Here is a 60,948-nt window from a genome sequence, read left to right on the forward strand (position 1 = left end):
GAATATCCATGCTCTCATCTCTATCCCCCACACCTACATATCTACATCACCTTGTGTTGACTTCTATATGAGGACGTTTCTAACAGGCATAATCTCTGGGGTCTGGGGTCCCACACAGGAACCTCATATCTCCAGTCAACTGAGAAGCAACACCTCATGAATAACAGTTAATACAGGGAGAGAAACTGAGACAACAGTTACAACACAGTTAGTATTAACATTTATGTGAATAAATGACAAAGTTTTGCATATCCTGAATCATCAGAAATAACCATACTAGTAAGCATTTTCAAAGCCAGAGAAAGTATTGTGCTTTGTGGACTATTTTAAATGCTTAGGCATAGATTTGACATACAGTGAGTGGAAGAGAATGGGTTCCTAGCTGAACACGTTCACTGGATGATGATGACACAAACTTTTCCATCATGAGGGGAAGTACGCAGCACAGGAACTGCTACTTCTTTCCTGAAGCATACTCTTCCCTCTGTAGTCAACTTCCTCATATGCAAGAGAAATAAATACACAATACAGATACACACCCTACACCTGCAGTCCCACTGGTTACAGCACTCACATCTACCACACAGAAGACGTAGAAAAAACAAAAAGCCTTTTTCCATCCTGCCCACACCTTGACTGACAATAATGAATTGGTTTGACTACACTTCCAGTGTAAATTAGCGACGGTGTCTAATGGGTATTTCTACATGCTGGTTACCGAAACCTTCAAGCAAATGTGACAGCACTGTTTTACAGCTACGAGGATTTAGAGGCACACAGGCGTACAGAGGCTCATCCCTTTCTAAAGCTGTGACTTACAGTAAGTCAGTGGTCGGAGCTGTTCTGACAGGTCATTGGCTGTCACCAGGGAGAATGATAGAGGACTCTAGTGCCCGGAAAGCCCCTTTTCGCAAGGGCAGCGCCATTGAGGACTTTTCACCATTTTGAAGTTAAGGAAGGATCACATAATTCCATCCAGGTCATCAGGTGGGACCTGAGCAAACATTCCATAACTGCAAGTGACAGTAAATCACCAATGTTGGCTTTATACCTGTTCAGACAACACACTCCAGCTGCAGTATGCAACCTTTCAGTTTGTTTACCAACTCATTGAAGTAGTAGAAGAAAACTGACTACTTCAAAATGGAGATGGCCTCAATGGCGCTGCCAGTGCGCTCACAGACGCCATAATGGGAAAAGTCCTCTGTCATTCTCATGGAGGGACTCACTAACACCCTCTATATGGAGGTGACAGGAGGGAGGAGAAGCAGTACCTTACCAAGAACCATCTGTATCTTCTTTTTAGGGAAGAAAAAATATTGTGATAACCATCATCTGTGGCCGACGACTGTTGACACGTGGGCTCAACCAGAATCCCTAGTTTCATATGAACAAGTGGAACACTTTCCGTATGAACGAACACATTAACAAACCTTGGGGTCTTACTTGAAACTGACTAAAAGCATTTGAGTCATAATTCAAAACCAGGCTTTCCCTGACTGCCAATTGTGCCAGATGTTTTACTATGGCCTGATGCAAAAATAGAACAGCCATCATGTCATCGTCATCCAGTCCAAGTCTAGGAAGGGGACCTTTGGAGCAGGTAGGTCATTGGAGAGAATGAGACTTAGCATCCTCTGGTTCAGCCCATTTCTTCCTTCCTGCTACGTATGGGGCTTTCAATTGCATCTAACCTCAAGCAGAGACACACTTCTTCTCTCTGTTTGCCTATACTCAAAAAATGTGTATGATGATTATATACATTTTTTAACTATACGAAACATACACAAACATCAACGACATCACACCTACCCAGACCCACCTGCTCACACCCCCTTCTCCAGCATCTGCATCCCTCTCATGGCCTCAAACTGCACCATCTTGTTTCTCTTCGTCCATAACTTCCAGATGTATAGCATTCCCAGAAGGCATGGATTATTGAGTCATTGTTAGATTTACAATTAAGACATGACTCTGCTGTTGTGCTGTAGAATGTGAATTTTGGCTGCATACACTCTACTGAGGGCAAGACAACCACTGTAGGCCTACTGCACACACTAACTAACCAGCCTGAACATGCTAACAAACCAACACACACGCCAACAAGCGAACCTGTAAAAAGGTGCTATCTAGACCCTAAAAGGGTTATTCGGCTGTCCCATTGGAGAACCCTTTGTATAACCCTTTTTGGTACTAGGTAGACCCTTTTCGTTCCAGGTAGAACCCTTTTGGGTTCCACATAGAACCCTTTCCACAGAGGGTTCTACATGGAACCCAAAAGGGTTCTACCTGGAACCAAAAAGGGTTCCCCTATGGGGACAACCGAAGAACCCTTTTAGAACCATTTTTTCTAAGAGTACAGTTTATCTACACACAACTGTTAACCCACATCATTAAGCCTGATATACTCAACTATCTGCAGCTGCTGGCGATGCTTCTTTCTTAATCCATCTCTTCTGAAAGTTACAGATTTGACAGCCCCCACCCAGAGCATGATATAACCCAGTTCACCATAACATATTATCCCCTCAGGAAGCAGTATATGCCAGATAAGGTACAGTATCACCACAGCTTCTGTTTAACTGGCACCACACAGCTGCAACACCTCAACCATATTCCTGACAAAGAACTGCCACTAAAACTGACAGACATTGTTTATACCTGGGATGCACAAACCAACCAAAATCACACCTGGCAAAAAAAGAATAACACTTATTTCACTCTTCTGTAGCCGTTTTCAGTTCATACTTACCTGATATTAACCCATATTTACTATTTACCTAAACCCCTGTCAAGAGAGCTTCACTGTCTCTTCAGCACCTGAGTCAATGATTGACAGCAGAGATGGCATCCCATAAAAACCTGATCTGATGTGGAGAGCTGTTAAACATCATGATGAGCTCTAGTAAAATATCTCAAAGGTTAATGATCTCAGGCAATTTGCATCGTCCATCCTCTCATTCTCTTCCCCTGACCATATTTTACACAGCGGGCCTTTCTAATGGAACACTAAGGCAGCTGTCAAAGTCACCACCTCACCAGCTTGAAAAGAGCTTCATACACCATGCCAGCGGCTGCCACTCTGCCAGATGCCTGGTTAATATTTCCCCATGTGAAGCCAGTGGAGGACTGAAGTGGAACTACTGTGTATTGACCAGGACATCATCATACTGTCGCCGGGTAACGTGGGTCATTATTACTACACAATGCCAGGGTCTCTGAGTGACTCAACTACAGGGCAACATCCAGGAAAAAGACTCATGTTAAATCATGTTATTCTTAAGCAGTAAGGCTTAACGTGGACGCAACGTGGAGTGCCTGGATACAGCCCTTAGTCGTAGCAATATATCACAAAAACCTAAGGTGCCTTATTGCTATTATAAAACTGGTTACCAACGTAATTATTGCAATTGTCTGCCATACCCTTGGTGTACGGTCCAATGCATTCAGGGTTTGAACCCCCAGTTTATCATTCATGATAACGCCATACAAGAGATATTCTACTGCAGCTGTAATGGACAGAGAATGTGTCTTGCTCTGCCTGATAGGCATTGGCTCTCGCAGAATTTTCCATGCTGCACATGGCTGCATTTTGTGCCATCGATAATGTCCAAAGTCTAGGCACCCTCCTCTGCCACGCGCCCCGCAAATCATCAACCCAGGCATTCCGCACGCACTCAGCCGGCCTCTATATACAATAGATCTGTCATGCAGTCAGTCCACTCTTACCGCCTGCTATCACAGCAACTTTTAAACAGGGCCTCTAACTCCTGGGGTTTTAATAAGTGGTAGAAAGCTGCGCAGCACCCCTTGATCAGGTGAAAGAATAACCTCAGAGATGACAAAGTCAAAAGCTCCATGGTTACTCCGTGGAATAGGACAAATCCTTAGCCTCGTGATTGTCATGTGTAATTTTGACAAGAGCTTAGTTTAGTGACCCTTTCAAACCCCTATAGGGGAGAGAGTTAATACGTTTCTGACTGACAAACTCACTGTTGTAAACTTAGTTTTTCAGTCAGTGTGGCAGGGGTCAACAATGCACCCTACTGTCCAGTGGTGTAAAGTACTTAAGTAAAAATACTTTACAGTATTACTTTAGTATTTCTTTTTTGGGGGGGGGGGGGGGGGTATTTATATTTTTGACAACTTTTACTTCACTACATTCCTAAAGAACAATATGTACTTTTTACTCCATACATTGTCCTTGACACCCAAAAGTACTTGTTACATTTGGAATGCTTTACAGGACAGAAAAAAATGTCCAACTCACACACTTATCAAGAGAACACCCCTGGTCCTCCCTACTGCCTCTGATCTAGTATGTATGTATGTAGTATGTAAAAGTATGTAAAAAAAAAAAAAAAAAATGTAATAAAAATGCATGTAATAAAATGTATGCACTCTACTGTAAGTCGCTCTGGATAAGAGCGTCTGCTAAATGACTAAAATGTAAATGTAAATGTAATGATCTGGCAGACTCACTAAACACAAATGCTTTGTTTGTAAATGATATCTGAGTGTTGGAGTGTCCCCCTTGCTATCTGTAAATAAATAAACAAGAAAAGTGTGCCGTCTGGTTTGCTTAATATAAGAAATTAGAAATGATTTATACTTTTACTTTTGATACTTATTTTAGCAATTACATTTACTTTTAATACTTAAGTATACTTAAAACCAAATACTTTTAGACTTTTATTCAAGTAGTATTTTACTGGCTGACTTTCATTTTTACTTGAGTCATTTTCTATTAAGGTATTTTAACTTTTACTCAAGTATGACAATTGGGTACTTTTTCCACCACTGCTACTGTCCACCTGCATTTGAAGTTGGAACAGACTGGGCACCTATGGGATGGCTCTGCCAAGGGTTCGAATTACAAGTCACTCGTAGTGGGTTAGCTAAAAATAGTAGACCATTGTCAATCACAACAATTATGGGGGATGCCCATGTTGATATTTTAACACTAATGGGTGGGTATGTCCTGATTGGGTACTGAAGTGCCCCGCATCCCCAGACATCCTTTTCATTCAAATCTCTAGTTCTGTCTCTTCTCAGGACACCTTTCCAAAGCAGCTGTTCCTCCTCCATCCCTATGGCTCTCTATCAGTGTGTTAGTATCAGTGTGTTAGTCCTACCCTATCAGGCACCAGGCCTGAGGAGTCAACATGGTTTATCTGTGAGGCCATGCTTCCTGTCTCTGACCTCCACCCAACGTGTTGCAGGCACACAAAATGTCTCCCACATCCAACTGAGCCCAGCCCCAGAGAACCTGTCACTGCACAGATTGACATAGACAATGATGTAGATTAGATCATACTGCTAGCTCAGACGGGAGAGGAAAAGGGCTAGGAAAGGATGAGAGGGATGAATAAGTGAAAGAGAACGTTGTGACATCCTGTGTGGCGTCATTCAGGCTGTGGATAGTCAACATGTGACAAACATTTGCTCACACTTTGCTGTCAGACTGTAGTCAGCTTTGATAACATAACCAAGCTCACTAACACTGCAGAAACCAACATCATGCACGACTGTAGAATATATTATACCCCTGGCCTTTCATAACTCCATAGAATCCCTTTCAGACAGAACACACACATCATAAACCCTCTGCCTGTATGTGTTGTATAGTCTGTCCTGGTCCTACTCTGTGGTGTCATCGCTGGGCGCAGGTGACGGAGAGTCTATTTCAGGGTACCAGAGTGTCACCCCCCCACCCCTGTCCTTGGAGGGTGCGGCTCTTTCTCTCATTGTGAAGGAGGGGTTATGAATCCTGAGGGGTATGGAATGAGAAATGGAATATGGCATTGTAGCATTCTCCCCTCTTGCATCCCAGGGGGCTCCCCTCCCCCTCGTGGGGTCCACTTCCACCCCACCCTGACCTGGCCCTGTGTCGTGGCCCTAACTGTAGGAGAGACGGTGGTGCTGTTCTTTTGGGCCAGAGTCACTCGTTCACTACAAACCTACTACCATCCACTCTCTCTCGCACACACACACACACACACACACACACACACACACACACACACACACACACACACACACACACACACACACACACACACACACACACACACACACACACACACACACACACACCGCTCCTCAGACAAAGCCACTGGGTCTCAGGAAGAGGGCCATGGTGGGTGTGAATGTATGGCCAGAGCTCCACCCTGGGCCCCAGACAAGACAGGAGACAGAACACACTGAGCAGAACAGGAAGTCCAGTGACCTGCAGTGTGGGACTCCCGATACACCTCTCTGTCCATGTGATGCCTACAATTATATAGGCTACTATTGTGTGCAGTAGATCTAAGGCCAAAATCACAGAGTCTGTATGATACAAGTAAACCCTTATTAGAGAAGCAGATGTACAGGACTGACCGTAGAGCCTAGAGGGGGTGTGTAAGACAGAGTTAGTTACATAATACACTCACAAGCTCCTGAACTCTTACCCTCTACAAACAAATACACACGCATTTACACAAGTTGACACCACACACACACAAGTTGGCACAACATACACACACACACTGACTGCACAGTACACAAATAAATGGATCCTTCTATTGAAACACAATGAATCCTGTGACCCTGTGTTTAGACCTCTACCCTGTCTGTCTTGTCATGTTGACCGTTTCCTCTGGAACACACTGCTCAACAAAGAGGAGGGAAGGAAAGGGTGACTCCCAAACATTCTCACACACACACACATTCACATACAGACATACACACACGTGATTGAGCAAATACACATGAAGACAGACGCCCTACACGCGACCACACATTAAAAACAATGGGGTAATCGGGCTATATAAATATACTGTAATTCTCCAGTACCCCTAACAGCACACATTTTTGTTGTAGCCCCAGACAAACTCACCTCAACTCATTGAGGGCTTGATGATTAGTTGACAATTTGAATCAGGTGTGCATGTCTGGGCTACAATTTTAAAAAATACTGTTAGAGATAATGGAGGACTGGAGTTGGTAAACACTGCTCTAGTCTACCAGATTTGACCAAAGTTACAAGGAATGCCATCAACTACAGTAAGAGGTTTGACTTTGACTTAAACAGCCCACGTTAGTTAGCATGTTATCCACTAGCACGCTATCCTATTAGTTTGAACAACACTTTACTGTGTGTATATTGTAGACCAGGGGTCTCAACTCTTACCCTATGAGGTCCGGAACCTGCTGGTTTTCTGTTCTACCTGATCATTATTTGCACACACCTGGTGTCCCAGGTCTAAATCAGTCCCTTTTTACTATTGAAAAAAAATCAGTGGAACTGGCTCGAGGTCCAGAGTTGAGTTTGAGGGCTGTAGACTGTAGTAATTGTAGAGAAATGAAAGTAATAAAGACTAGGAGTTTTCATTGTGACCAGTAGAGGCAACCCATTGTTGAGAGAGCAGAAGAGGGGAATGAGGGGGAGGGGAATGAGGGAGAGGGAGTCTGCCTGACTCTCTCTAAGTCCAACAACAATGACAGGAAACCAGCCTAAGCTTTCTGGAGTCTATGTGCTGGCCAAGGCCCCAGGAAAAGATTCCCACAGAAGCAAGCTACGCTAATGAGATTTAAAGAGCAAGTCACAAACTAAGGTGTGGCTGCCCGTTTCCTAAAATATGTATTTTTATTTTACCTTTCACTTAACTAGGCAAGTCAGTTAAGAACAAATTCATATTTTCAGTGACAGCCTAGGAACAGTGGGTTAACTGCCTTGTTCAGGGGCAGAACGACAGATTTTTACCTTGTCAGCTCGGGGATTCGATCTTGCAACCTTTTGGTTACTAGTCCAACGCTCTTAACCACTAGGCTACAGTAGCCTAAGAAAATCAGGCAAGTCAGTTAAGAACAAATTCTTATTTTACAATGACGGCCCACCGTCATAGGAGAAGTTCATGAAGAGTTGACAATATTTTCTTTAAATGGCATAGGACAATGTTATTGAACAGCCATTGTTGATTGTATGGCATCAGCGTCTGGTTGAATAGTTGGTAAAGCTGACATAAATAATGTCAGGCTTTGTGTCGTAACTTGAACATGGTGAGGTACACCCAGAGACTTGGTCTGAAATACATAACTACAACCCAGTAAATAAACTATTACCCACTATAGGTCAATAATCAAACCCACTAAATAATCCACCAGGAATGCTTAAAGAAAAGCCCTGATTTCAAATATCTTTACGAGTTGCTCGTTCCTCGGTCACCAGATTAAACCATTTAATTTAAGCCATTGTCAACCCACGCACTCCATTCTGTGGGAGATAAAACAATATAGAGAGAGAATCCTCCTACACAGTCACTAAAGTGAGATATTCCTATGCCTGAGGAACCATGTTTTGCTATAACAAAAGCCTCTCCCCACTATGGCACACCACAAGGGCCAAAAAGCCTAGAGGCAGTGGGTGTGTCAGTGGTTGATCCATGCTCTTTAATAATCAGCTTTTATATGAATGAGTAGATTACAGGCTTGGTATCTGGTAGAAACCTGGTGGAAACAGACAGACAGCCAACTGGCATATGCCTACAGGCCTGTCTGCATGTTGCTGCTCTCCAGGCAAAGTCTCTATGCTACTGTTCTCTACAGACTTCCTCCAAGACATGGAATACACACAACGGCCCCTCCCTGAACAGCACAACTCTCTGCCTACTAGTCACAGTTGATTTCATCTGACACACGGAGGACTCTTTCTCTCCTGTAATTTGCCTTTAAAAACAGGTTTATGTAACCAGGCAGTCATTCATGAGGACTCCAGAAACACCAAGCTGACTGGCTGGCTGGCATCCTCCTCAGTCTCCCAGTGGAATCTCAATGGACCAAAGCGCCTCGGTTGATGTGGGCTTTCCTCAAAAGCAAATGGAGGGAATTAGGTGCCTCACGCACACAAAACAATAACAACACAAACAGATAAGATAGATACTGTGGATAGAAAATAAACTTAGAGGCTCAACTCAAGGCATGCATCACACCCTTATTTTCATATTTTATCAGATGTTTAGAGTGGCTTTAATGACAGATCCCATAGGATCCAGCCAGTATGACAAGAGGCACCTAAATCTATTAACGGTGTAATAAGGGCAGACAAAATATAACCTGTTGTGACTTGTGTGCTGGTTTACTGCATCCCTCCCCACTCCACTGCATTTTACAATGGGAGTTACATTTTACTGCAGGGAAAACAGAGAAAGCCCTTTGAATCCAATGGCTTGTTGTGTGTGCAGTGGCCACTTAAATGGCTTAAATGGCTATCAGAGAAGGAATAGACAATCAAACTCAGAGTGCTGGAAAGATTATCTCTGTCCTTGGTTTCTAACAACAGAGAAGGATTCAAAACGTTCCATCTCTACTTTCCTCCTCTCCATTGCTTCACACCGCTGTTTCTCACTTTGCCTCTCACACACACAGACCAACACTCAACATGGATAGCACACACCACATCAGTGTAACCAAGGCAACTCCTCCTTGGTTTCCGGAGAGGGCGTTCCTCTTGGTCCCTTTTGTTTTTCTTCAAAGACAGGGACAGGCAGTTGCTAAAGACGTCAGTGAGATTGCTAAACCAACATGCTGTGTATTCACCACCCAGGCCATGTGTGTGTGCGTGTGTGTGTGTGTGTAATGTCACACTGACTGCATGGGCCAGGGTAGAGGAATGCCGGACAGGATGCAGGCAGAAAATTCCTGGAACATAGTAATATGGTCTAAGCCTGAGTTGTGTCACTGCCAGTGTTCATATATATAGGCTTACCACTTATGATCTTCTCAACCTTCAAGCATTAAAGCAGTAGGTTGAGTTTCTTTAAATGTCCAAAGACACCGTTTATATCTCAATATCAAATCATTTCTGTGTAACAATGAAGTAACTTACTGGGATTATTTTTAACCATTTTAATTGAATACAAACTAAAATAGCTTTTTAGCAAAGAGCAATTTCACAAGCAATAATTTTGCTCGGAATGCTGTCAATAACAGCTGAAATCTGAAATCTAGCTGTTATTGACAGAGAGGATTAGACCTCTCTTTCTTATTGGTATATTAACTAATTTACCATCTGGTATAGTCACCAGGCTGGCCAAAACTCCATCCCACCAAAACAGGCTAACATTTCAGGTGGTCTTTTCAAACAGCTCTTATACTAAAATGCATTATCATCATTTTCACAAATACACAGTATTATTCCAACCTCATAGTGTGGAAATATATATAAAACAGAGTAAAATCACATGTTTGCCTGCACTGGGCCTTTAAACTGTCAAGTAATGTATTCTCTCTAACTATTTAATTTAGAAAGCAAGCAAACACACTAGAAACCAGGGAAACATTAAATGTTCAATATGAAAACTATAATTCAACCAATGAAATATGAGCGGTACAGAAGTGGGCTTGTTTGTTCATGGAACACTTCCTTCTGATGTGCGTACCAGTGTTAACTATAATACCACAACTCCATTAGACCATCTGGGTGAGTTTGAAAGTAAACAGAGGAACAATCGGTGTGTATTTCTAAGACAAACAACATAACTGCGGCTGTTTTTCTATGGTGCTTGAGTACTGTTCCAGGACCTGTAGATGCTCTCCAAGTGAGGGTCATTTACAGTAATACATTTACATGAACATTAATACACAGTACATTGTTTCCATGAGCTTCAATTGCTCTAGTCTATAGAGTTAACTAATGTGCTATTGTGGTCTGATGTACTGTAACATGTTCAGCTGTTGAGGGGATCTGATAGATTGTTCAACATTGCACAACAGTATTTCTGTGCCTTTATGTGGCACAAGTCCTCTACCTTCCACAGTAATGTCTGTCACCGGGCCCTTGACTGGGCCTCTGCCTTGTAGTGTTAACACACAGCACTGATAAGAGATGAGGCAGACGCAGCATTTAACTACCCTGCAGACACAGAGTCACAGCCAGGACACAGCAGGGCCTATAGGTGGGGTGGATTTGCTGTGTTTTTAGATATGGAGAATAGAGGTCGACCGATTAATTAGGGCTGATTTCAAGTTTTCATTACAATCGTTAATCGGTATTTTTGGACACCGATTTATTTTATTTTTTTACACCTTTATTTAATTATTTAATCTTTATTTAATGAAGTAACTTAAGTCAGTTAAGAACATATTCTTATTTTCAATGACGGCCTAGGAACGGTGGGTTAACTGCCTCGTTCAGGGGCAGAACGACAGATTTTTACCTTGTCAGCTCGGGGGATTCAATCTTGGAACCTTACAGTTAACTAGTCCAACGCTCTAACCACCTGATTACATTGCACTCCACGAGGAACCTGCCTGTTACGCGAATGCAGTAGAAGCCTAGGTAAGTTGCTAGCTAGCATTAAACTTATCTTATAAAAAACAATCAATCAATCAATCATAATCACTAGTTACACATGGTTGATGATATTACTAGTTTATCTAGCGTGTCCTGCGTTGCATATAATCGATGCGGTGCGTATCATTGCTCCAATGTGTACCTAACCATAAACATCAATGCCTTTCTTAAAATCAATACACAGAAGTATATATTTTTAAACCTGCATATTTAGCTGAAAGAAATCCAGGTTAGCAGGCAATATTAACCAGGTGAAATTGTGTCACTTCTCTTGCGTTCATTGCACGCAGAGTCAGTGTATATGCAACAGTTTGGGCCGCCTAATTTGCCAGAATTTTACGTAATTATGACATAACATTGAAGGTTGTTGTCGTAGCTGAATCAGAATTAGTTAGGTAACATAGATAAATAAGATGTTTTATTTACTTTATACTTGTCATTAGAATGTCTTCTTTTGGACTATACTGTTGGCAGTTGCATTTTCCTTTCTCCTCTAGGGAAAAAGTCACTTGGGGCCCAGAGAGGGGAGAGGTCAGGCTTGTCTTTTACATGTCTGGTAATAGGCAGAATATCAGAAAGGGAGAAGTCAGGTTTGAACATTGTCTTTCATAGGTGAATATATCTGTGAAACCATGTGAAGGGCTCCACTATGTCTGTACTCCAGTCACTCCCTCATTTTCCCATGGGGGGGGGGGGGGGGGGGGGGGGGGAGTATGGCAGTGTCTGGAACCATTATACCACCCCTCTGATGTTGAACTTATCTTTCATAGTATATGACCTAGAGGTTCACTCCCCTTAGTGAGCTTCTCCAGGAGTGGGGAGAAGAGGGGGTGTATTTGAGATGGGAGTATCTAGAATTGACAATTGATATATGCCAATGGATGATATATGCCATATATGCCATTGTACTACGAAGTACCAAGAACGAGAAGTAGAACCTCATCTAAGAGACCAAACTGAACGATCATTTATAGCTAATGCTATCTGGCTATGGGATACTCCTCTTTCAAGTAAAAGGCCCTTTGTGAAGTTCCTAAGATCTGTGGTTCGTCATGTGAGTTTAGAGGGGTGTATCTTGGCTAAAAAAGATACTAAGAATTGTTTTGTAAGGACTCTCAGAGAATTCATTTATAGACACTGAATTGATCTGAGAGTCAAAGGGCTATGGTGAAGCTCATATAATTAAAGATGGACTTTAAAATATAACTCTGACTTGTGTGTGGTTTGTAAACTCTCATCATTTAGTAATACAGGAAATTACCACGACATTGTGCAATGTAACAGGAATATTTAGACTTATGGATGCCACCGGTTCCGTATTTCACTGAAAGAATAAACGTCTTGTTTTCGAGATGATAGTTTCCGGATTCGACCATATTAATGACCTAAGGCTTGTATTTCTGTGTGTTATTATGTTATAACTAAGTCTATGATTTGATAGAGCAGTCTGACTGAGCGGTGGTAGGCAGCAGCAGGCTCGTAAGCATTCATTCAAACAGCACTTTCCTGTGTTTTGCCAGAAGCTCTTCGCTGTGCTTCAAGCCTATCAACTCCCGAGATTAGGCTGGTGTAACCGATGCGAAATGGTTAGCTAGTTAGCGGGGTGCGCGCTAATAGCATTTCAAACATCACTCGCTCTGAGACTTGGAGCAGTTATTCCCCTTGCTCTGCATGGGTAACGCTGCTTCGAGGGTGGCTGTTGTCGTTGTGTTCCTGGTTCGAGCCCAGGTAGGAACGAGGAGAGGGATGGAAGCTATACTGTTACACTGGCAATACTAAAGTGCCTATAAGAACATCCAATAGTCAAAGGTTAATGAAATACAAATGGTATAGAGAGAAATAGTCCTATAATTCCTATAATAACTACAACCTAAAACTTCTTACCTGGGAATATTGAAGACTCATGTTAAAAGGAACCACCAGCTTTCATATGTTCTCATGTTCTGAGCAAAGCACTTAAACGTTAGCTTTCTTACATGGCACATATTGCACTTTTACTTTCTTCTTCAACACTTTGTTTTTGCATTATTTAAACCAAATTGAACATGTTTCATTATTTATTTGAGGCTAAATTGATTTTATTGATGTATTATATTAAGTTAAAATAAGTGTTCATTCAGTATTGTTGTAATTGTCATTATTACAAATAAATTTTAAAAATCGGCCGATTAATCAGTGTCGGCTTTTTTTGGTCCTCCAATAATCGGTATCGGTATCGGCGTTGAAAAATCATAATCGGTCGACCTCTAATTGGGACGAAACATGGAAGTTAATTGTGAGGGAAACAGGGTTCTCATAAGGTTTCTTAGATGACCCCCATTACCTTCCCTGCAAGTTCAGAGATTAAACCCTGTTGGAAATTCTGCTCTTAATATTGATTAATTTAATGAGAGCACAGGGGGTAACTGCTTTATTGGAAGTGTAATGCTGGAGGAGTTTAAGTCACAAACATGTCAACTGTATCCGGTACATGTACACATAGTATACACAGGATATGCAGGATGTATAGGAGCCCCTCGAGCAGCCCATAAGATGCTGCACATGTGTCTGGCTGGCTGCATCCTGTCCAACACATGAGTGGGCTGGTCATGGCTGGGCACTGCAGGGTATGGTAGTGAGACTGTTGTTTAGATTGTTATGGTAGTAAATCACTCAGCAGTGAGATTCACTCGGAGCGCCACATTGGAACACAAAGACCCAAACAGACAGTGCAGTGTCAGTGAAGAAGTCTGGGCTATTACGTCACAGCAATAGAGGAACCAGAGAGAGGGGCTGGGAGAACCCCAGGGGTAAACATCAGGGACACGGCGGGGGGCACAGATGTTTTGGAGTGCCCCTCTTTTCTTCAATGTTTGAATGAACCCGCGTCATGTGCATGGTGTTAGCTAGAGGGTATTAAGAGGACGTGAAGACTAAATGTCGTCCCTTAAAGAATAAATAAAGTGAGAAACGGCTATTGAACAATGTGAGGAGCATTTGAAGAGTTGATTTATCCACAATTGTTTTTTTCACTACAAATGATTGCTTATTGGTACCTTCATGTGTGTGTAAAATATTACTGTTCTCAGATTTAAAAAATATATATAATATTAAAATATGTTATTTAGAAAACGCTATATATACATTGTTTAGTTGGAATGTTTGTAAACTGTGTATTTGACTGTGATATAGTGCCTTCTGAAAGAATTCACACCCCTTGTCTTTTTCCACATTTTGTTGTGTTACAAAATGGTATTAAAATTGATTGAATTGTCTTCTTTTTTGTCAATGATCTACACAAAATACTATAATGTCAAAGTGGAAGAAAATCCTAACATTTGTACAGAGAAAATATGAAAAATAAAACAAGAATATATCTTCATTAGATAAGTATTAAAACCACTGAGTCAATACATGTTAGAATCACCTTTGGCAGCGATTACAGCTGTCAGTCTTTCTGGATAATTCTCTAAGAGCTTTCCACACCTGAATTGTGCAACATTGGCCCATTATTTTCCAAATTCTTCAAGCCCAATCATTGTTGATCATTGCTAAACAACCATTGTCAGGTCTTGCCATAGATTTTCAAGCAGATTTAAGTAACTCAGGATTTAAGCCACTCAGGAACATTCACTGTCTTCTTGGTAAACAATTCTAGTGTAGATTTGGCCTTGTGCTATAAGGTTATCATCCTGCTGAAATGTGAATTAATCTCCCAGTGTTTGGTGGAAAGCAGACTGAACCAGGTTTTCCTCCAGGATTTTGCCTGTGTTTATCTCCATTCCCTTTCTTTTTTTATCCTGAAAAACTACCCAGTCCTTAACGATTACAAGCAAACCCATAACATGATGCAGCCACCACTATGCTTGAAAATATGGAAAGTGGTACTCAGTAATGTGTTGTACTGGATTTGCTCCAAACATAACAGTTTGTATTCAGGCCCTTTGAGGGCCTCCCGGGTGGCGCAGTGGTCTAGGGCACTGCATCGCAGTGCTAGCTGCGCCACCAGAGTCTCTGGGTTCGCTCAATTGGCTTAGCGTCGTCCGGGTTAGGGAGGGTTTGGCCGATAGGGATATCCTTGTCTCATCGTGCTCCAGCGACTCCTGTGGCGGGCCGGGCGCAGTGCGCGCTAACCAAGGGGGCCAGGTGCACGGTGTTTCCTCCGGGTTGGAGGCGCGCTGTGTTAAGAAGCAGTGCGGCTTGGTTGGGTTGTGCTTCGGAGGACGCGTGGCTTTCGACCTTTGTCTCTCCCGAGCCCGTACGGGAGTTGTAGCGATGAGACAAGATAGTAATTACTAGCGATTGGATACCATGAAAATTGGGGAGAAAAGGGGAGAAAATTTTTAAAAATAAAAAATAAATAAAATTGCTTTGCCACATTTTTTGCAGTATTACTTTAGTGCCTTGTTGCAAACCGGATGTATGTTTTGGGAAATTGTTATTCTGTACAGGGTTTCTTCTTTTGACTCTGTCAGTTAGGTTAGCAGTGTGTAATAACTACAATGTTTCTGATCCATCCACCATTTTCTCCTATCACAGCCATTCAACTCTGTAACTGTTTAAAGTCACCATTGCCGTCCTGGTGAAATCCCTGAGTGGTTTCCTTCCTTTCCGGCAACTGAGTTAGGAAGGATGCCTGTATCGTTATAGTGACTGGGTGTATTGATACACCATCCAACATGTAACTTCAACATTGTAACTTCACAATGCTCAAAGGGATATTCAATGTTTGCTTTTACATTTTTTACCAATAGGTGCCCATCTTTGCGAGGCATTGGAATACCTCCCTGGTCTTTGTGGTTGAATCTGTGTTTGAAATTCACTGCTCAACTGAGGAACCTTACAGTACTTGTATGTGTGGGGTACAGAGATGAGGTAGTAATTCTAAAATAATGTTTAACACTATTATTGCACACAGAGTGAGTCCATGCAACTTATTATGTGACTTGTTAAGCAAATGTTTACTCCTGAACTTATTTACGCTTGCCATAACAACGGTGTAGAATAATTACTGACTCAAGAAATGTCAGTTTTTAATTTTTTATAAAAATAAAAAAATAAAAATCTAAAAATATAATTCCACTTTGACATTATGGGGTAAAGTGTATAAGCCAGTGACAACAAATCTAAACTAAATTCATTTTAATTCAGGCTGTAAAACAACCAAATGTGGAATAAGTCAAGGGGTGTCAATACTTTCTGAAGGCACTGTATGTGGTTGCACTAACTGTATGTTGCTCTGGATAAGTTGAATAAAATGTCAAATCTAAATGTTTTACATACAGATCTCATATAATAAAAATAACTAAATTAAATATTGATGTCACAAATGTAGCATTTGTTCAGTTCTTTAACAAACAAAATGTTATTTGTTAAATTGGACTGTAAAACCTAGCAGTACTACTTTTTCTCTGAGAGTGACGCGGATATATAGCGTTTTGCTAAAAAAAAAAAAAAAAATGATTATTTATCCCTCTGAAGATTTAAAAAAAAATACATGTCTGTCAATGAACAACCTCATGACATGATGAGATAGTGAAAAAACACACCAACCTCTTTCATAAATTATTTAAACAATAAAAGCTACTTTACCAACATTTCTGAAAATAGATATATAGCATTTTGGAATGAAACTCTTCATTTGTTTTCATAGACAGCGGGAGGTCATAATCAAGGACTAAGAACTGTATTTTGATTCGTTTCTTGTTTTCCATTGTGGGTGCATTACATTGCGAGTCATGAAAACATAAAGACGCCAGAAAGATGTTCGATGTGGTGTGTTCAAAGATATCTGCTTCAGTAAACCTCAAATTCTTTCTCTTCAACCCCAATGTCAAGTGTCAGTTCTTTTTCAAACCTCAGAACAACACAAAAAATGTTGTTGCCCTTTCCCACAAATGTGTGTGGTGTGCAGCTTCACTGTCAAATTAACTTGAACTCGAGACTGAAACAGGCTATTTGTCCTTCCTCTCTTATAGCCCCCCCCCCCCCCCCCCCCCCTATACCCCCCACCACCACCCACAACAAATGTGCAGCCAACTGACTCGCCTACAACCTGCTATCTCTGCCAAAACTGCTACAATGAAGAGAGTGGGAATATTGGGCAGCTGACCATATTCATTGTTATTTTCACAGTGCACTTATACAACAGGAGACTGAAAAGTTAAAATAATATAATTACATTGCTGGTGAATAAATGGATGAATAAAAAAAACCATCTCATTCGTTTACTTGAAATCCCTAGGACAGTGTCAGTGGTACTATTACGCAAACTGTAACTGAATCTGTAGTGTATATTTGCAGAATATAGTTTCCTGTGACCACCAGGCTACATCAATGACCCAAAATAAGAATGTCATTGATTATTCAGGTTTTGCACTTTGGCACACTCACCTTCTCAGAGTTGATGCTCAGCTTTTTCTCAACATGGCTATGGAGCTCTACGTGGCCATGGAGCTCTCCGTTATTTTCCGGGATGGGTGTGGATTCTCTCCGTGTCCCGCATGGTGTCCCGTTCTCCTTAACGTCTTCGCTTTCTGACTCGTCGTCGCTGGGTAAAGGAATGCGCTCCGTGACATATTCTTTGAGACACTTCATCTTGTGTTTTTTCAACAGTTGCTCAGTGTCCTGGTCGACAACAATGAGCTCGAGCTGGCCCACCGTGGTTTGTATCCGGGACACAACCTGTTGATGGCTCTCGCTCTCCACGTTCTCCCCGTTCACGAACACTAGTCGATCCCCCGCGCGAATCCCAGAAGTTTCAGACGGACTGTCGGGCTCCACAAGCCGTATGAACTGCCCGGTCTTACCCTTCTCACCGTGGAGATGGAACCCATAACCATTGTCCCCTTTCTCCAGCAGGCAGAGTCTTGGCCGATTATCTTCGCTTTTGCTGGGCATAGTTTCTGCTATTTATTTCACCAATTCAACCCGTTGCTTGTGAGAATGATCGTTCACTAGCTGGAAGTTGCCAAGTAAACTCAGTTTGGGATGCTGAGCACGAGTGGTACCCGTCAACGGGAATCTCTCTACCGTTCTCAAGGAAGAGCGTCTGGCATCCAATCGGTCTGTTTATAAGGCGCCGTCCGTGGTGACTGGATGTCACCCGCAGTCGCAACTCACTTTCAAAGCAATTCCTAAACTTTGTGCATACAGGGGATGTATGCCAACCCGAGATGTGTCGCCAAAACCTGAAGAGCTACTAACTATATGTATGCGTTGACTTTTCTCCAAAACTCTATTCTCTAATCTGACACTGAATTAAACTCAGTAGACTACTTTATAAAGGTCAGTGACGTAGGTGGAGAAGACAGATAGTAACACCAATCACTACTCAAATACTCCAGGAGGAGGGAGGCGCATAAATGAATGAGGCATGCATGCTATTGGCCGGAATGATCGACAAGTGTATGCGCAAAAATGATTGCTGCTGCTGCCATGTTGTGACAAATGCATGTGGTCCTTCTGTAAACATATGGTACTGTATCACAGGAGGTTGGTGGTACGTATCAACAACATCAAACATATGGTACTGTATCACAGGAGGTTGGTGGTACGGTATCAACAACATCAAACATATGGTACTGTATCACAGGAGGTTGGTGGTACGGTATCAACAACATCAAACATATGGTACTGTATCACAGGAGGTTGGTGGTACGGTATCAACAACATCAAACATATGGTACTGTATCACAGGAGGTTGGTGGTACGGTATCAACAACATCAAACAGATGGTACTGTATCACAGGAGGTTGGTGGTACGGTATCAACAACATCAAACATATGGTACTGTATCACAGGAGGTTGGTGGTACGTATCAACAACATCAAACATATGGTACTGTATCACAGGAGGTTGGTGGTACGTATCAACAACATCAAACATATGGTACTGTATCACAGGAGGTTGGTGGTACGGTATCAACAACATCAAACATATGGTACTGTATCACAGGAGGTTGGTGGTACGGTATCAACAACATCAAACATATGGTACTGTATCACAGGAGGTTGGTGGTACGTATCAACAACATCAAACATATGGTACTGTATCACAGGAGGTTGGTGGTACGGTATCAACAACATCAAACATATGGTACTGTATCACAGGAGGTTGGTGGTACGTATCAACAACATCAAACATATGGTACTGTATCACAGGAGGTTGGTGGTACGTATCAACAACATCAAACATATGGTTTCCAGGTGTTTGATGCCATTCTATTCGCTCCGTTCCAGCCATTATTATGAGCCGTCCTCCCCTCAGGAGCCTCCACTGTACTGCGTATTCCTGATGTTGAAATATGTTTTATACTTATAGATTACAAATATTATGCTCAGGAGAAGACATCTGCATTTGCCACATGTGCTCCTTCTCTCTCCCTCCCCCTCGCTCTATGTCTGTCTGTCTCTGTGAAAACACACACTCACTGACAGACAGAAACTCTTCTGAATAGGTCTACCTCACCACCCTGCAATTCTGAAGAAATGCAAACCTTTATGTGGAAGGAAGGGGCCTAGACCCTCCTTGAGAAATGCTCTATTACATCATCACTAAAACGGCAAGGACCTCACTGACCCAAAACCACAGCAGAGTTGTTACTTCTCTATACTGGGACATTTGCCAGGTACACTTATCAATGCATGGTAATGTCCTTAATATAATATATTGATGACTCACTATAATTTATTGATGACTCTCTCATAAGCCTATCATCTCAAACTATGTATACAGAAATGCTGACATAGGTGCTATGTGATGTTTCTGAGGAATTAATTAATCTTGTTTGTGTTTGATTGAATCGTTGGTACAGCTGTACAACTGTGTGGAGGAGGAAGAGTTCCTAGGAGGTTTATGGTCTATGAGATTGATAGACTGGATGGGGAGGGGAGAGCTAGATTCCAGGTACAATGCTGAGCCAGGTACAATGAGTAATGGGTGTTCTGCCTGGCACCACCATCTCCACTACAGACTCCACCATCCAGGTTGATATAGCCCTGCAACTCAGCTCAAACTGAACCTCTTTCGTACAGTACCAGTAAATAACCCTTTTCAAATTACAAGGCTGTGAGGATTCCCATAATCTCACATTCATCTCTATATGTGGTGGTTTGAAATAAACATGTTCTGTCTGTCTCAATAAATGGATGTATTACTGGCTTATTTTTTATATATTTTTAATGATTCAGTAGGATGTATTTCACCACCCCATCCAGTCACTTTGTGACTTTGTGTATGTTTGGAGCTATTTGTGGGAAACAAATAATGAGTGGTGATATTAAGGAGTGACTGCCTTTAAAAATCAACGAATCCCTTTGAAAACGGCCTATGTGGCATCGATATGAGTCAGAAACAGTGTGTCAAAATTGACTACAAAGTGTAAATAGGATCATTTTGGTCATAAAGTCAGTCTTGTCTAAAACTGAGTGTGGAACATCCGTGCGTCACAACTGGTAATGAAGGTTGGGTTTTGATTTGACGAGTTTCATTTGCCTACTAACATGGGGTGAACAGCTGCAGTGATTGCTCTCTATCCAATAGCATAGACAGTGAGACAGACCTGCCCAGCAGCTCCGACTTTGTTTACATAAGACAACGTGTGTTGCATTTCTTTACTTGAGAAATAATGTACCACACACTTCAGTTAGATGTAAAATCACGCAACTAAAACATCCTAGGCAAAAACGTCCAAATTAATTACAGATTTCTTGAGTAATATTAGATTCATTATGGGGATTTTGAGGAAGTGAAATAGGCTTCTCATGGCTGACAAACATCATTAACCAAACGCGGAATCGGTCAGGAAACACCTCAAGACTGAAATCTACACCTGCCAATCAGCGTGTTCAGTGGCTCTTTAAAAAGTAAAACTGAGCCAGCAGTGGTAAATAGCGTAACGCCCTATTATTATTTGAAAAGCAATGCTGTCACCTGGTGGGAGGCAACTTCAGTACATCACATCCCATCCACCTACAGCAGGGATCATCAACTAGATTTTTTCTGGAGCGGTTGGTTGGGGTCTGGCACAGGATTACACATAATTTGTAGACTGCAAAAAACCCAAACATACACATGTTTGACTAAAACATAGTACTTTCAAACCTTACTTTCATTTGTATACGATCATGTGTCTCTATTATGCGTGGGAATACTTAGGTACATATTTCTTAAATTAAAATCACTTGAAGCTGGTTTCCTGGTATTTTTAGTCTTTTATGTCCAACAATGAAAATTCCACCCCCAAAAATATATATATACAGTACCAGTCAAAAGTTTGTGAAATGCTTACTTACAAGCCCTTAACCAACAACGCAGTTTTAAGAAAAACTAGTGTTAAGTAAAAAATAGATGAGTAAAAAATTTAAGTAAAAAAATGATTAAAGAGCAGCAGTAAAATAACAGTAGCGAGGCTATATACAGGGGGTACCCGTACAGAGTCAATGTGCGGGGGCATAGGTTAGTCGAGGTAATTGAGGAAATATGTACATGTAGGTAGAGTTAATGTGACTAAGCATGAATAATAAATAGAGAGTAGCAGCGGAGTAAAATAGGGGGGGGGGGGGGGGGGCATTTGATTAGCTGTTCAGGAATCTTATTGTTTGGGGATAGAAACTGTTAAGATAGTTTGTTGGTGATGTGAACGCCAAGGAACTTGAATCTCTCAACCTGCTCCACTACAGCCCCGTCGATGAGAATGGGAGCGTGCTTGGTCCTCCTTTTCCTTTAGTCCACAATCATCTCATTTGTCTTGATCACGTTGAGGGAGAGGTTGTTGTCCTGGCACCACACGTCCAGGTCTCTGACCTCCTCCCTATAGGCTGTCTCATCATTGTCAGTGATCAGGCCTACCACTGTTGTGTCGTCTACAAACTTAATGATGGTGTTGGAGTCGTGCCTGGCCATGCAGTCAAGGATGAACAGGGAGTACAGGAGGGGACTGAGCATGCACCCCTGAGGGGCCCCTGTGTTGAGGATCAGAGTGGTAGATGTGTTGTTACCTACCCTTACTACCTTGGGGGCGGCCCGTCAGGAAGTCCAGGATCCAGTTGCAGGGGGAGGTGTTTAGTCCCTGGGTCCTTAGCTTAGTGATGAGCTTTGAGGGCACTATGGTGTTGAATGCTGAGCTGTAATCAATGAATAGCATTCTCATATAGGTGTTCCTTTTGTCCAGGTGGAAAAGGGCAGTGTGGAGTGTAATTGTCACGCTCGTCATGGGAAGAAGTGGACCAAAGCACAGTGTGATACGTGTTCATTCTATTTATTTATTTAATGAACACCAACAACAACAAAACAAAATACGAACATGACGTTCTGCAGGGCTAAATAGCAACCAATGCAAAAATAATATCCCACAAATGAAAGAGGGAAAAGGACTGCCTAAGTATGATTCCCAATCAGAGACAACAATAGACAGGTGCCTCTAATTGGGAACCACACTCGGGCCAAAAACAAAGAAATAGAAAACATAAAAATAAAGAAACTAGAATGCCCACCCCACATCACACCCTGACCTAACCAAATAGAGAAATAAAACGGCTCTCTAAGGTCAGGGTGTGACAGCAATAGAGATTGCATCATCTGTGGATCCTTTCGGGCGGTATGCAAATTGGAGTGGGTCTAGGGTTTCTGGGATAATGGTGTTGATGTGAGCCATGACCAGCCTTTCAAAGCACTTCATGGCTACAGACGTGAGTGCAACGGGTCGGTAGTCATTTAGGCAGGTTACCTTAGTGTTCTTGGGCACAGGCACTATGGTGGTCTGCTTGAAACATGCTTGGAGCACACGTTCTGGTAATCCGTCTGGCCCTGCGGTCTTGGGAATGTTGAAAGGTTTAAAGGTCTTACTCACATTAGCTACGGAGAGCGTGATCACACAGTTGTCCGGAACAGCTGACGCTCTCATGCATGCTTCAGTGTTGCTAGCCTCGAAGCAGCATAGAAATAATTTAGCACATCTGGTAGGCTCGTGTCACTGTGCTTCCCTTTGTAGTCTGTAATAATTTGCAAACCCTGCCACATCCGACGAGCATCGGAGCCGGTGTAGTATGATTCAATCTTAGTCCTGTATTGACGCTTTGCCTGTTTGATGGTTCATCGGAGGGCATAGCAGGGTTTCTTATAAGCGTCTGGGTTAGAGTCCAACTCCTTGAAAGTGGCAGCTCTACCCTTTAATTCAGTGAGGATGTTGCCTGTAATCAATTACTTCTGGTTGGGGTATGTACGTACGGTCATTGTGGGGACGACATCATCGATGCACTTATTGATGAAGCCAGTGAGTGATGTGGTGTACTCCTCAATGCCAACGGAAGAATCTCAACCACCTTCATGAGGTAGTCTCCTGGAATGCATTTCAATTAACAGGTGTGCCTTGTTAAAAGTTAATTTGTTGAATTTCTTTCCTTCTTAATGCGTTTGAGCCAATCAGTTGTGTTGTGACAAGGTAGGAGTGGTATACAGAAGATAGCCCTATTTGGTAAAAGACCAATGTTTTATTATGGCAAGAACAGCTCAAATAAGCATGGAGAAATGACAGTGCATCATTATTTAAGACATGAAGGTAAGTCACTGCGGAAAATTTCAAGAATTTTGAAAGTTTCTTCAAGTGCAGTCGCTAAACCCATCAAGCGCTGTAAGGAAACTGGCTCTCATGAAGACCGCCACAGGAAAGGAAGACTCAGAGTTACCTCTGCTGCAGAGTATAAGTTCATTAGAGTTACCAGCCTCAGAAATTGCAGCCCAAATAAATGCTTCACAGAGTTCAAGTAACAGACACATCTCAACATAAACTGTTCAGAGGAGACTGCGTGAATCAGGCCTTCATGGTCGAATTGCTGCAAAGTAACCACTACTAAAGGACACCAATAATAAGAAGAGACTTGCTTGGGCCAAGAAACACGAGCAATGGACATTATGGTGGAAATCTGTCCGATTTTTGTTTCCAACCGCTGTATCTTTGTGAGACGCAGATTAGGTGAACAGATGATCTCCGCATGTGTGGTTCCCACCGTGAAGCATAGAGGTGTGATGGTGTGGGGGTGCTTTGCTGGTGACACTGTCAGTGATTTACTTTGAATTCAAGGCACACTTAACCAAAATGGCTACCACAGCGTTCTGCAGCGATACACCATCCCATTTGGTTTGCGCTTAGTGGGACTATCATTTATTTTTTCCACAGGACAATGACCCAACACACCTCCAGGCTGTGTAAGGGCTACTTGACCAGGAAGGAGAATGATGAAGTGCTGCATCAGATGACCTGGCCTCCACAATCTCCCAACCTCAACCCAATTGAGATGGTTTGGGGTGCTTTGGAATGCAGAGTGAAGAAAAAGCAGCCAACAAGTGCTCAGCATATGTGGGAACTCCTTCAACACTTTTGGAAAAGCCTTCCAGGTGAAGCTGGTTGAGAGAATGCCAAGTGTGCAAAGCTGTCATCAAAGAAAACGGTGGCTACTTTGAATAAAATATATTTCGATTTGTTTAAGAACATTTTGGGTTCTACATGATTCCATGTGTTATTTCATAGTTTTGATGTCTTCACTATTATTCTACAATGTAGAACATAGTAAAAATATAGAAAACCCCTTTGAGTAGTTGTGTCCAAACATTTGACTGGTACTGTATATATATATTTTTTTTTTTGCTCAGAAAACTTGGGGGGTCAAATAAAACCACCAGTGGCCGCCAGTTGGGAAACCCTGACCTATTTCCTCCTCCCCAGAGACTCAAAGAACAGATATACAAACACACACTGCAATAAAACACCACCATCTTCATTACAAAAAATAGTTTTTATATACTGTACGATAACAAAGCACTTTTCCATGGCACTTTGTGATCACTGTGACATCTCCACAGAGTGACAATAATTGTGACATCATGCAAATTCAATAAGCAAACATTCATAATGAACCAAATACAAAGGAACATTTTACACAATGCAACCCATGAACAACCCATGTACAGTAGAGACACAACAACAACAACGTCCATTAATGATGACTGAGAGAGGCTCCACAACAACAGTGTCTGAGGGAGCTCTCTCATTGGTGGATGGCACATGGTGGATGGCACGTTTAAAAGCAAATCAAAACTCATGCTGGAACTTCTGACCACCACCTCAATTAACATTTGACCACAACATTTCAGAAAAGAATGTTAATTTGGAGTATAATTACAAAATGACTGTCATTAGACATATTTTAGCCGGTAGAGGCCGCATCTGGGACACGCTGTGTATGACACCGCAGTAGTAGAGGGTACTCCTCATACAACATGTATAATGGCATTTAGTCCTGAATAGAATGTGGTGAAACATATGAAGCCATGAGCCCCAGAAAATCTGTATTTTATTCCAGCTAACATCTTTACATAAAGTGATCAGATCATTTCTTCATTTTTTTGTAAATATGGCAATATTGGGGCAAGAAATTCCATTTGGATTTCCAATCCTTCCTTATGGCAATAATGAGTAAGGCTGACAGGCTGCAGCTGCAGGATGTGATACACATGAACTAAATGATCCAAGCATGTTTCAAATATAAATTCACATTTTAAATACACTGGTAAAGGATTGCTATCAAACTGAAAACACTGACATGGTTTTTCTCCTGATAGGGGTAGAATGAGGGTTGTCTAGTTACCATAGGCTTTCCAAGTAGGTGGGGAGCAGACCAGGTGCTCTCTTTTTCACAATGTGGTTGCTCTGCTCTTTTTGACTACTCGCTATCTGATGATGCTATTTTAGGGGGACTGTCTCCCTACTGCTCTATGTCTCTCTCTCTTTATCTCCCTCCCTCCCTCTCTCTGTAGATGTTTGTGTGTCTCTCTCACTCCTCTCTCACTGTGGCCTGGTGTGGTGTAACAGTTGGTGAGAGGTTTAGCTACATGTAGCCACCACAGCAGCCAGACTTCTGCTTCTCAGATGCAATGTAGTCGTGGATCTGGAACTTGGGCTCGTTAGGCTGCTGGGCAGCTCTGTGCTTCAACTCCCTGGCAGAGGCAAAGAGGCAGAGAGGGAGAGAGAGAGGCAGAGAGAGAGGCAGAGAGAGAGAGAGCGAGAGAGAGCGAGAGAGAGCGAGAGAGAGCGAGAGAGAGAGAGAGAAAGGAGAGTGTGTGGGATGGAGCAGTGCAGAGCAGAGAAATTGAAAACATAAGAGAAAAGAGAAGGAGAGATGAGGAACATAATTGGGCAATATGTCTTTGCCCTTTCACATACAGTGCAACTTTAATTTAGAAATAACATGAGTCGTGACTTACTTTGCTACAGCCAAGAAGGCCAGCTCTACGTTGACTCCAGTCTTGGCACTGGTCTCCATGAAAGGGACTCCATATTCCTGAAAAGCATCCAGTGCTTTTAATGGCACTACTCAAGTACACCACATTCACCATATGAATGAACTCACTACCAAACACTCAGAGTGATACATATCTCCAACACTTGAGGGAACATCAGTTCACAAGTGCAGTTTATAAATCAACATTTCAAGCTTGTTTTCATTTCACAGTGCTGTACAGTTGCTTTTGAAGAGGCTACTTGGTGTTTTGCAGTAGGAGAGTGGAGCAAACCCTTAAGTGGGCCTTGTCTCTTACCTTGGCCAGCTTCTCTCCCTCCTCACGCTTGATGACCCTCTCTCCGGCCATGTCCGTCTGTTTGGACAGAGCAGAGGAGAGTCATGGACACAACTAGTCCATTAGATCCAGAGAGGCACCATGACATCAGCCCACACAAGCCACAGCAGTTCCCAGGGCAGTCTCCAGGCTGCCTCTGAGTCTCTGACCACAGGCCAAACATTGCTCAGAGAGAAATGTGCCCTGTCCTGCTGCTCTCCCCAGCTCTGGGAATAAATGATGTCTGGTGGAACGTGACAGCAATGACCCAGTGTCTCTGTAGTAGCACCACCAGAGGGGGCACATGATCTATGGGTGCTGCTGAACTGGAGATGCCACCAGTTCTATTTGAAATCATCACAACACATGTATTCACTAGTAACGTTCTAATTCAGCTTCAATATAAACTCAGAGGCTGAGACACTGTGTGTGTGGGTGTGTGTAATTAGGCTACAAAGTCAATAGCAGAGACAAATATGTTTCTGTGTGTGTTGTGTTCTTATTGTTACTTCTCTTGATACACTCTACAAAACCAAAAGGATGTCTAGCTCACACCTTGTTGCCGAGCAACATGATGACCACATCCTTCTGAGCATACTCATGAATTTCAGTCAGCCAGGCCTATATGGGAGAGGGGGGGGGGGGGGGGGGGGGGGGGGGGGGGGGGGATTAAAAGGAGATTAGTCAGTAAAAATGCCAGTGCTAAAGGAGACCCTCTCTACAAAAACAGAATCAATTTCTCTGCTCTGCTGCTTTGGTTACTATTCTCCATTCTGCGCTGTACTTCCCCTTATCCCTAAACCTTCAAAAACTTAAATAATGGCTTCTTGGAAATGTCATGAAATGTCATTGTGGAGGTCACTTCAGTAATGTAATGTGGAGGCCATATATTACTTGGCATGTAAAAGGAATTCTGGGTTCTTCCTCTAAAAGGGGGCTTATGAGAAGACGTGAGGAGATAAGAAGGAGGAGTGAAGAGTGACATGATAGGTTTCTCACCCTGATGTTGTCAAAGGATGACTTGCTGGTGATGTCATAGAGCAGGAGGAGGGCTGAGGAAAGAAAGGCAGAGAGTCTCACACAGCCACGTGTTCTTAGCATTCTACCACACATACAACCAGGAAGTGTTTTAATAGAGCAGAGATTACCCTGTGCGTCTCTGTAGTAGGCATGCGTGACACTGCGGAATCTCTCCTGTCCTGCAGTATCCCAGATCTGGGAGAAAGAGGTGAAAAATTAATTATAACAATGTAATAAACCTGGAAAACGGGACAATATTGCAACCAGCAGCAACCAATGAGCATGTAATGGTATGCACGTCATAATGGGAAATTAACGATCAATATATTTTACAGTGTAATACATTAGAATAGTCACGTGGCTTATTTCTTTTTTACCAGGTAAGTTGATTGAGAACACATTCTCATTTACAGAAATGACCTGGGGAATAGTTACAGGGAAGAGGAGGGGGATGAATGAGCCAATTGGAAGCTGGGGATGTTTAGGTAGCCATGATGGTATGACAGCCAGATTGAGAATTTAACCAGGATACCGAGGTTAATACCCCTAATCTTACAATACGTGGCATGTGATCTTTAGTGACCACAGAGAGTCAGGACACCTGTTCAACATCCCATCCGAAAGACGGCACCCTACACAGGGCAATGTCCCCAATCCCTACCCTGGGGCAATTGGATATATTCTTTTAGACCATAGGAAAGAGTGCCTCCTACTGGCCTCCAACACCACTTCCAGCAGCATCTGGTCTCCCATCCAGGTACCAACCAGGACCAACCCTGCTTAACACTGCTTAGCTTCAGAGGCAAGCCAGCATTGGGATGCAGGGTGGTGTGCTGCTCAGACAAAACCCACCGAAGGCATTTAAATGTTTGGCACCTCTCAGCCAGAATTGTTAATAAAACAGGATATGATAACAACGTATTTGCAATAGATACACTGTGGTTACATAGGGACACTTGAGTGTTGACCACATACGCCACTGCCCACTGTGTAATATTATGATACTGACTGTGGTTTAATGAATTAGACTGGTAGGGATAGGATCACAGGAATAGTGGTATCAATGTTGGGTGTAGAGGTCCCTGCTCTCTCACCTGGAGTTTGACCTTCACGTTGTCCACCGTCACAACTTTATTCTGATGAGGAGAGGAAACAGTTAACCACAGGACTGTCTATGGTGGTCTTTTTGCATAATAGAGACAGACTCAGACAAAACACATCACAGGTATTTAAATATTAAGAAGCTTCAGAAAGCAAGAATATTCTAAAGAACAAACAGACAGAGCGGAAATAGCACAGCATGCTGTATAACAGTGGCGACCCGTCATTCAGGGCAGGTGGGCCTGTGAGCCCCAACCTTTAATAAAATAATAATAATAAATAAATATATATATATTGTTTTTTGGGGGGTTTGCCTGTTTTACATGTTATTTTGGCATTAATATGTGTCACATATCAGTTTACAAACAATGTAAAAATATATATATATATCATTGAGTTAATAAAGCTGCAAATAAACAGGCAGCTCTAAAATGTAGGTGTTTCAGCCTAGCTCAGTGTTTTATGTGGTGGTGGGGCAGGCCAGCAGAAAATAGGAGCATTGCACTGTGATTGGCTCAGTGTTCTGTCACTGATGGGGACACACTTTTACCAGCCTTTAGTAAGGGTAGACATCAAGAATGTGAGCCATTTGGGTTCTGCCATAGACTTAGATTAGAAGTGCCCTTCCAAGAAGGCTCAAGGTCATTGGCCACAGATAAAATGACCTCAAATCACGTTATATCTACCGTAGCTTTGATTGGACTGATCATGTCAACATCTTACTTTTAAAGTCTTAGCTAGCAGTCATCATCAGTTGTCATCAAGTCGACAATCTACTAGCAAATCCTTTTTAATCCTTGTCATATGAAGAGAAATAATGAAGAGAAATTACAGATAAAACGTATCGGTGCTCATCGGCCATTGGACATAAAGATTACACAACAAGTTGGAAATTGCAAATTCAACAATGAGTCGTTTGGAAGGAATCAGTGGCTAACTGCAAGCGTTGCAAAGAAACCACTAACGTTAGCCTGCTATTCAATGGAGTGGCTGTGTCCCCCCCCCAGAGTTCCCACCATAAATCCAGAGAATGACAAAGTTTGATGACAAAGTCTGATGACAAAATTTGCCCACAAAGGACCACTGCGCCACCTTCACAAGATGAGTCCAAAAATGTATTGTATGCTGCTGCATAAAATATGTAATATGCAAGGGAGAAATGTATACTGTAGCTAAGAAAGTAATACTAAGTGTTTGTTGTGTAGTAACCTGTTCATAACCCATGTGCCTCACCATAATAATTTGGTCTATTTTCACCAATGCGGTATTGTAAACACATCATTCGTGGCCCAGTGTGTGCTTGTTTGGCTACTGTTTTGTACAGCTTTCACCCAAACGGCGTTCAATGTGCCTCACCCTAATAATTTGGTCTACTTTCACCTCTTAATTTTGCCTACTGTTCTAACTTGGTGGTGCACATATAGCCTATAACCTGTTTTGGAGAACTGTAATCATCGAATATTGTAAAAGCTTTCATTGTCTGTTTATATGTCCCCTTTTTTATCCTACGGCTCTGACTTGGTGTACAGGGAGAATACTGTAAGAATGGCCCATATTCTGAATTCTGTCGCTATACATTTCAAAAGTGCTGAACAAATAGTTATATTGACTACGTCCGTCGTGGCTTGCTCATTAACATCTTAATCGGAATTACGGATTGTCTCTTATCCGCTTGTCGTCCCCTTATGCCATAGTTTGTACATCTCATTTGTCAGTAGAAACCACATTTGTTTAAGCAAGTCTGCCATGTCAGCTATGTTTTTTAAAAGGCAGTAAATGAGGCTGAACGAACTGTTTCGCTGCCAGACAAGGCTCCGCTGAAAGCCAGGTTTAGCAGTGGTAAGGTGTTGGGACAGCTTTACGTAGGCCCTAACAGTTTGTGGGCACTGTTTGTCACCGTTATAGTGCAATTCATGTATTGTTTAGTGTTGTGGCTTTGATGGCATGCATCCCACTTTTTTTGGGGGGGGGGGGGGGGGGGGGGGGCACCAAGATTTCCATGCTAAAATCACCACTGCTATATAGACTCATAAAGACAACATGCAAACTAAGAGGAGCTTCAGAGGCCGGGCAAAGAAAGCCAATTGCTACACCCAGACTACAGAGGTTCTGGAATTAGACTTAATTGCACAATAGTGAGAAAGAAGACTGGTGTCACGTCCTGACTATAGAGAGCCCTTATTTTCTATGGTAGAGTAGGTCAGGGAGTGGCTGGGGTTTAGTCTAGTTTATTATTTCTATGTGGGGTTCTAGTTTTGTTTTTCTATGTTGGTGATTGGTATGATTCCCAATTGGAGGCAGCTGGTAATCGTTGTCTCTAATTGGGAATCATATTTAAGTAGCATTTTTTCCACCTGTGTTTTATGGGATATTGTTTTGAGTTAGTGCACGTAGCACATCTGTAGTCACGGTTTGTTGTTAGTTTATTGTTTTGTTTTGCTAAGTTTCACTTACTAATAAATTATGTGGAACTCAACATCCGCTGCGCCTTGGTCTGATAATTATTCCAGCGAACGTGACAACTGGCAAAATAACAATCCACTCCCTGGCTAATTTCCTGTGGCTGTCAGGGACGCCATGTGATTTTCTGTATAGGCAGGAGTCTAAAATAGTCATGAGTGAAAAAAATAATATTAGCTACAGATATGGATTAGTGAAAAACACATCTTGTGAAAGATGCTCTTCAAGACAATATAGAAGGAATATGGAAGATTGAGGAGGAATAAGATGCTTCCAAGTGAAAAACATATCTTGTGAAAGATGCTCTTCGAGGGAGTATAGAAAGAATATGGAAAATTGAGAAGGAATAAGATGCCTAAGTCATGTGAAATGATGTGTCCCTTCTAAACTAAATCCCAAATATGTACGTACATACACCCACCCACCCACACACACATACACTCACGAACAAACCCAATGGCACACATTCTAGAGGTCAACCAATAACAGCTTGTTGTAAGGTCAGTCTGCTGTGTAGGTGTCATTATTATGCAGGTAACTGAACCAGTTAACCTCACCCTGGCCTTTTAAACTTCCTGTTTGTATTTCAGGGGAAAACAGGAGGAAAGTCACTAAGTGAGAACATGACACAAGCAACAATGTTGAAATGAAGGAAGTGAACGCTACAACTGGTACATATCACTTCCTCTAAGCTAACCTCATTACTCCACTATCAGTACCCGGGTACAGTCAGCCCCTGCCTTTCCTGTGAGCACACTGTGACAGACACACACTCTCTCTGAAGTGAGTCCAATCTTCTAAAATGGCCCCTCTTAACGGGGGTCACCACCCATTGAGACTTCCACCTTGGCAGAACGGACATGGTCCAACCCCTGCATTAGTTGCCATGGGTTTCCGTTTTTCCCTCCAATTATTACGCAGATTGGCCACACACGGCTTAGCGTTGACAAGCCCCATGCTGAGCAACTGCTACAAGGAAGCAGGGCCAAAATAGCCCTGCCACGTTAGAGCTAGTCACAGCAGTCTTCCCAACCACACAGGGTATTGATTGGTATAGCTGGAGGCTCAGCAAGGAACATATTGACTGATCCTGTATCATTCTCAAAATCATCTCTCCTTATAATCTTCTGTTCCATACAGATGCAATGCAAGTAGCCGTGGGTGGTCACTACACACAACTCATTGTTATAATGCACTTATTTATGAATCTCATGAATAGTTATTACCTGTTGCACAAGCATGGAGAAAATAATCTCCATTTGTCTACATAAACGGTCCACACATCCCTATCCATGATGTACTCCCATCCCAGGCAGTCCTAATGTCTACACCATCAACACAGAGTGGTAACACAGTACTCTGCCTTAATGCAACATAATTTCCTCCAAAACCGCCATTTTACCAGCCATTAGATAGAGTGTTTTCTTTGGATGGTGAGCGGGTCCAAATCCACTGGTGCAAGAGTCTTTCTTTCTGTCCATATTCTCTCTTTTTCCATCTCTCACTCATTTTCTCTATCTTTTTCTCTCTCTCTCCAGCAGCTGGTTGGAAGCTATGGAAATCTGTCCCCCACATGAGAGCTGCTTGTTTATTTGACCCCAGCCAGGACAGAGCATCGTTTGTGGGGGTAACGTAACGTAACGTACAACGTCTTCAACAACATTCTAGCGTTTATCTTGTAAATAGACCATTTAGAAATGAGAAAGAACAGAGAAACAGCAGACATAATGCATACATTATGAATGTATAGACACAAAGAACCTTCCAACCATGAGTTGACCCCACTCTGAGTCTACTGACATCTCTCTCACCCTAAAGTCTATTCCCACGGTGGCTATGAAGTTGCCTCCCAAAAAGGCCCCGTCTTTAAAGCGCACCAGCACACACGTCTTCCCCACCGCAGAGTCTCCCAGCAGCATCACCTAGAGAGGCGTCACAGCCAGAGGTCAGAGAGAGGGGTTAGGGGTCATACCTGGGCCCAACACACTGGCATCAACCCTCACATGACCAGAAGAATGGTAATAACTCCAAACAAGCTTTCACTGAACAATATTTGGTCTTAAGAGATGAATCATAGAGTGCAACTGGTTCATATGCAAATTACTTTCTGAAAATAATCTGTTGATTATTTCATGATGCTGTGCATCCATGAGAAGTGAAAATGATAAAACTAGAATTTCACGACATCATGATGACTAGTGTTGTTAAGTGTCAAAGCACTGACTCATGATCCTATTGCAAAATGTTCTTGTTGTTTTAGCCCCATCTGAACTTCCTGGTTATTTATTGGGCGCCTGATTTAGTTTGGATATTTTATCCATCAGTTGATTTCATCTTTATAAGGTTGTAGACTAAATTATGTGGTTGATGTGTGGGTCTACCCTTATTAATTTGATCATTCATATTTCAACATGAGTAGTGTTCTGCAGTAAAACAGCTTAGAGTGGATATGTATGAGAGATCATATTTGCACAAACCATCATGAGACTGATGTGTGAATGACCTGTTGTACTTCTGCTTGGTCTAGTTCATTAACCACTCTCTTGATTCTGATCAATCCCCAAACGCTCATGATTAAAAGTACTATGTAACAATATGCACCTTTACTGTAACTACATTTTAAATACAATAACATGGACTTTTCCCCCTACGATTTGGAGAGAAATGTACTATTACGTGGTATGCAGTTAACCTGTATTACCAAGTGCTACATTCTTCCTTGAGACAATATTTAGATATCATTAAGAATGGGAGGACTGAATACCGTGATTCATATCAAATAAACCTGTGTCACATTGGATACATTATCCAGTGGTGTAAAGTACTACTTAAGTAGTTTTTTGGGGTATCTGTACTTTACTATTTATATTTTTGCCAATTTTCACTTCACTACATTCCTAAAGAAAATAATGTACTTTTTACTCCATACATTTTCCCTGACACCCAAAAGTACTTGTTACATTTTGACAAGTAAATGGTCCAATTCGCACACGTATCAAGAGAACATCCCTGGTCACCCATACTGCCTCTGATCTGTAGGACTCACTAAACACAAATGCTTCATTTGTAAATTATGTCTGAGTGCTGGAGTGTGCCCCTGGCTATCCGTCAATAAAAAATTAAAACATTTAATTGTGTCCTCTGGTTTATACTTTTGATACATAAGAATCAAAATTAAATGGAATTGCTCAAATGTACTTAAGTATATTTAAAACCAAATACTTTTAGACTTTTACTTAAGTATTTTACGGCGTGACTTTCACTTTTACTTGAGTCATTTTCTATTAAGGTATCTTTACTTTTACTCAAGTATGACTGTTGAGTACTTTTTCCACCACTGACATTATCCATAAGGGAGGGGTGAAATTGGTGTGCACTGGTGTGTGGCAAGGCACATAATTGATAGTGGTGGGGTAATTAAGAGTAATGTAAACAGAATAGAAGCTTGCCACAATGATAACAGCTGTTCTTATTCCATAGTGGTATATTGTGCTACATTAAGGGGAAACTTCACAAAAGCAAGGGCTACCCTCTTAGAAAAAAAGGTGCTATCTAGAACCTAAAAGGGTTCTTTGGCTGTCCCGATTGGAGAACCCTATGAAGAACCCTTGTTGGTTCCAGGTAGAACCCTTTTGGTTCCAAGTACACCCGTTTTGGGTTCCATGTAAACTCAGCAAAAAAAGAAACGTCCCTTTTTCAGGACCCTGTCTTTCAAAAATAATTAGTAAAAATCCAAATAACTTCGCAGATCTTCATTGTAAAGGGTTTAAACACTGTTTCCCGTACTTGTTCAATAAAACATAAACAATTAATGAACATGCACCTGTGGAATGGTCGTTAAGACACTAACAGCTTACAGACGGCGAGCAATTAAGGTCACAGTTATGAAAACTTAGGACACTAAAGAGGCCTTCCTACTGACTCTGAAAAACACCAAAAGAAAGATGCTCAAGGTCCCTGCTCATCTGCGTGAACGTGCCTTAGGCATGCTGCAAGGAGGCATGAGGACTGCAAATGTGGCCAGGGCAATAAATTGCAATGTCCGTACTGTGAGACGCCTAAGACAGCGCTACAGGGAGACAGGGTGGACAGCTGTCCTCGCAGTGGCAGACCACATGTAACAACACCTGCACAGGGGCCTCCCGGGTGGCGCAGTGGTCTAGGGCACTGCATCGCAGTGCTAACTGCGCCACCAGAGTCTCTGGGTTCGCGCCCAGGCTCTGTCGCAGCCGGCCGCGACCGGGAGGTCCGTGGGGCGACGCACAATTGGCATAGCGTCGTCCGGGTTAGGGAGGGTTTGGCCGGTAGGGATATCCTTGTCTCATCGCGCTCCAGCGACTCCTGTGGCGGGCCGGGCGCAGTGCGCGCCAACCAAGGGGGCCAGGTACACGGTGTTTCCTCCGACACATTGGTGCGGCTGGCTTCCGGGTTGGAGGCGCGCTGTGTTAAGAAGCAGTACGGCTGGTTGGGTTGTGCTTCGGAGGACGCATGGCTTTAGACCTTCGTCTCTCCCGAGCCCGTACGGGAGTTGTAGCGATGAGACAAGGTAGTAATTACTAGCGATTGGATACCACGAAAATTGGGGAGAAAATGGGATAAAATTAAAAAAAAAAAAAAAAAAACAACACCTGCACAGGATCGGTACATCCGAACATCACACCTGCGGGACAGGTACAGGATGGCAACAACAACTGCCCGAGTTACACCAGGAACGCACAATCCCTCCATCAGTGCACAGACTGTCCGCAATAGGCTTAGAGAGGCTGGACTGAGGGCTTGTAGGCCTGTTGTAAGGCAGGTCCTCACCAGACATCACTGGCAACAATGTCTCCTATGGGCACAAACCCACCGTCGCTGGACCAGACAGGACTGTCAAAAAATGCTCTTCAGGCCTCCCGGGTGGCGCAGTGGTCTAGAGCACTGCATCGCAGTGCTAGCTGCGCCACCAGAGTCTCTGGGTTCGCGCCCAGGCTCTGTCAAGGCCGCGACCGGGAGGTCCGTGGGGCGACGCACAATTGGCTTAGCGTCGTCCGGGTTAGGGAGGGTTTGGCCGGTAGGGATATCCTTGTCTCATCGCGCTCCAGCGACTCCTGTGGCGGGCCGGGCGCAGTGCGCGCTAACCGAGGGGGGCGGGTGCACGGTGTTTCCTCCGACACATTGGTGCGGCTGGCTTCCGGGTTGGAGGCGCGCTGTGTTAAGAAGCAGTGCGGCTTGGTTGGGTTGTGCTTCGGAGGACGCATGGCTTTCGACCTTCGTCTCTCCCGAGCCCGTACGGGAGTTGTAGCGATGAGACAAGATAGTAATTACTAGCGATTGGATACCACGAAAATTGGGGAGAAAAGGGGATAAAAATTTAGGGATAAATAAATAAATAAATATATATATATAAAAAAACTGACGAGTTGTGGTTTTGTCTCACCAGGGGTGATGGTCGGATTCACGTTTATTGTCGAAGGAATGAGCGTTACACTGAGGCCTGTACTCTGGAGCGAGATCGATTTGGAGGTGGGGGGTCCGTCATGGTCTGGGGCGGTGTGTCCAGCATCATCGGACTGAGCTTGTTGTCATTGCAGGCAATCTCAACTCTGTGCGTTACAGGGAAGACATCCTCCTCCCTCACGTGGTACCCTTCCTGCAGGCTCATCCTGACATGACCCTCCAGCATGACAATGCCACCTGCCATACTGCTTGTTCTGTGCGTGATTTCGTGCAAGACAGGAATGTCAGTGTTCTGCGAAGAGCCCAGATCTCAATCCCATTGAGCACGTCTGGAACCTGTTGGATCGGAGGGTGAGGGCTAGGGCCAGTCCCCCCAGAAATGTCTGGGAACTTCCAGGTGCCTTGGTAGAAGAGTGGGGTAACATCTCACAGCAAGAACTGGCAAATCTGGTGCAGTCCATGAGGAGATGCACTGCAGTACTTAATGTAGCTGGTGGCCACACCAGATACTGACTGTTACTTTTGATTTTTACCCCCACTTTGTTCAGGGACACATAATTCCATTTCTGTTAGTCACAGGTCTGTGGAACTTGTTCAGTTTATGTCTCAGTTGTTGAATCTTATGTTAATACAAATATTTACACATGTTAAGTTTGCTGAAAATAAATGCAGTTGACAGTGAGAGGACGTTTCTTTTTTTGCTGAGTTTAGAACCTTTTCCACAGAGGGTTCTACATGGAACCCAAAATGGTTCTGCCTGGAACAAAAAAAGGGTTTCACCTGGAACAAAAAAAGGGTTTCACCTGGAACAAAAAAAGGGTTTCACCTGGAACAAAAAAAGGGTTTCACCTGGAACAAAAAAAGGGTTTCACCTGGAACAAAAAAAGGGTTTCACCTGGAACAAAAAAAGGGTTTCACCTGGAACAAAAAAGGGTTTCACCTGGAACAAAAAAAGGGTTTCACCTGGAACAAAAAAAGGGTTTCACCTGGAACAAAAAAAGGGTTTCACCTGGAACAAAAAAGGGTTTCACCTGGAACAAAAAAGGGTTTAATTTGGAACCAAAGGGGTTCTTCTATGGGGACAGCCTTTTTTATAAGAGTGTACTGGTGTGCAGAATAGGCAGAGTATTTTAATAGATTTTCCTTCATTTGTTTGAGAGATGGCCACCTGTACCACCAGTGAAGCTTCTCAATTAGGCTACAGTCAATATTAATACCAGCAGGCAGCGCCATAACATGATCATAAGCATAATACTGTTATAAGCACATAATAAACATAGCCTAATAATATATATCCCAATAATAAGAATAGCCTAATACAGACCTTGAAGGCAATATCAAAATACTCGCAAACCGAGGCGCATCTCTCCAACACATATTTTGATGTTCCGTTTTTAGTCTCTTTATCCTTCAACGATGCCTTCTTTGTGGACATCGCAATGACTATCACCACAGTATCACCGAGATCTGTCAGCGCGCCGCGCGATGTTCCTCCCGAGATGCCAGTGACTCAAAACCAGTTAACACGAGCAATGAGTCCATCTGCAGTCATTTAGCGTTGTCCAAAACCACCCAGCGCTTTCTAAGAACAATTTCTTGACGCTGAATCAACTAATGCCAATCATAGAGTCGTGGTTAAAACTTAAATGGGGATTCTCTTGAGGACGCGGCTACATTCGTGGAGAAAATATAATCAATATGCGGAAACATTTCTCAGTTATGCAGAACGTTGGAACGGATCCGCATCATTCTTTACGCGTTGGCAGATGAAACGACGTTGCTATTGTCATTTGTCCAATGAAGATAATGTTATTTAGGTCTATGAAATGAGGCAGTTTTTTGTAATTTTCATAAATGAAAACAACTAGGTCTTCAACCTAGCCACGGACGCAACAGGCAGTGATGGCACGAGTTATTAGTCACAGGTGGTACTGAACTCGTTGATCATGAAAGAGGAGGAGTTCAGCGAACGAAAAAAAACGTCTGTCAACGTGTTGCCACTGAAAAATACACTTTTCGGTTTCAATCCTAAATTAATGCTAGTCCAGTGATTTCAGAATTCTGAAAAATTCAGAAGGTAGGTGGTCTTTCCGGTAGGTGGTCTTTCCTCACCTATGTCTACTTTTCAAAGGATGTATGTAGCCTTGAGAAAATACACTAATAACAGACAGTGTTCATATGAGAATCTCATTTTCTTTCACTTAATTGACATGACATAATGTCAAAAATGTTCTCCTAATTGCCAAGCCATGCATGATCATGTGGATGGATACCAGCTGAATCTTTGACTAAGAGTTTGTCTCTCCCCAGTGCTCAAAAGAGAGAGATGAGAAAAAGAGATGTCTGTGGGTGTATCTCTCTCTAGCTCCATCACTTCACATTACAGGCAGTTGTGGGCTCAGACAGACAGACAAACAGACAGACAGACAGAAAGACTGGCGAACCTTGGTTAATCTTCTATCCACCTAGTACAACAAAGGTTTCTGCAAGTGCAACCAAACCTTTTTATACCCACTGCATTTGTCACAACCTTTTACTGTATGACAAAGCATTTTTCGTATCTCCAAGGTAAGCAGCTTTGTGTGTCCTTTTTCTGCATTGCTTTTGTACGGCTTATATGCCTTCAGACAAACAAAGCCTTAGTCATCACTGTCTGTCACAGCACAAAACATTCAGGTCTATTTCTGAAAATAGCATCACCCTGAGCTTTATAACTTTTACAGTCCCGTTCTTTCTGTCTTTCTTTCTTACTTTCATTTTCTCTGTGAATGGAAGCCCACCATACATCACCACAGTGATAATGTAGACCGTATATGCAGACAATCAATCACTCCAGTTCACATTCACAACAGTGAGTGATACATCTGCGAAACACAACTATCCATCAGGGAACAGACCAACTGGTGCATCATTAACTGTAATCATACACCCGCTTTCTAGCAACACCCAACTGTGTGCTAAAGATCATTATGATTGCAGAAAGAGGAAGATGATTGGCACCTCAGACAACAGCATTTAGGGACCCTGGAAGGGAAGACACTTGTTGTCCCATCAATCCCAGTAACAAAGTGATCTGTTCCCTTCATGGTCACTTGTCCCCTATGGCTCATGGCAGACAATAACGCAGAGACTCACCGTGAAGCCGATGCCCACAGTGGCAGAGAAGGAGCCGGGTATGAACTTGCCTTGGTCATACTGGACCAGCAGAGAGGTCTTCCCCACGCCGCTGTCTCCCACCATGATGGTCTGTGGATAGCAGGAAGAACAGAGAGCAGGTTAGCCACATCACAGCACTACACAGCACTACACAGCACAGCACTACACAGCACAGCACAGCACTACACAGCACAGCACAGCACTACACAGCACTACACAGCACTACACAGCACTACACAGCACAGCACTACACAGCACAGCACTACACAGCACAGCACAGCACAGCACTACACAGCACAGCACTACACAGCACTACACAGCACAGCACTACACAGCACAGCACTACACAGAACAGCATAGTGCACTCTTATAAAAAAGGGTTATTCTGCTGCCCCCATAGCTTAACCCTTTTTGGTTCCAGGGAGAACCCTTTTTGGTTCCACAAAGAACCATTTTGGGTTCCATGTAGAACCCTCAATGGAAAGGGTCCTACATGGAACCAAAAAGGGTTCCTCAAATGGTTCTCCTATGGGGACAGCCGAAAAACCATTTTACTTTCTAGATAGCACCTTTTTTCTAAGAGTGTACAGTACAGAACAGCACACTGCTCATCTATAGGCCTGTACAATGAGTGGGTGTAGCGTACCCTACTTTATATGTGCATCTGTTGCTTACAGTGCGGAACATGCCCTTGCCTGATGCCATATAATGTGTGTAATATAATGTGATGCTATGAAGGTCAGTTGGGTAAATACCCGATGGGAGGAGGGAAATGGCAGTGGATGAGTCTGAATGTACCAGGGATATAAGGCAGCTGCAGCCTGAGCATCATGTCAGCCATGCTACTTGGATTCAAGACGATGCGCTCTGTGCCCCAAAGGGAGCATTAAGAGATCTCTCCTTGCCCACTCAACTGAAAAAACTCTTGCACAATGACACACAGCACAGAGAAACACACATCAGCAGGCTACACACACACACACGCACGCACGCATGCACGCACGCACACAGTGGTGTAGTGGAGAGTATACTCAGGTATACGGTGTATACCCACTTATTTTCCGTTGGGCCTTGTGTATATTCCCTTCTTAATCCCCATGATGCATACCAAAGTAGTGTAGTGGAGGTATATGCCTTATCAATAAATAAGTCTGATGGAACAGATCAGAATGTTTCGCTTAAAATGTTGATAAACTATTATTTCTTCACATTTTAGGTGCAGCAATGTGCACGCTACAGTAGGCCTATATTTAGAAAGAGGGGAGATCTAAAGATGTAACAACTATCATGGGTTGCTAATATGACTAGGATAATTACATTTGGCTGCTAGACAATGAAAGAAAGCTCAAAGAAAACCAATAGAACAGGAGTATGCATAAGAGGAAGTCTTTAGAAAATAATTACCTCCAGGTTTCTATGGTGGGATTTTGGCTATACAGGCTACTTTGAAGCAAGGTAAGACATGCCAATTAATATAAAGTGATTATTTGCATCAATTATTGCCATTTGTTTTGCAATCTCCATCTTGTGCTATATGTGCTACAGAAACACCACTAACCAAACAACAGTGCTAGGTGCCTGCACACTTGAATTAAAGGGTATCTACACAAACAAATCTAAATGTCTTACTCGGTTGACATCCTCATTTATCTTTCAATAGTAGGCCTACTATTAGCCTACTTGCACAGTACATATTGGGTACCTGACTGTGAAAGACCAATATGGGATTGATCATTTTAGGTCAGTCAGAGTATATGTCACTGTTTCTCATAGAATTTTTCACACAGGGTGCCTTTCCTTCGCCGGCCGGGCCGTTTGGGAAATGTTTGGCAAAATTAGAGTATAGCCACTTCTCCAGGCACCTCTGCACACACACACACACACACAGAGAGAGAGAGACAGTCAACACTCAGTCAAGGGTCCTCTTATACGATAGGAATTATTTCCCATTGCTGTGGGTCATGCGTCATCCCAACGGGGATCTGCTGTTGATTTGAGAGGGGAGCGTTGCACGTGGGCATCAATAAGGCCCTGTTGCCATGGTTATCAGGTTGGTGGCTAGCCTGGGGCTCCGTGGCAGCAGTCAGCAGACGCTCTTCGCCTCTTTTGTTGACATTTATCACCTCCCAGCAGGCGGCCCCACTGCCTCTTATCTGCTGGCTCATAGAGCCTCACAGCCCACCCAGCTCCCCAACACTCTAATCACTCACATCCCTTTCTCAACTTTCTAATTTTTTAGGCCTCAGAAAGAAAATGTTAATTTCTTCATTACTGTCTCACCAGATATGGTAGATTTAGCTAAAATACATTATTTCTAGTCTTCACCCAGATTAACTCTTTCTCTTCCTACAGAATACAAAGTGGAGACTGTCTGGGGACTGGACTAGATATAAGTGCTGACATTCGTGTTGACCTTTTAAAATGTGGGATTGAAAATCTCAGATCAATTTAAAATCTCAAATCAACCAATAAACACTGACCTTTTGAAGCGACTTTAACATTCACTTATATTTTATTAAAGGTTAATTGTGGGGGTGGATGCTTAGGACAGGATAGCATTCATGAATACACGGTCACAACACCAACAACAGTCTGACGCAGACTTGCGGCTTCGTCTGATGACGCATGGAGCACAAACACACACAGTGGGTGTACCCTGTGTGAAGGCCTGAGCAACCAGAAGCCACTGTCAACCAACTACATTACTATTTCTTGTCATCCTCATCCAACTTTAATGTCTGTATGAGGGGTGGGGGGGGGGGGGGGGGGCAGGCAGAGAGTTTGGGAAAATGGAGAGGAAGTGGGGGTGTAGCCTACCACAGGGGGCAGGGGAGAGATGCTTTTACCATAGCAACACACAAGCTCTCGTAGTAAGAGAGCACCAACTCCCCCCTGAGTTGTTTTAGTTAATCAGGCATAACCCCCTAACCTGGGTACCTGTCCGTGTACTCCGTTTCTTCCAACAACCAATGAACAATCAGCTGACAGGCCAGTCTCTGTGGCAAAACTTGTATTTTTTATTTCACCTTTATTTAACTGACAGGAGTGGCAAGGAGTGGAATGATAGCTAAACAGACTGGTACCCAGACTAATAACCCCCACAGATGTCTCACAATTAACTAAGTCAAAAACAAACTATAAGGCTATGTGATTCTGTCAACCTAGAGGAAACACCCATCTCTCTTTCTTTCTAATATAGCAAAAGGTTGTTGTTTTCCTTCAGTTAATGAGAATCTACCTCTGGGGTTGTCCTCATACACCCACTGAGTCATTATGCTGCATTGTTTGTGAAAGAAACACAGGGTAAATGGAAACATTCAACATAAGCACTTTCTGTTCCTACACTGGAGTATTCTCAGTCAGTTGGCGTGAGGGCTGGATTTATCTAGCTGCTTTGGGGAATGGAGTTGTTATAGAATGATCAAATTATTAGCATAACACTTGATGCCTATGGATAAATAATATATACTTTCTATGAATTTAAATACTTGCCCTAAAAATAAAGTGATATGAAAAAGTATGAAGTTAATATTAGATGTTGCTTACTAAAGTAATTTACCCCAACAATGTTGATGAGTATAAGTGGGTGTATTGTGAAAAAAATGATGTGGCGTTAAAGTGAATTTGGTCTCTAACGGAATAACATGCCTCAAGTCTCATCTTTCTTTCATGACATTTCCGCCCATCTACTTCCACCACACCCACAAATTTCCTGAGGTAAAAAAAAGTAATTAAAGATGCAAATTTCTCTAGAATAACTTAACGTTGGCATCAGTGCTAATGTCATAAAAAGCAGCATTGGTCTTTAACAGGAAGATGTTCTATCAAGGCTATGCGATTACACATAGGAAGAAACAGAGAACGTACAGGAAGCATACATATCAGGGTTGGGGTCAATTTCATTTTAATTACAGTCAATTCAGAAAGTAAACCAAATTCCAATTCTAATACCACATTTTTCTCATTGAAAAGCATTGAAGATACTTGGAATTTGTATTTATGTGTACTTCCTGAATTGACTGGAATTTAAATGGAATTGACCCCAATCCTGATACATATCCCTTCAATTTCCAAGTGTCCTCACATGAAGTACAAATAAAAATGCAGTCAATAATGACAAAGTATACATCATATGAGTAGGCTCTTGCTGATGTATGTGTGTTGCTGTGGCTCACAAAAAACAAAAGGGGAGCAGTTCAACCATTACATTCCACTATAGAAAGTGATAGTCAGGTTACATTTTCAAGATGTAACCTGGAGGACAAAGTTCTATCATCTTTTTGTCCCATTGGACATGTACAGCTGTCAGCCTGGCTGTCCAGGGCCCCTGAAACCTGGCAGGTGCTGATTCAGGTGAGAGAGATGAATGAAGTCATGGAAGCTGGCAAAGGGAATGGGTTCTCCACAAGCAGTCAAGCCACACTGAGATGTCCCTGCAATGCGCAACCATTCCAAATTGCTTACCTACATAGTCAGTCCAACTTTGATATTATTACCTCTACATTACACATACAACTGACATATCCACTCAAGTAGAATGCTGACTGTTGTAGCACCTCCCATGTCACATAATGAAGGCATTGTTCACGCAGACAGAAAAGTTTACTTTTATACTATTACAGAGACACACTTAAATATTAAAATATATATTTACAAAAGAGTACAATTTAAAAGGTAGATTATGTATATAGAGATAGGCTACCCCAGTAGAATTGGCCAATTTAGCACATCATCTTATGTGAGTTCAGCCTCTTTGGTGATTTTAAGTTAGCCTACGAGTTAAGTTATGAAAAAGTAGCCTAATCACCTTGTGCATTAGGTCCTCGTTATAGGGGAACGTGATCTCGAGGGGAGTCAGGCAGTCCTCTGTATCCGTGTCCACCGCAGATGACCCATAGGCACTGTCCGAGTGAAGCGCCTCGCCCTGGTCAACACATTCCATTTCAGGGGTATTCTCCATAATGATATCCATCTTCTTTATTTGTTCCTATAGAATCTTTTTGTCAACGAGTTGAGAAGCTTTATTTTTTTTAATAAGCGGAGCTTTTAGACACGTCGCTGCAATAACTTTATCTCCTTTCCCCGCTCTCTCTCGTTTGCTGTCGCTCTTCTCTACACTCACCGCCCCCTCCTTGTCTAAATCCCTTGCACTTGCAGGTTTGATACTGATGCTCCTGGCAAGAACTATAGCCACCTAGGGGGATCATTTCCGCAGAGTCGAATAAAAATGTAAAGCAAAGCGCTCCTACTGGAAGCGGACACGGAGGTGTACTATAGTATTTATGAAACCATGTCAACTGTGTGCGTTGAAGTGGAGGACGTGCATCATGGTGGGCGCCTTCAAACGCAAATCATCACGTGTCTTCTCTTTGGGATTACTGCGAATTAGCTATATACTTTTGAGGGATGGATGAGGCATATTGGGTCATATCCTAAACCTGCTTTTAAACTAGTAATTGTGGCCGAAATAATATATTGTATATCAATAACTAATTTCACACGTGAACACACACGACTCCTTAATGATTATTGATACTATCCAGCCTCTCAGAGCCTTGGGAACCTGCTAAATTAATCCCATAAAGCACTGATATTACTCACTAGCAGAATACATTTCATTCAGCTATTTTAATTCAATCAACTAGTCAAAAACGAAATACCCCAAAAAAGCAAGACTGGACAAGATTAGATGTTTTTTATTCGTTTGTTTTTTGTTATTGTGCCACCAGTCAACCTGTTGCCATGTTTTACCAGAGGCGTTCTGTGATTGGCCAGCACTCCCCTCTCCAGTCCAGCACTGTCATGCCTCAGTCAGGGAGCCAGTGCCACTATGTCATCATCATCAGAGTGAGTCATGAGTGGGCTGTGGGGTGATACAGCATGGACGGAAGTGACATTGAATGAAGTGTGATGTATCCAAAAAATAATAATACAAGAAGTGGTTCTCAATAGTTTGACAGAGGGGTTGATATTGAATGGATGGACAAATTTAGATTTCTCAAAGACTAAAATATGAATAACCTATTCCATTTACACTAAACGGTGCTCTGCTATTCTTTCTGTTAAATGGAAGCTTCACTGAAGCAAGTGTGCAAGGGAAACAAGGTCACTTGTAAACTCAGTGGCAGAGACTGAAAAAAAAAAAAAAGAAAAGTAGGAGTTTCAGCCAGTTTAGTTTTAAAACATTACAATTAAAAACAAAGGTATAGGGAAGGGTTTCAGAATTGTCTAAAAAGGAAATAAGTGCACGTCTTGAAGCTATTCTCCTATTAAAAACAGTTCATATTAACAAAGTAAAGGCAGCTTCGATTTCTTAACCAGACCGTGAAATAGTCATGTTGACCCGTCTTGGACGGGAGTTTCATTGTTGTAGAAATGCTTATGGACAACCAGTAACATTAAAAAGTGGTAGGTAGATGACAGAAGAGTCTTCACTTTGTTGGCATACAGAGCATAGACCACATGGACAGTACTGCGCTGCATATACACTGATACAGAAGAGGCAGCTAGCCCAGAGCCATGTATTTAGAGAGTTGGGCCAATGAGGTTTCTGCATTATGATGTATTTGCATGACTGTCTAGTATTAGAACAATATTCAATATTCTAAAAGTTTGCCAAACTCTAAATATATGGCTCTAGCTAGGCCTATATAGCATAACTGTGACTAGACCCATTGAGAAGCGATGTAGTCCACTGTGAATATGATGATGCCACACTGGAGAGCCAGGCCACTGTAGCCTAGAATATTGCCCACATCAGTTAGGCACTTCCTCTGACACACAAAACCCCCGGTGGCATTGCTTTGCAGTGATCATGGACAACAAAGACATTTCACATCTCAATGGTCAAGAAACAAACATGATATGTCACAGTAAACAGAACTCATGAGAGACGAGGACTCTCTCCCAACTTTAACTCTGTTGTCTCCCAGCTGGTAACTCAGAACATTATTCTTCCTCCTCCAGGTGAGCCAGCTGGGTCAGATATGTGATATGATAGTGACGTCGCAACATTCTAGCAGCACTTTTATACAAAAGACATGTAAGTGAAGAGGATGCCATGTCACCATTGTGACGACCTCCACCTTGATCTTTTAAGCTCCAACAAATGATCGACCCTGTCCTGTGTAACCTTAGTCTTACAGTAAAGTGCACTTCCCCCATCTGCTGCTGCTGTTCTGATAATAATGCTTGAAAATAAGCATGAAGATACTAGTCCAGAGGACCCACTGCCCTCTGACAACAATACAACACAGCATTTAGCCACTGTCAAAATGTTGGCCACTGCTTTAAATTCCTTAAAGCAGAAGAAAACTGTGCATTGAACAGAGTTCAAACATATGCGGGTGGGGTTCTCCTCTTTCCAAAGTTCTACACACAGACCCTGAATGAAGACTTATATGCAGACCGATAACATAACAGAAATTGTCCATGTAACGACCAATGACGTTCGAACACAAAAAAACCTTGCAGTCTTCATGTGCAAATTTCCAGCACGCATCTCCTCTGAAAAGGGCATGTAGCCTCTAAACTGAGAGCATAGCCACTCCTCAGCGTATGTAGGGAGAAGCCGTGTCTATTTATGTGCCTTATGAGTTAGCCTTAGAGACCAGACCCCACATATCCTCCCCTCTTCTGAGCTCACACATCCTTCTCTCTCTTCTCAGGGCTCACATATAATCCCCTCTCCCGTAGTCCAGCATGCCTCCTGTCCGGGGGGCTACCTGATCCGGCCGTCACCTTTGACAGGGCCAAGTTCTGACTTAGGGTCTGGGGCGAGGGAGCTCCAGGTGGACTTGGTACAGGGGCCAAGGGAAGGGCAGGGGCCCGGGGAGGGCAGGGTGGAGCACAGGTCCCCGGTCACCCAGAAGGCCCCCACGGTGCGGTCCACCCAGGCTTCCAGGGGCTTGCCCACCAGCTGGGCCCTCTGCTGGGCCTCCTGCAGGGCGGGCTCCTGTGGGGGAAGCTTCAGAACAGATCTCAGCTGCTGGAAGCCCTGCTCCAGGTACAGGTTGCCTGGTGGCCCCGCGTGCAGCCAGCTGTCCTCCTCTGGATCAGGCAGGGTGGCAGAGAGAGGAGGAAAGGGAAGGAGAGAGGATTGTTAGGGATCAGTTCGCAACATCCTCATCTGATACATAAATACATACTGAGAGTCTTCCAGTGACTTGAATACAGAGGCTGAATGGCTGTACTGAATCAAACAGAACACCAAAGGGGCAAACTACCCTGAACTACACTCCCCTTGGAAACACTTCACTTCCTGGTAAAAAGTAATGAACTACCAGACCCTCAAACCACCAGGCTCACCTTGGCGTAGTGGCTCTCGTCCTTTGAAGGCCAGGGGCATGACGAGGAAGCGAGCCTCAGCCACGCGCTCCCACAGCCTCAGCACCCTGACTGTCCAGGCCCCGGGCCGGAGCGGCCGCTGCAGCGGGGGCTTGTACTGCGTGTACTCTGTGTCCACATCCACACTGATGTCATAAGACGCCGCCACCGTCTGGGCAGGGTCGATCCACACAATGGTGGCAGTGAGGTTGGGCCCCCGAACCCATTTCTGTACCGCCACCAGCTCGTCCAGCGGCCCGATCACACCGCCGAAGTTCCGGAAGATTCTCTCCTTGGGGTCCCACTCTGTGCCCACCTGAGGGGGGAAACATAAGCACAAACATTTCACATCAATGTGGTAGGGCAGTCTTGCATCCTTGTTGTCCTATTGGTATTCTAACTTGCTCATTTGTATCCAACATCTAGTCTACAGTATGTACTGGTATTTCGTCATCAAACTAGGTCCACAAACTTGTTCACCCGTAGTCTCAGCCCTTGTCATACACCACTATCTAAACTGCATCAGCCTTGACTGTACACAATACCCATAGAAATACAGATAGACATATGTATCTCAGCTTCCACCCACCTCCAGGTTCTTGAGCCTCTCAAACTCCCTGAGGTTGTTCTCCAGCTGCATGGTGGCCTGAGGCACGGCCCACACCTCCACCGTTTCCCTGACCCTTGACCCCACCTTCTGCACCTCCTGACGGACCAAGTAGCCCTGGAAACGCTCGTCGTAGAAATACAGGTGCACCGACACCGGGTAGCCTATTGGCTCATACCTGCACAAAAGGAGGAAGAGATTTGAATAGACAATATGAGATGGTCAAATAAATTGAGATATCTTTTTAGTGTGTTCATCAATAATTAAACCCAGACTTAAGTTGTCCTTCTTTTGGAGAAATCAATCTATTGAGTCTCAACTAGTCTAAGTAATAGTGAAATCTTCCACTCTGAATCTACCATTTGGAAGAATTGTAGTATTCAGGGCAGGGCCTCACCTGCAGGTCTCCAGGCTGGTCTGGCTGCTATCCAGGCTCCTGAGGCCCAGGCGGAAGAAGGAAGAGTAGGCCGTGAGGGCCACGTCACTGAGGGAGCCCACCCCGTCCACCAGCTCAAACAGGCTCTCCCAGTAGGCCTTGATGGCCACCGTCCCTGGGGCGTAGTGTCCATACAGGTGGGTGTCCAGGATGTCTATAGCCTCTTGGTTCACCGTGGACTCAAACTTTCGGGCAAAGAACGTGGGCCGGGTCAGTTGCTGTGGGGGAATGGACACATGAGAATCAAGGTTAAATACTACACTTGTTGGCTGAGGAGGAGTGCAGCCGTTAAGGACACTGAATTTGAACTCTCATGATAGGTACAACAGTGCCCTCTGCTGGCTGGCTGGCTGACCTGTATCCTGACGAGGTCCTGTGGTTTGAAGTCATTGGGAGAGCAGCCGCACCAGTCCACTATGTGTTTGTACTGGCACTTACAGCCCAGCTTCCTGTTCCAGTTGGTAACACGCAGGTTGTTGTCCACCAGAGAGTCACACATGTGACTGTTCCCCAGCACTGTGTGGAAGAAGGACTGGAACAAAGAGGGATTATATTAATATTTCAAACACCGGGATGTGACATTTACTGTAAATAGAATTGCAACATTTCACCATCTCCACAGGGATTCCGGAACAATGAAGACAATCCAGACATGTTTCAAATCATAAAATGAATACTTTTGACTCTAGTGTACAACATTCAATATTAAGATATGACCTCAACCAACCCACTTTAACTGGCAGCTAAACTCTCTGTGTCCCCCTCTTCAGTCTAGCACCTCTACTGCCCAGAGAGGCTGTGATTTAAGCAGTCACTGTCATTTTCCCTGTCCATTACCTCAGCGGGGAGCAGGGCGTAGGTGTAGAACTGTTTCAGGCCCGCCACCAGCTCATCCTGGGAGTTGATGACATACTCTACGAAGCGCCTGGTGAGGGAGAACCAGTCAGAGCCCCCAGACACCTCCAGGCCCTCTGGGATGGTCCGCTCACCCAGCCGCCACATGTGGTTGTCACACTCATGGAACAGCCGGTCCAGACCCTGTTTCTTTATGAACCTGGAGGTCATAGGCAGTGTTCGTTTCATCAACAACAACTGACAGAAGATTGTCCAATCATAAATATGCATGCCGTTGCATAATATAATGCAATATTCTCATTGATCTTTCAGTTGCGCATTCTGATTGAGCTGATCTGCCTGGCCCTCCCACACACACAGCTACCAGGCGGCCACTTCAGTCTAGAGTTTTAAACCGATAACTAAAACTAGGAAGGATGAAATTACTCAAATTGGTAATTTTAGTAATAGTTAAAGCTATTTTAGTCAAAAGACTAAATCTAAAATAGCTGCCAAAATTAACACAGCACAGGGAAGACAGTGATTAAGAGTTATTTATCTAACCCCTAGTTTACAAGGCAAGTTCATTGACAACCTGTTGCCTTGTTTCCTAACTTCCGCAATAATAACTGATCTTAAATAGTTTGTCATAGAGCTGTCCTTGATTATATGGAAAATAAACATCAAACAGAAGCTTTACATCAATCATCATTCCTTTCATTTTCCTTTCCAACATCTTAGTCCTGTTCTCCAACATGAAAGCTTAACCATTACATCATACTGAGTGAAGCTAAGCTCGATGAGAAGAGCAGTGGAGGAAAATCTCATCCGATGTGAGCCGTGTCAGACACTAACAGTGAGAGCCAAGTGTGTCAGACAGACTGACGAGGCTGTGAGTCAGAGGTTTCCTAACTAAACTCCCTACCTCGCGTTCTCCCGCCCATGTGACTTGAGGAAGTTCTGGTCTCTGTGCTGTGACAGAAAAGCCACCAGTTCATCGTTGGTCCTGCCGGAAGGCGATAGGCCGAGGAGAAGACAGAAAGAAAGGAGTGAAGGAAAGAAGAGAGGATTAGGTTGGGAATAAAACGCTGACTGGAGCGTGGTGCGAGGAGCAGAGAAGGGGGGACGATGACTTTCCATGGGTGGAATTAGCCACTGACGGCAGGATTTGGGAGGCAGCGGCGGCTCCTCCGTGTGCATTTATTCCCCCTTTTAAACCCTGGGATGGTTCAGGAGGATTGGCCACTGCTCTGGAAGCAGCTCAGAAGTGCCTCAGAAATCCACCCCAGAACTGATTGACAAGAAAGAGGCGATTTAGCAGTCTGTCTCTGTGCATCAGTGACCAAAACAGTCCATGACAGCATGGGCTTTCATCTAGAAGGAACTGTGGCTCTCCTTTATCTTGTAGCTATAGGAGTCAAAGTCACGGCAGGTCAACAGAATAATTGAATCAAACATCGCAAAAGCTCAGACAGGCACAGATGAAAAACTACAAATCCAGAGCATGTTTCTTCTAAACAGACAGAGTTGTGTGGTAGGAGGAATACAGTCTTCATCACACATATGTCAATTAACCATCATAAACATTAAACAATAGTTTCAAAGCCCATCATATGACAGTGGTGTTGTGGTCACTGACCTGGTGGGGAAGTCAGTGGCACTGAGGTTGATGAAGAAGTCCCAATTCCAGTCCAGCATGGAGAGCAGGTCCTGCATGCTGCGCAGGTAGGCCTTCAGCAGGCTGGCACCGCCCCAGATGGTCACCATGCGCCAGGGCGTGGCACGCACATTGGGGTACTGCTGGGCAATCTGCTGCACCTCCCGATGCAAGTAGTTGGAACGCTGGGGGGGTTAGGAGACAGAACGTTTACATGCACAGTAATAATCTGATATTAAACTGATTATGGCAGTTGGCAGATTATGCATTAGTCACGTAAACACCTTACTTATTGGCATAAGGTCAAAATCAAAGTAAGCATACGCCGATTAAACCACCTGGTTTTCTGATCAATCTTTCAAATTATTAGTACATGTAAACACCTTAAGGTAACAATCTGCCTACTGCCATAATCAGTTTCATATTGAAATATTAGTGTGCATGTAAACATACTCATTAAATCAAAAACATGCAAGTGCATAGAAATCTCCTGGTATGAAATAGCTGTAGGTTCTTCTGGCAGCAGGACACGAAGAAAGAATAAGAAGAACTCAGCTAAGAGGCTACTTCCAAACCGTAAAGAAGAGGATTAATCATTCAGAGGGAACGATGGATGGGGGAGACTGCAGCAGGGTGGGTGACAACAGGCCTGAGAGATCAGATTCTTGCTTTGAGAAGAGGAGCAGGTAGAAAGTATTGTGACAGGGCCCAGCTCCAGGCTAACACAGGGAGAGAGTGGCCTGCTCTGCTGGTACAGAGACAGAGAGACAGAGAGCGAGAGGAGGGCTGCCTGGTGGAAGGACTCCAGAACAGCCTGACCTGCTTTCCATCCTGTCCCATCCCTCAAGGCGCCTGCCTACCCGTCCCAGTGAGAGGAGCGATAAGGTGGTGGGCCTTTAGCGTCTAGTGTAGTCTCGACAGTGGGAGCCCATTGACTCCTCATTTATCAGTGCTTTCCCTTCTGCAGTGTTAAACTGTTGCTCTGAGCTCGATGGCTCTGCAGCTGTGTAGACAGCCACCTCTTAAAGCTCCCACAGTAACCAGACAAACCCCTCTATCCTGTCTAATCCTCCAAACACTTCCTTACTTGAGGGTTATTTTAGACTCTACTACACACGAAAAACAGTGACCTCATCAAGCATGCACGAGTCAGCGACACCCTCCAGGTTAGAGCCCCTGCCAGCATATGAGAACCAGAGAAGCAATTTCACATATCATGGCGTACTCATAAGCTAACAAGGAACGTCCGGAGTACGATAAAGCATAAGCTTAATCTTACCCCCTCTGTATCTCCTTTGCGTGATAGTTGCTTGAATTCAACACTCAACTGAGCCAGCCAAACCAGATCATCCCAATGACAAAATACAATTTCCAGCCATAAGAGACTTTATGGTGCATCTAGGGAAGTTCAAACTAAGTAATGCTTTTTTGTGAACGTTTTTTATTGGATGTTGTTATTCAAGATGAAATCCTTCTTGAAGCCATCACAGTAGTGTGTATGTCTGCCAGTAGTTACCTTGTCCACGTGGATGTAGTAGAAGTGGTCTCGGTGGTATATGGCTTTGATGAGGCGTTTGAGCTGCCTGATGGCCCGGCCGTGGACCACCAGGACGAAGGCCACCCTGACCGGGTTCTCCACCTTGGACAGGTCATTGTCCAGCTCATCAGCTGTCTGGACCGGGCTGGAAAAACCTGGGAGGAGGACACCATTTTTAAAATGTAACCTTTATTTAACTAGGCAAGTCAGTTAAGAACAAATTCTTATTTACAATGACGGCCTACCCCGGCCAAACCCAGACAACGCTGGGCCAATTGTGCGCCGCCCTATGGGACACCCAATCATGGCCGGTTGTGATATAGCCTAGATACAGCCACAACACAGGATGAGAGAGAGGATCATGGGAATGAGTCTCTGCATACAGATTATTTGGATGATACACATGGGACTGATTAACTGTCCAATAATAGAAAATATATTGTCCTCAAACCCCTGTGTTACAGGTGGATGAGGGGTGGCGTGAAAATATGCTATCTGGGGGGGGGGGTTGAGGACATCTATTTACATTAAAACAAGAAATGGAATTGCAAATGTAATATTCATGCACAAATTTAGTCTTGGGAGGCACTTCCAAGACACAAATGAAAAATGTACCAGGGAGAAAAAATATCCTATAGATCATTAAGAGTCTGCAGTGTGTGGTCTGTCTGGATGTGCTGTTAGTCTCTGATCTCTAGAGGAATGATGGCTATGTAGGGGTGTGTCTCACCGTGCAGCGGGCAGAACTGAGGCAGTACCCTTGGCATGAGCTGCCCGGCCTGATGCTGGCACACAATGTTGGCGATCTCCTGGCGGCACTGCCGAGAGCCAGCGCGGTGCAGGGCCGACAGGGCGTCCTTGCCCATGATGTCACACTTGGGCACAAAGTCGCTGCTGGGCGCTTGGGGCGCCCCCTCCACGCTGCCCGGTTCCCCTGGCATGACTGGAGGGGGTAGTCTGGCCGCCCCCTCCCCTCCACTCCGGGTATCAGTGAAGTTACGGCTGCTGGAGGGGTCATGGGGGGGAACGCCATCAACTGCTACCCCCTGGCCCAGGGGCACCTTCACCCTGATGGTATGCTTCCCCCGGCGCTTGGTGCCCCTCCGGAGGGCGCTGGCGGCCGTGGCCCCCGTACTCTCCAGCCTGCTGCTCCATCGGGCCCCGCTCCTCACAGACAAGGCGTTCTTTCTCTCCCAGGCCACCACCTCCCTTTTGGGGTCCTGGCTGTTGTGGTCAGGTAGCTTAGACCGCCGTGTTTTCCTCTGGGGGGGGGGGGGGGGGGGGGGGTAGAGTTAGCACAGAGAAGATTCTCATTCTCCTTCTTTCCTGTCGATACACTACACAACATACTGGGACCAATCAAATTATTAGGAATAGTGTTTGTGAAATGAGGAGATGATTCACCCTTGAAGAACAAACAAAACAACAAGTCGACAACAGAGCAGGAGCACCAGAGGCGAGATGTGTTTACAGTGTGTGTTGTTTCTGCTCTGGGTTATTTTTAGCCTCTGCCTTTTGTTGAAGTAATCAAGGAAAGACAGAGTTAAGAAAAGGCACAACATACAGGTGGGTAATGAAGGCAGTGATTCACCGCAGTGACCTCAATAAACCTCAGTCAGACCCTGGGCACAGTACAGAGCACACAGCGCATGCATGGACCGTACACATTCAGTTACACCACATGAAATTGGACATATGCTGACATCTACAATGAGAGTCCTTATCAGACCACTAAGGGGAGTGTGTGTATGTGTGTGTGTGTGTGAGACACAGAGAAGTCCTCTGATGTGTAATTAGTGAGGCTTGTAAATGGGCAACGACAGACAGGCAGGCAGGGGGAGCTGGAGGGTTACCACGCTCTGAGCTGCCCAATAAGATCACTGTCGGCCAGGGGCCAAGTGGCCTTATCAGCAGCCACCCCTGCAGTCCAAGGAGCACTCAGCGCTGCCCACTTCGGCACCCAGCCCTGAGCCCCTGCCGCTTCAACTGTACAGTGCACAGCAATGGCCCTCCACCATCACTAGGACCAGGGCTACCTGGGGAGGAGGGGATGCATGTATGTATGTATGTATGTGTGTGTGTGTGTGTGTGTGTGTGTGTGTGTGTGTGTTTTGGGGGGGGGGGGCAGGGACACATTCATTCGGAGCAACTCCAGCAAATCACAACACAAAAAACCATCATGACTCTTCTTGCTCTAAGGGTGTTTCTGGTGGTTAGTGGAAATAAACAGGGGGGGGGGGGGGGGGGGGGGGGGGGGAACTGCTCACCACACACTTATTGGAATGCAAAAAAATGGGTCCTCCACAAATGGATGCGTCGAAAGCATCAAACCCCCAGCTATTTTCACTTCTGGCAGGAAAATATCACAGCTTATTGGAATTGTACAGAAAGGCCTCAAAATATGCACCCGGAGAGGGGATAGAAAAACAGGGAGTGGGCCGTGCGTTTCCTGCCCCTTTCAGACGGCATGGCCCAGAGTGGGCCCTCGCCACACGCCGCTGGCACAGAGACAGACCAGAGCAGACTGTGGGAACAGAGGCTATGGCCTGGGACAGACAGCACAGGGAGCTAGACCAGTGCCAGTCAGCCAGACCAGTGCCAGTCAGCCAGCCAGCCAGCCAGCCAGCCAGAGCCAGTCAGCCAGCCAGTAGCCAATCCAAACAACACAGCTACTGATCACCCAGTGCACCACAAATGGTGTTCCAGTTTAAAAAAGCATTTGTCGACAATGATATTACAGCCCAGCCCCATTGAATGTGTTTTGCGTCATGGAGTCTATTGAAAAGCATCACATAGGGCCAAAAAAAAGAGTTGAGTTTGGAGAGAAAAGTCCATATTTTAAAAGACTGTTACTCTACTGGTGGTTCACTGGTTCAAAACTGCTACCAAATTGTAAGTGGACTTATCTGGGCAATGTTATGTTATCATATTGAAGAAAAACACAGCGATTTCAATTAAACTTTTCCCTATTTTTCACTTTTTAATTAACGCCCTCACGTCAGAAATGCTTCAACCCAAAGGCGGGTTTTTCTTAAATTTTTTTCGTTCTAATTAGTTGAAGCCATATCACTGCCATCACCACCATGTGAGGAGAGCGGACCAGCACGCCCCAGCAGCTCTTTATGAAGCCACTGACTGGGGACGACTGAACTGAGTGTGCGGTTTTCTTCACTTCTTCTCAAGTCCTTTTCTGTGGGGGCTATAATAGGATGCATGTGGTTGTGTTCACACATGCACAGCAAGCAGCCAGCTTCTGATTAGAGCAGATGTGAGTTACATCGAGGCCACTGAGCAGAGAGGGATTCAGTCCAATCACTCAGCCCTACATAGGCCCCAGCTCTATACCCACTCACTCAAAAAAGGGAGGGCCACTGCCATTGTGTTAATTTTTTTCCCTATTTCAGTCATTTAGCAAACACTCTTATCCAGGGGGACTTACAGTAGTGAGTGCATACATTTTTCATACTGTTCCCCCATGGGAATTGAACCCACAACCATGATGTTTCAAGCACCATGTTCTACCAACTGAGCCACATGGGAACTGTAAAAATGCCTCCTCCAGCCTCCCAATTATCTAATTTATCACATGATTTACCTAACAAAAAAGTATGTCAGGTGTAGGTATAAGATTCAAAATGATGTTGCACCATTGGGCGGTGGGGGCGTATACATGTGCCTTTGTTTAGGCTGGCTGACTCAGGACTGAAGTGATAGCAAGAGCTGGATGCATCCTCATGAAATGAACATGGAGAGAAATATGTTTTAAAGCAATCTACTAGAGGTCACAATGGGAACATCCTGCTCTCAGAGGGATCTCATGTCATGTCACATTTCCTGTTTACACTGTGTCCGTCCAAAGGGAAATGCATTCATTGCATCTTGGCTGTTATTGATTCAGACAGATTATGTAATGTTCCTACTGGTCCAAGTAATAACATCTTCTTGATTGCGAGAAAGGACGTAACATAGAAACACAATAAGCAGGGAATGGCTAATAGTGGGTTTGCTCCATGAAATAACAGATTTAAACCATCACCAGTGAAACACAGAGTTCAGACACAGAGTCCAAAGAGTCCCAGAGCAAACCTATCCACCCTATGCACAGTACCTCTTCTGGGCCCCTCCTTAGATGCTTCCTCTCCCTCCAGGTATGCACAGCTCAGTGAGACAGCTCTATGTGACCACCCGAGCCACGGGCTGTTCACCACGCTACCATCCAGGTGCATCAAAGCTGGGACCGAGACAGAAGCTATTTTTCAGTCTCGAGGCCATCAGACTGTTAAATAGCAATCACTAGCCAGTTACCACCCGGTTATTCAACCCTGCACCTTTGAGGCTGCTGCCCTATATACAAACACATGGAATCAGTGGTCACTTTAATAATGGACCACTAGTCACTTTAATAATGTTTACATACTGTTTTACTCATTTCATATGTATATATTGTATTCTACTGTATTTTAGTCAATGCCACTCCGACATTGCTCATCCTATTTATATATTTCTTAATTCCATTCTTTTAGATGTGTGTATTGTTGTGAATTGTTAGATACTACGGCACTGTTGGAGCTAGGAACACAAGCATTTCACTACACCCGCAATAACATCTGCTAAATATGTTTATGTGACCAATAACATTTGATTTGATCAGTCTGGAGGGTTACGCACACACAAGTAACATCATGAAAGGCAGAGCGGGACTTCCGACTCTTTCAGCACACATTCCTGAAGCGGAATCTGTATCAATGCCTCAAATGATAACTAAATGCAAGCCCCCGTGGCTAAATCTGTTGACAGCTCACAGTGACTTTATTTGAAGAAGAAATGGGAGGTTCCAGGCCACTGCCTCTAGTAGTGTTCCAGGTGTGCATGTGAGATTGGAGAGCCAAGATTCCCATGGATAAGTATGTTACAGGTCGGTTCAGACACTCTATTTCAATGTACTTTAGAAAATAGACCAAATTGGTTAAATGTGTTGTTTACCTAGAAATAGTTCAGGTGTAGTTTTATACTTGGAAAAAATACAAGTCAATTACTATGGTTATATCAAGACCAATAAATTGTGACTCAAACTATGAGAGTAAATGACTAAGATGGCTATGGTATGCAATGGACCCATGAGCCAACTCAGATAACTTGGTCCAAGGATGATAAGTAAAGATGAGCCAGAGGGAAGCACGACCGCACATTCCATACGCTCGCTCCAACTCGTTGCATGTCATAACTGTACATTATACTGGCTAGTCTTCTTGACACTATACTGGCTAGTCTTCTTGACACCTACTTTGAATAATCACCGAATTTATTAATCCAGTTGGCAAACCCGATAATCAACTTCGCCATGTATTTCCGTTCTCTTCATCACTACACGACACAGTCACACAATGCTAATTGAAGTGACAGTCGCAGAACCAATCTACATTCATCCAAGGACATGCCAAGTCACAACAGAATGAAATGAGAGCCAAAACAATGCGACCTGTTTTTAAATATTTGCTTGCTAGCTGGTTGGCAGATTACAGTTTACAACACAATGACCTCATACACAAGTTCTTATGAGTAACGTTACACTCAGGAAACGTCGAACCTGAATTCTGGAGACAGGTTGGCCAAAGAAGTGGTTCACTAGTCTGGTGTGGTTTATCTAGCGAATTGGTTTAAATGTGCAATTCTAGCTATAATAAACGGAATAAGCTTACTATGAACTAGCTTTGGTTAACTACAGTATCTTTACTGTAGTTAACTACAGAGTACTAGAAACAGCTAGCTAACGTTTACGTTAGCATAGTAACGTTACTGCACGCTAGCTTGCTAACTACCGCTACCAGCTTTACAGAGACCAAATCTTATTTTAACCAGCTAAACAAAGTCAAATTAAACTTTCTTACCTCCGCCTCGCCCTCTTCGAGACTTCTCAGACTCCATACTACTAGCCCTTGAATCAGAAGAATCGTTAACGCGGCGGCAATCGCTAGTTTGTATCGTCGGAGGAGCTTCTGCACTCTGACGCTGGCCACCATTTTTCCAATTCTAGTTTACATGAGCGTTTGCTAGGGGAGGAGAGAAGCAAATCTGAGCAACGCTCAACGTCATAGACTTGCATTTCCTCAGGTTAGAAGTTGTAGGCAGGCTACTGATTGCACAATTTTGTCTTATACAATACGTTTGATTATGGTTTAAAGGCATTGTTTTTTTTGTTTTCAATAATGTTATAGGTTTACAGCTAGATAGTTCTATAGAAAATGTGTCATTTATATGATGAACATAATCAGAGACCCTGTGTGAAAAAGAACAAATACAATTAAAGCATATCATCATTAGTAATAACATTGCATTGAATGTATTTAAATGTTAATACAAAATGCTATTTGCGTGTTCCTAATTACATTTAAGGATGAAAAGTGCGGCCCTTTCTACAAACGTTTTGTCAATCCTTTTATGGTTTATTAGATTATGAACTAGCATGATCATTATGGATCCTTTTTACATTATAATGATAATCAGATTCTATCATTTTGTTATAGCTTGTAGCAGCTCAGTGCCATATATTTAGCTACAGTGCCTTCGGAAAGTATTCAGAACCCTTGACTTTTTCCAAATTCTGTTACATTACAGCCTTATTCTAAAATTGATTAAATAAAACATGTTCCTCAGCAAACTACACACAATACCCCATAATGACGAAGCGAAAACAGGTTTAGACATTTTTGCAAATGTATTAAAAATAAAAAGCAGAAATGCCTTATTTACATAAGTATTCAGACCCTTTGCTATGAGACTCGAAATTGAGCTCAGTGCATCCTGTTTCCATTGATCATCCTTGAGATGTTTCTACAACTTGATTGGAGTCCACTTGTGGTAAATTCAATTGATTGGACATGATTTGGAAAGGCACACACCTGTCTATATAAAGGTCCCACAGTTGACAGTGCATGTCAGAGCAAAAACCAAGCCATGAGGTCGAAGGAATTGTCCGTAGAGCTCCGAGACAGGATTTTGTCGAAGCACAGATCTGGGGAAGGGTACCAAAAACATTCTGCAGCATTGAAGGTCCCCAAGAACACAGTGGCCTCCATCATTCTTAAATGGAAGAAGTTTGGAACCACTAAGACTCTTCCTAGAGCTGGCCGCCCGGCCAAACTGAGCAATCGGGGGTGAAGGGCCTTGGTCAGGGAGGTGACCAAGAACCCAATGGTCACTCTGACAGAGCTCTAGAGTTCCTCTGTGGATATGGGAGAACCTTTCAGAAGGACAACCATCTCTGCAGCACTCCACCAATCAGGCCTTTATGGTAGAGTGGCCAGACGGAAGCCACTCCTCAGTAAAAGGCACATGACAGCCCTCTTGGAGTTTGCCAAAAGGCACCTAAAGCCGCTCAGACCATGAGAAACAAGATTCTTTGGTCTGATCAAACCAAGATTGAACTCTTTGGCTTGAATGCCAAGCGTCA

At 43.6% G+C, this 60,948-nt stretch overlaps 3 protein-coding genes across 7 annotated transcripts in view; all 3 read right to left on the reverse strand.

The window, feature by feature from the left end:
- The window catches only part of LOC120034193 (Na(+)/H(+) exchange regulatory cofactor NHE-RF1-like), a 34,148-nt gene extending 15,567 nt beyond the window's left edge, over nt 1–18,581 (reverse strand). Inside the window, exon 1 of one of the 2 annotated variants that reach the window (XM_038980661.1) lies at nt 17,708–18,581. In XM_038980661.1, the coding sequence (XP_038836589.1) occupies nt 17,708–18,214 (507 nt within the window). In that variant the 5' untranslated portion in view covers nt 18,215–18,581. Of the gene's footprint in view, nt 1–3,039; nt 3,082–17,707 lie in introns of those variants that run through there. The other variant, XM_038980662.1, reaches the window with a different exon arrangement.
- A 6,544-nt stretch (nt 18,582–25,125) lies between these two features.
- LOC120034246 (ras-related protein Rab-37-like) lies at nt 25,126–45,420 on the reverse strand. 4 transcript variants are annotated; one of them, XM_038980737.1, is made up of 9 exons: nt 44,910–45,420; nt 40,082–40,192; nt 29,041–29,082; nt 28,075–28,141; nt 27,926–27,978; nt 27,482–27,547; nt 26,909–26,965; nt 26,576–26,652; nt 25,126–26,308 (listed from the first exon to the last, which is right to left on the reverse strand). In XM_038980737.1, the coding sequence occupies exons 1-9, from the start codon at nt 45,072–45,074 to the stop codon at nt 26,200–26,202; spliced, it is 747 nt and encodes a 248-aa protein (XP_038836665.1). In that variant the 5' UTR covers nt 45,075–45,420; the 3' UTR covers nt 25,126–26,199. The 4 variants fall into 4 exon arrangements, with proteins under 4 accessions (XP_038836665.1, XP_038836667.1, XP_038836666.1 ...); XM_038980739.1 differs by lacking the exons at nt 40,082–40,192; nt 44,910–45,420 and adding exons at nt 33,319–33,429; nt 38,271–38,818; XM_038980738.1 differs by lacking the exon at nt 29,041–29,082.
- A 368-nt stretch (nt 45,421–45,788) lies between these two features.
- LOC120034165 (xylosyltransferase 2-like) lies at nt 45,789–59,526 on the reverse strand. The gene is made up of 11 exons (XM_038980615.1): nt 59,387–59,526; nt 54,229–54,760; nt 53,478–53,653; nt 51,944–52,146; nt 51,230–51,310; nt 50,308–50,524; nt 49,826–50,002; nt 49,432–49,688; nt 49,017–49,212; nt 48,410–48,743; nt 45,789–48,151 (listed from the first exon to the last, which is right to left on the reverse strand). The coding sequence occupies exons 1-11, from the start codon at nt 59,516–59,518 to the stop codon at nt 47,823–47,825; spliced, it is 2,634 nt and encodes an 877-aa protein (XP_038836543.1). The 5' UTR covers nt 59,519–59,526; the 3' UTR covers nt 45,789–47,822.
- Nucleotides 59,527–60,948: the final 1,422 nt, after the last annotated feature.

The sequence above is a fragment of the Salvelinus namaycush genome, chromosome 41 (assembly GCF_016432855.1).
Source record: "Salvelinus namaycush isolate Seneca chromosome 41, SaNama_1.0, whole genome shotgun sequence".
NCBI lineage: Eukaryota > Metazoa > Chordata > Actinopteri > Salmoniformes > Salmonidae > Salvelinus > Salvelinus namaycush.

Coding starts and splice junctions, on each gene's coding strand:
- LOC120034246 (XM_038980737.1), bottom strand. CDS start 45,074: ATGGATATCATTATGGAGAATACCCCTGAAATGGAATGTGTTGACCAG. Junction 27,979..28,074: donor CTACTACAGAGACGCACAGG/GTAATCTCTGCT, acceptor TTCTTTCCTCAG/CCCTCCTCCTGCTCTATGAC. Junction 27,548..27,925: donor CATCCTTTGACAACATCAGG/GTGAGAAACCTA, acceptor TCTCCCATATAG/GCCTGGCTGACTGAAATTCA.
- LOC120034165 (XM_038980615.1), bottom strand. CDS start 59,518: ATGGTGGCCAGCGTCAGAGTGCAGAAGCTCCTCCGACGATACAAACTA. Junction 50,525..51,229: donor CATGGGCGGGAGAACGCGAG/GTAGGGAGTTTA, acceptor TATGACCTCCAG/GTTCATAAAGAAACAGGGTC. Junction 49,213..49,431: donor ACCAGCCTGGAGACCTGCAG/GTGAGGCCCTGC, acceptor CCTTTTGTGCAG/GTATGAGCCAATAGGCTACC.